Below are 72,089 nucleotides of genomic sequence, written 5' to 3'. Positions count from 1 at the left end.
TTTCTTTTTATTTTATTTCTTTAAGTATATCCATACTAGTATTAATATCCATATCTTCATTCTCATCTTAAGCCTCCTTTTTATAGTAAAGATATAACAGCATTGTTTTTTAATATAACTTTATTCATACAAAAACATCAATAAGCAATAACAACATCATCTTTAATAACTTTTGACATTCATTAATTAAAAATAGACAAGCATATAATTATTCATTTGCTCATCTTCAAGTAAATTCCTACAAACCTTGATAATATGTAATTAGCTACTATTTAAAGTTACAAATAATAATGATGATATTAACTTTACTTTTGATACATTATCATAAAATAGCATTGTTCTCAAAGTTCATACCAATATTAATTAACGAGGCTGGGGTGTGGCAGCCATTTTCAGACTATTTTTATCTCCTTTAAAAGAAGAGTTCCGTATAAAGATATAAAGAATGATCAGTCCGGGCTATAGATCAGACCATTCAATGATTGAACTTAGCATTACATTAAGTAAATTTGAAAGAGGAAAGGGGTTCTGGAAATTTAATAACTCATTGCTTAATGATCCTGTCTATGTTGATAAAGTCAAAGAAACAATAAATACGGTTAAACAGAAATATGCTGCTCTCCCATATAAGCCTTCAGAAATTAAGAATATATCAGATGAACATTTATGCTTGACTATAGATGATCAATTATTTTTTGAACAACTGTTATTAGAAATAAGGGGAGTAACAATTGCCTTATCATCTAGAAAAAAGAAGCTTACAGAAAATAAAAGAAAATCTCTCGAGGAAGAAATAATTAAACTAGAAAGTGATCTTAATGATAGTAGTGATTCTCCAGACACTTTTGAAAAATTAAAACAAGCTCAAACCAAACTCGAAGAAATTAGAAAAGAATATATTAAAGGACTATTTGCTAGAACCAAGCTTAAATGGATAGAATATGGAGAGAAACCTACTAAATATTTTCTTAGTCTAGAGAAAAGAAATTATATAAATAAAACTGTAAATAAGCTTCTCACAGATAATGGTATTGTCACTGGACAGTCGGATATCCTATCCGAAATTGAAAGATTTTATAAGGCATTATACTCATGTGTGGACAATAAGTTACACGATGTGGAATTGGAAAGCATTATTAATACTGAACATATTAATGTATTGGATAAAAACACCGCTACAGAACTTGAAGGTTTGATATCGAAAGAGGAAGCCCTTACAGCACTTAAAAATATGAAAAACAATAAAAGTCCTGGAAGTGACGGGTTTACTGTTGAATTCTTCAAATTTTTTTGGAAAGATTTGGGAACTTTTCTAGTCAGATCTCTTAATTATGGATTTATATCAGGGGAATTATCTTTGACCCAGAAGCAGGGTATTATTTCTATTCTCCCTAAGGGGGATAAGCCAAGAGAGTACCTTAAAAATTGGCGGCCTATTTCGTTACTAAATGTATCATATAAAATTGCCTCCTCATGTATTGCTAATAGAATAAAAAAGGTCTTGGACTTCTTAATTCATGACAATCAAAAGGGCTTTCTTCAGGGTAGATTTATAGGAGAAAATACTCGAGTTATTTATGATACAATCCATAATACTCTTGAAAAACAGATCCCAGGTATCTTATTACTTATTGATTTCGAAAAGGCATTTGATTCAATTTCATGGCGATTTATGTATAGGACCCTAAAGTTGTTTAATTTTGGCCCTGATATAATAAAATGGGTATCAGTTTTATACAACAAAGCTAGACTGTGTGTTTTACAAAATGGTATTTTTTCTAATTTCTTTTTAATTGGACGAGGTTGTCGCCAAGGAGATCCTGTATCCCCTTATTTATTTAATCTCTGTGTTGAAATTATGGGTATAATGATTAGACAAAACAAAAATATTAAAGGAATAAATATAGGAAAGGAAAAAGTTTGTTTACTCCAATATGCGGATGATACAGTACTGTTCTTAGATGGCTCAGAAAAAAGTCTAAAAAGTGCACTTGACCTTCTTTTTCAATTTTCAAAATTTTCCGGTTTAAAGCCTAATATTAGTAAAACTAAAGCTATCTGGATTGGCTCAAAACTTGGTTCAAATGAAACACTGTGTGATAATACAGATCTAAGTTGGACTAATCAACCATTTACAATATTGGGTATCACTTACACTGCAAATCTTAAAGAAATGGAACAACTGAACTTTGATAGCAAATTAGTTGGGATTCAAAAAGAAATAACACAGTGGTCTAAAAGACATATTACCCCATTAGGCAAAATAACAGTTGTTAAAAGTGTTTTACTGTCCAAACTTACTCACTTGTTCAGTGTTTTGCCTACACCAAGCGTACAGTGGATTAAAAAATTAGAAAAATTACTTTTTAAATTTATTTGGGGCAATAAACCTGATAAGATTAGCCGAAAAACATTACAGTCAGAGTTTAAAAAAGGTGGATGCAGAATGACTAATGTTGAAATTTTTATAAAATCTCTTAAACTTACTTGGTTTCGGAGAATACTTTCTACTAACGCAACACAGTGGGCAGTATTGTTTACAGAAATTACTGGTTGTAATGTCACACAGATGTGTCAGTTTGGGTCAGAATACATTAGACAAAAAGTAAAGTTAATCTCCAATCCTTTTTGGAGAGAAACACTCTCATATTTTACAGATTTTATTAATATTTGTACATCTGCAATACAGGATAACACACTATTGGAACCATTATGGTACAATGAAAAAATAAAAATACAAAACCAAAGTGTTTTTTATAAATCTTTATATAGAAAAGGATTCCATATAGTTTCTGACTTGCTCATTAGCCAGGGTACTTTTATTTCTTATGATAAATTAAAAGATTATTTTAATGTAAAAATGCCCTTTACCATATATGAAGGTCTTAAGCATGCTATTTTATGTGCAATGCCAGAAGTAAAAAATCTGGATCCTTCTTTAGTAACAAGACCAGTCCAGCTTGAGTTTATAACAATTTTGTGTAAAGATAAAAAAGGTTCTAGAAGAATATACGATTTGTTTATGTCCCAAGGACAACATAAACCTTCGTGTGAAAAGAAATGGACAAATGATTTATCACTACAAGATGACTTTAATTGGAATCAAGTTTATATTAATCTTAAAAATCTAACAAAAGATACAACATTGTTTTGGTTTCAATATAGAATTTTACATAGAATACTTGGTGTGAAAAGATATTTGTTTTTTTCAAAAATTATTGATAATCAAAAGTGTGCATTGTGCTCACAGGAACCTGAGACATTAAAACACTTATTTTTTTAATGTGATTTTGTCAAGATAATCTGGTCATCCTTAGAAGATTGGATTTTTTTAAAATCTGGTAGAACATTGCAATTTAATATACAAAATGTAATCCTCTGTACTGCAGACATTGATGTGGGTTTGAATGTTATTATTGTATTAGTAAAAAAATATATCTTTCAAACATCAAGAAAAAAGTGTACCATTTTATTTAATGATTTATTATTGTACTTGAGTAATTATTTTGTTATAGAAAAAAAAGTATATGATGTTGAACAATTTGAAAAAAGATGGTCTAATTGGAAATGTCTTTTTCAAAGTAATGACTAAGCATTGGAGTTTTATACTATTGTTATATTGACTGATATTTATTTAATGACTAAGCATTGGAGTTTTATACTGTTGTTATACCGATTGATATTTATTTCACCCCCCTTCCACATGTAATATTGTGTGAGTCTCACTCTGTATGTAAGTGTGTGTACGTCTGTATGTGAGTGTGTCATTAACTACATTTAAATGTTTGCTTCTGAACATATATGTAATGTGTTGTTTCTGTAAATAAAAAAAAAAAAAAAAAAAAAAAAAAATGTTTAAGCTTGAAAAGTATGTAAATATATAAAATATGTATACCACTCAGTTTGTCATCTTTTTAGAAATATAATATTGATAAATAATACGTATTTGATTGTTAATCTTTATTTTTCATTATAATCTTATTAATTATCATGTACATGTATTATTACTTACCATGGTATCTGATTTTTCTTAAAAGAGTATATTTAATTTACACTTCTTTGTGATATCTTCATGAATTATTAAATTTTATAATATCAACATTGTATTTTTCATCTGCAGTTATAAATAATTTTTTGGCACTTCTATATATAGTAATTTGTAAAAACTTAGAAAATGTATACTTATTCAGATTTTATGAATACTAAGTTTTTAGCTCACCTGAGCCGAAGGCTCAAGTGAGCTTTTCTGATCACATTTTGTCCGTCGTCCGTCCGTCTGTCTGTCTGTCTGTCTGTCCGTCTGTAAACTTTTCACATTTTCGACTTCTTCTCAAGAACCACTGGGCCAATTTTGACCAAACTTGGTACAAAGCATCCTTGGGTGAAGGGGAATTTAAATTGTTAAAATGAAGGGACATATCCCCTCGCAAGGGGAGATAATCAAGAAAAGACAAAAATAGGGTTGGGTCATTAAAAAATCTTCTTCTCAAGAACCACTGGGCCAGAAAAGCTGAAACTTATGTGGAAGCATCCTGGTATAATGTAGATTCTAAATTGTTCAAATAATGACCCCCGGGGGAAGGGCGGGGCCACAATGGGGAATCAAAGTTTTATATAGAAATATATAGGAAAAATCTTTGAAAATCTTCTTCTCAAGAACCACTGGGCCAGAAAAGCTGAAACTTATGTGGAAGCATCCTGGTATAATGTAGATTCTAAATTGTTCAAATAATGACCCCAGGGGGAAGGGCGGGGCCACAATGGGGAATCAAAGTTTTATATAGAAATATAAAGGAAAATTCTTTGAAAATCTTCTTCTCAAGAACCACTGGGCCAGAAAAGCTGAAACTTATGTGGAAGCATCCTGGTGTAGTGTAGATTCTAAATTGTTCAAATCATGACCCCCGGGGGAAGGGCGGGGCCACAAGTGGGAATCAAAGTTTTATATAGAAATATATAGGAAAATTCTTTGAAAATCTTCTTCTCAAGAACCACTGGGCCAGAAAAGCTGAAACTTATGTGGAAGCATCCTGGTATAATGTAGATTCTAAGTTGTTCAAATAATGACCCCCGGGGGAAGGGCGGGGCCACAATGGGGAATCAAAGTTTTATATAGAAATATATAGGAAAATTCTTTGAAAATCTTCTTCTCAAGAACCACTGGGCCAGAAAAGCTGAAACTTATGTGGAAGCATCCTGGTATAATGTAGATTCTAAGTTGTTCAAATAATGACCCCCGGGGGAAGGGCGGGGCCACAATGGGGAATCAAAGTTTTATATAGAAATATGTAGGAAAATTCTTTGAAAATCTTCTTCTCAAGAACCACTGGGCCAGAAAAGCTGAAACTTATGTGGAAGCATCCTGGTGTAGTGTAGATTCTAAATTGTTCAAATCATGACCCCCGGGGGAAGGGCGGGGCCACAATGGGGAATCAAAGTTTTATATAGAAATATATAGGAAAAATCTTTGAAAATCTTCTTCTCAAGAACCACTGGGCCAGAAAAGCTGAAACTTATGTGGAAGCATCCTGGTATAATGTAGATTCTAAATTGTTCAAATAATGACCCCCGGGGGAAGGGCGGGGCCACAATGGGGAATCAAAGTTTTATATAGAAATATGTAGGAAAATTCTTTGAAAATCTTCTTCTCAAGAACCACTGGGCCAGAAAAGCTGAAACTTATGTGGAAGCATCCTGGTGTAGTGTAGATTCTAAATTGTTCAAATCATGACCCCCGGGGGAAGGGCGGGGCCACAAGTGGGAATCAAAGTTTTATATAGAAATATATAGGAAAAATCTTTGAAAATCTTCTTCTCAAGAACCACTGGGCCAGAAAAGCTGAAACTTATGTGGAAGCATCCTGGTATAATGTAGATTCTAAATTGTTCAAATAATGACCCCCGGGGGAAGGGCGGGGCCACAATGGGGAATCAAAGTTTTATATAGAAATATATAGGAAAAATCTTTGAAAATCTTCTTCTCAAGAACCACTGGGCCAAAAAAGCTGAAACTTTGTGCCCATGGAAGGATCATGGGGTAATGTAGATTTCAAAATGTCTAAATTATGATCAGTGGGGTAGGATGGGTATGCATTATGTATAACAATGGGAAAATCTGGTAAAGAACAGAATGGTCAAAGCTTCTCAGGTGAGCGATGTGGCCCATGGGCCTCTTGTTCTAAGATTTTTACAAGTGTGTGAAATTCCCTATGCATATTTTAATATTTAATAAAGAATAGTCAAACACACAATAGTATATGTTTGCAAATTGATAATCAGCAGAATGGGGAGGTGTGAAATGGTCTTTTGTTTCTTATTCCTACATGTGTATTCTAAGTAAACATACTCTAACTGGCTTCTAATTAGTCATCTGTAACTGGCACCCCAAAAATATACATGTAAAAGTAACAGCAACATAAATGTATAAAAAAAAAAAAAAAAATTGAATAAACCAGATATGTTGAAAACTTCTACTATATGACACACACACTATTTTGAATATGTTGTACTAAATGAAAAACAAAAATGCTATAAGATTTGTGTCAATACAACTCTAATTTTAAATTATCTTATTTTTTAAAAATCTTGAAAATTAAGAAGTTTAAGATAAGAATATACATGTAAGTACTATACCAAACAAATCTTAACTAACTCATCACTATACTCTTTTGCAATATATAATACTTTAAATGATTTCTTTCACAATCATAAAAATTAAATTATCTAAACTTTATGATTATTAAATACTTCTAATACTAAATTAATAATTCTTGTATATATATACCACCTTAAACTACCCTAAATTTGCCATCATCATGAAAAATATAAGAATTTTATTAAGAACTAGCTTAAATATATTTCTTAACTAACTGATCTACTACATAAACATATAATGATTTCAAACTACATTATTATTTTCATAATGTTAGAAAAATAAACTAAATAATTATTAGGGCCCCGCAAGACTTTGCGGGTGCCCTATAGTAATCACTCTGTCCATCCGTCTGTCTGTCTGTCTGTCTGTCCGTCTGTCACTCTTCCGTCCACAAATTTTCTGTTTTTTCCTAATAACTTTTTTTATGGTTGCCCAATCAAGTTCAAATTTGGTATGGTAGTTCAGTAGGCAGAAATACATATTTTGATGCTAAGTTTGGTTCTCTATGTCTTCTGGTTTGGAGCTGGGGTGGTGGGGTAGATTCCTTAACTATGCATAAGAATGAATGGACAACTTTTTTTATGGTTGCCCAATCAAGTACAAATTTGGTATGGTAGTTCAGTAGGCAGAAATACATATTTTAATGATAAGTTTGGTTCTCTATGTACCCTGGATTGGAGCTGGGGTGGTGGGGTAGATTCCTTAACATTATATACCAAAGCATTGGCAAAGAGAGATAACTGCTGAAGATGTTCCCATTGTAAACTGAATGCTGCTATGAGGCCCTTGGGATTAATTAGCTTTCCTCCTGAAGAAAATCCAGAGCATTATCTTTATCTGTCAAATTGAGATGAATTACCACCTCTGTCTGCAAATGAAGTTTGTTTTGAAGTTAAGTCAATTGGGAATGCTATGAATGCTCTGAAATGTGGATTTAAATATAAATTTTTATAATTTATTTTTGTTTAATAGTTATGATTTCACTGAATTCTAATAACAAGAAATAGATTAAAGAAGATTTTTTGATTTACTTTTTTCACTTTATGTTAATTCAAGAATATTATTAATTTTTAGTGTAGTTGTATAAAAACCCCATTCTATCATTAATACTGAAAAAAGTTCTTATTGTAACTTAAGAAGAAAATGATGAGAGAGGTACAATTAATCCCTTGGGATTAATTATCTAGCCTGCTGCAGCAAATTTAGTAGGCTTTTCTTTATCTGTCACTTTAAGATTAATGAAAACCTTTGTCTGCAGCTGCATGCTGTTTGTTTGAAGTTAAGGTCAAGCCTTCATGATATTTGCATTCATTGAAGACTGGCATTTTATATAACACAAGCTTCATAATTGTTTAAATATACATTCAATGTTAAGTTGTTCTTTACTGCCTAATGTAAATACAAGGATATTATTTTCAGGTTTTTGAATATTCAGGAATTATCTTGAAATTTTTAGAATACAGTTGCTGTTGCTTATTCTTCGTACATTTTTTAATAATTCCATAAGCTGCACCCTATTAATTCTACCCCATGGCGGGGCCCTTGCTGACTGGTCAGTTTTCTAGTTGCCTACTATTTTTGCATATATATACCACCTTAAAGTACCTTAAATTTGCCATTATCTTGAAAAATATAAGAACTAAATATTAAAGAACTTTCCTAAATATTTCTTTACTAATTGAACTACTATACATAATGATTTCCAACTACAATATTATTTTTATAATGTTAAAAAATATAAAACTGTAAGGTATAATAACTAATACTAATACTACATAATTCTTAACTAATAACTTACCCATCTTTCTTCTTCTTTTCTTCAGTTTAGAATGGTAAACAGGGTACACCAACCCCAAATTCCCGGCAGTGTCTCATCATTAGCCCCGTAATTATGCAATCACTAGCTACTTAATAATCCCTTTGATCAATCAAAGAAGAAGACTGTTGAACCAGATATTATTTTAATTGACAGCAGTACCAAATTAAATATCAAAGGATCATAATTAATTAAGATTTTGTCTAGTTTGTAGAAAATAATTGACAGATAATTTACATAACATTAAAAAATCTAACTATTGTATAATAATATAAATATTTTAAAAGGAAATATTTCTTTTTTTTTCCTTTTTTTAAAAATATTTTTTTGTAATATAAAAATATATTATTTTATAAATGTAATTGAAAAAACATCAATTTTCCATACAAACAACACAGGAAATATCAAAATAGAAAAAAAAATGAAATAAGTGCCGTTTTGACTACTCCTAAGTGCCGTTTTGCATATTTCCCAAGTGCCGTTTTCACCAGGTGCCGTTTTGACTTGTACCCGGCCAGGAGAACAATAAACATGTGACTCATAGGTACATGTGTATACCAGGTGGATTATCACCTGATCTTCCTCAGATTCCATAGATCTGATTTACACAGTACACATTCAACAGCATTTCAGTTGACCCCCACCCCTCCACAACATATTTCATTAATTTTCTTTTTTGCACAACTGCCTCTATATGTCATTATTTGATGTAAATTATAAAATTAGCTCATATCCTAAAGTAATCCCCAAAAAGTAGATGAACTTTATTTATAAAAGTAATCTTATTTGTTATCTTTAATTTTTTCTTTTTAAATGTAATATTTATTGTCAAAACTTCTTTGTGTTCATTACCAAAAAATTATGCAGTATTTATTATGATTGCATGATATAATCATGATCTAAGACTACTTGTATAATAATTTACCCAGGTATTAGTCATCTTTTAAATGAAACAAACATTAATTGATATAGTGTTTCAATTTCTTCTGGGGGAGGGGGGGGGTTACTTTTTACTATGAGAGAGATTCTTTCTAATTAGTGTTTTTAAACTTAAATTTGCACACTTATTCACTTTATTTCTGTAAAAATTATTAACAAATCAGAGGCCAGAGGCATATGCTTTTAAATTCAATATACTTGTAATTGTAACCTTAAAAATTGCATTAATTGAAAATTGTTTACACCAATGTCAAAAGTTTTGCACATGCTGCAGCATATATGTACCTGTAACTGTATGCTTTCTAAAATGTATCAAGTTTTCAATATCTTTTATTCCATAATTAATATATTTTATATAATATTTTACCTACTAGATTTTTTAAATGCAGATCATGAATTTTGTAAATACTATATGTATATACATATATATATGCATATATAATCAAAATTTTAAAAATCCCAACCAGGACCATTCTAAATCCTTCAACTACAGTCCATCACATAATTAATTTGTTGCACAAAATTCATTATTAGTTTTAATTTATTAAACATATATGTTTGAAAGAAATTTTTTTTTTTTTTTTTTTGTTTTTGTTTTTGTTTTTTTTTTTGTTTTTTTTTTTTGCAATTTGGGTGAAAATTAATTTCTCTTCTTTCCTTCTATTTTTTACTTAATAATTATATTCTCTTCTTTTTATGATACCTATGTAAATTGGCAGAAGAATAAAATGCATGCTATATATAAAAACTAAGTTCACCTGCTCGTTACCATATAGCTGCAAGACTGCAGCTCTGATCAGAAAAATTGGGATGGAAAACCTAGAGCTACAGTGCCATCCATTGAAAAAAAAAACTTTTAAAAGTCTGTTATTTTCTCTATTTCTTTCTCCGTTTACATGCATTTAAACTAGCAGCCACCTAAAAATTTCACTGGCTCTTCCTAGCATACTTGATTTTGCAACTTAATTCCACTGCAAAACATTTCCCAAACCCAATGTTTACGTACCTTATGAGCCTTAAATTTAGATATCAAAATTTTCACAGATTTATATACATGTAGTACCAGGGTACGTGTATATACTGCCATATTTTAGAGCTACAATGAAAGAACATAAAAATGTCCTATGCCAAACCTGATCAAGAATTTAGTTTAATTTAAAAAAAAAAAAGAAAAGAAAAGAAAAATAATGTCCTCTAATCCAAAGTATTCGATCAATTCAGGAGACTTTAAAAAAATCAGGTCGGCGGATCCGTAAACCAAGAAATAAAAAAAAATGTCACCTTATATAAGATCAATCAGAAATTTTGAACCAAGTCAAAAAGTTTTATCAAAATTTATATTCTAATACAGATTATGAACTGATTGATATTGATTTAGAAGAAGTTATTAACTCAACTGAAATTCCAAAATTAGATAAAATCATCTCTTTGATTAAGAAAAAGATATTGTAGAAAATTAAGCTTTACAAGTTTTAAAAAATATGAAGAATGATAAATCTCCTGGAAGTGACGGTTTCACAACTGAATTTTTTTTTTTTTTTTTCTGGAGTGATCTTAAAGTCTACGTACATTTGCGAGCTATAAATTGTATATTGTCAAAAAAAAAGAAATTCCTATTTCACAAAGACTAGGGATAATTTCATGTATACCCAATGGGAATAAACCAAGACAATTTTTGAAAAATTGGAGACCATAACTCTACTAAATTACAGAATAAAATATACTCTGGATCTTTTGATTTCAGACACTCAAACTGAATTCCTTATATCTTGCATTGTCAGTTGCGAAACAATGCTAGTAATCTTAATGCTCATTTAAAAAATCATTTTTTATCAGATATTCAATCATGTCAAAAGTGTGGATTTCATACTGAACATTATTTTATCAACTGCCCATCGTATAATGTTGAAAGAAACATATTGGTAAAAAAGTTAAATGATATTGATGTTGTTTTTGAACTCGACGCTCTACTAAGAGGAAAATCTCAATACTCTTATCAAACAAATTGTAAAATATTTTCATATGTTCAAGAATTTATTAAATCTTCTAAAAGACTAAATTAGGGACACTGTTATATTAAATATTCTATTAAATGCATAATTTTTTTTTCAAATATTTGTATTATTTTTAAGCTGGAACAGTATGTAAATAATATGCATACAGTTAGGGGGTTGTCATTTTTTTTTAGATATAATATTGATAATAATACTTGATTGTGAATCTTTATTTTTCATTATAATTTTATTGATTATCATGTTCATGTATTATTTACTACTAATTTGTATCTTGACCAATTATAAAAGGAGAGGGTTTACATAGGCATTGCCTGTTGCCCAATCCTGATTGAATTATACTCAATAAAATATGTTTAAAGTATAAACTGAATTCCTAAAAGGAAGATATCTTGGTGAAAACACCAGATTTATTTATGATTTAATGGCATACACAGAAGCTAAAAATATACCAGGATTGTTGGTTTTAATCAATTTTGAAAAAGCTTTTGATTCAATTTCATTGTTCATGGTCTTTTATTTATAAAGTATTGAACTATGTTAGTTTTGGAAATAATATGATTAATTGGATAAAAATTCTTAATACAAATTTTTAAGCATCTGAGATTTGCAATGCAGATTTTTATCAGAACAAGTGACAAATATTATATTCATGGTGATGGGAGGGGCTTAAATAAAAAAAATCTCTGTGCTGGTAAAAATCTCAAATCTACCAGCCCATATGATAGCAGGGACCTATATACTTTTGTTAAAAAAGGTATTAAATGATCTGTTCAAAGTACTAGTACTATTTACAAATATATTAATAAAGTTTAGAATAACTTGTTTAGAAATTACTATATTACTTAAATTTACTAACCAAAATTGAATTGGATAAGATAAATACAGTGTATAGGGTAAATTAGATTAGTCTGGCCTGAAATGGAAGTAAATGATCACCCAATCCGACATGATCACAATAATTTGATCAGTTTGTGTATAATACACACCATCAGGTGCTGTTAGTAGAGTTTGTGTTTGTCAGACAGAGTGGGGGTACAGGTAAATCATTTGCGATAGGTATACAGTATCAGGTGTGGCATATGCAATGCTCAAGTCTGGAATATAATTATCAGTGTAGCTAATTAACTTCAAGGATCAGGACTATTATAATCATAATTAAAGGTAAGAAGCTGACTTTTACCCTCTTAAATACTTACATGAGTGTGGGTGTTTTTTTTATGTAGACCTTTGAAGCCATAGGTCATGATCATGCTAATATGAATTAAACATTTTAAGTTATGAAAATGTCAATATTGTTGTGATTTTGTAGGCATAGTTCCCTCTGTACCCTATTTAAATTCAAAAATCAAATAGTTTTAGGATAAAAGTAGAAAAGGTGTATTACTGTTAATCATGTTAATAAGTAACCACTGTACCCATTGTAACCCTGGTACATTGACAGTCCTTCAGAAATTTTCTACTTTCATTTTCCAATGGTTTTGTACTGTACCCTAATTGTAACCATATTGGTAAAGGATAAATAGAGGTGTACCCTAGGGTACAAAAGTATCACCTAAAAACGCAGTACCAATTTCTTGCCATATATGCTCCGGGGGGACTCTCCAGAGCTATATAAGCAGAGGATAAGGACTGCCGGTGGACTCGGCATTTAGATTTTGAGGTTAGCGGTTGTTTATTTGATTCTTAGCATTTTTCTGTAGGAATTTAGTATTTTTTAATTAATTCATCAATTTTTCTAATAGTGAATACGGGTTAATCTCGTTTCACTATTAATTACTAGTATTTATCGTAGGACGTTTATATTGGGTTAATCTCGATATTAAACGATTAAATAATTTTGTTACGGTTTGACTGAAAGTGACTCTTGAAGTCTTTCCGTGTAAATAATTGTTTATCTTTGATAGATTTTAGGAATTCAATCAATTTAAAGTGATAATCTAGTTGCGTTTATTGGAATATTCAAGCAGGAATTAAGGCTAGGATTCGATATAGAAATTATAGAGATAAATTTCTTGCTTTAAATAGCTTTTATAGATTGTGTAGATTCTTTCAGAAATACTTTGGTTATTCTAAGGTATTTCTATAGTATTTATTACTCACTATTCGGGTCATTCTCGTTTAGTGCGCCCCCCCCCCCCCCTTTTTATCGTATTAACGTAATACGAAGGTTGTGTTAGTGTAGTAATTCATTGTGAATTTGGGTGATTCCCGACTTCCATTGAATTTTATTGTAATTGAATATTAATTAATACATATTGTGACTTTTATTTATTGAATAAATTTGTAAACTTTAAATAAGGCTTATCATTTAACTTCCCCGTAGTTATTTACGAGTCCAAACACAGGTTATTCTTGTGTTATTATAGGAGATCTTTATTTGCGGGTTATTCTCGGAAATAATCACAGTACTACATGGGTTATTCCCGTGTAGGCTTCTAAGGAGTATCTGTGCGTGAGATCCATACAGCTCAGGTCCGTTACATGTACCCAATACAAAACATGGCCTAGATATTCTCATGATAAATCTTTATACCAAATTTCATTTCAGTATGTGCAATCTCTGAAAAGAAAATAAATGGAAACTGTTGGTGATTTGACAGACAGCAGCAAAGCAATATGCCCTTCCTTCTTCGAATGGGGTATAAATATGTACATGCATTGTTTCTCCATTAGAAAATTCTAGACCCGTTATGAATTTTACACTTTAAATACCAGTGACATTGAACTTGCTGGTATGACTTTGTGTCAAGGTCATGATACATCCTTAGGTCATAAACTATCTATATGAAGCATGAGCATCTGATGATTCTCCATAACAAAGTTGTAGCTTAGTAGTTTAACCTTGAAATGTAAAATACTCAGATATATCTCTTTGTTTTTCCACGATAAATTGAGTTCCAGAAAACAAGGTTTTACTGGTATTCTTCAATCCAACTTTAAAATAATGTTTGTTTGATTGCTGACTTGGGCTGAAAAATTTGAGACAGGTCCAGCAAGTTTTTATCAGAGGGCTACATCTATTTGAAAGAAGTCTTGCTCTATAATATTTGTATTGATTAAACAGTTACATTTCTAAATAAAAGATGCAAACGTCATGCAGCATCTGATTACATTCAATTCTTAGTACGTCATCCTTGCAAGTTTGGCTAAGTTGGACTTAAAACAAATCTCCAAAAACATAACCTTATTGAAATGAATGCTGCACTGTAATAGTACTAATGCAGATTTATAGGACAATATCTAGCTGTAGTTTGCTTGTTTAACATCCCTTTCAAGAATTTTTTGCTCATATAAAGATGCCACTACTTGCTGATGGAGGGCTGCAAATTTTAGACCTCTACTCAGCACTCGGGGTCATTGAGCAATGAGGTTTTTTTTTTGTGCCAGCACCTACTGCAACAACGGACATTGGTTTATATGGTTTCATATGAAGGATGCATCCTGCAGTGGGATTCAAATTCCCTGTTGTAAGGATCAATTCCTTACACCCACTACTCTACAGCAAACACTCTAACCACTGTGCCACATGGGCACAATATCTTGAAAAAAAGAGATAAATACAAGGTTTTTCAACAAAATAGCTTTAATTTTTACAAAGTAATTGAATGTTAAAGTTGATTATTATTGATTAAGCTGTGTTAATATTGTTTGTATAACCTGTGGATGCAGCACACTTTTTACCAGTTTTTCAAACACTTTAGAAGAGGTTTCATTTTTACATCTTTCAGAAAATGGCTTACACATGTTTCCAGGAGTTTTAGATTTTAAGTTTGTCTTTGCATTTTGAGATTCTTCAGTTTCCTTGTTGTCATCTCCTTTGTTTTTACTCTCAAGAATGATAATATAAGGAAAATCTTGCCCACCAGTAGTTTGTAAATCTTGTGAACACAATTCTTCATTTAAATCCGCATTTAAGTTATCTCCCTTATCAAGCTTGCAATTTTCTTCTTTTTCATATTTAAGATTTTTAGTTGCTCCTCCTTTATCACAGGTTTCCAAATTTTCACTTAATTTTCTCTTCTTTCTGTAACACCTGTCACTGCCTCTAACAGGAATGTCCCTGAGAGCATCACACAACATGCTCCGAGTATTTTTAACTTTTTCCTCATCAGTACCACATTTCATTGTCAGTGCTAACTGTAAAAGCTGGATATTTGTATCAAGTGACAGCATTTCCTACAAAACAAAGATCATACAAAGGACATATTTCACATTGCACTTGTAAATGATAAAAACTGTATCAAAATTTACATTGATTGACTCACTTCACCAGGGTTTATCCAGTCATCCTCTTTCTGATCATTCTTTGGCTGGTCCTCTTTCTGATCTTCCTTTAACTGGTCCCTAGCCTCTAGAAGTGTAGAGAACAAGCACCTTGTAATGGCCTCTGATATACGGCTTTCTAAGTCTTCTTCCTGCAAAAACAATTTGTATACTATAGTTTATCTTATTCATAGCAAGAGAAAGTGATATATGATTTAGGTAAGGTGAATCAGTTTTGCACACATACCAGTAACTACTATAAAAACATCGTATTTTCTGTGTTGATGATTGATGATTAACTTGGTACATGTAATGCTACAAGATGTTATCATTAGAGACATGAGATAAAATATAGATGTCGGTCAATAGAGATTTTCTATAGGGCTGTCAATTTCATTAACCCTTACCCTAAAAACATGCAGTACAGAATGTTTTAATGATATATGAGGCCCTCAAAAAAATTTGGATATTGTTGTTGAGTTTAAATATTAAACATCCTTTTGTTTTTCTCAATATGAAAGCTTCCAAAAAGATTCTACAACTTCTAAATTGCTATCATCTCAAGTTTCAATATTTCTGCACTGTTTAGAGAAGAGTATCTGTGAAAGTCCACTGTAGAAGAAACATAGCAGTTTTAATCTTTGAAATCATGTATCAGAATGTAAGAAGTGCTAGCCTTACTGTATCAATCCAGGTGTTGACGCTGATTGAATCCTCTAGACTCTCTACGTAGTGCCACCAATGACGAGGAACATACAGGACCTGTCCTGGCTCTAGTGTCACAATGTAGGGACAGGCTTTCTATAAAACGTACAACATAATAACATAATGAAATAAATGTTATGTTCTGTTTACATGAACCATAAATCAACATGTACGTTTATTTACTTCCAAATCACTTGGACATATATATATTTAAATATGCATGGTATTCAAGATATCATTAGTGTTTGTGTTACCAAAGTTCAACTGTATATTTCAGAGTTTTTGAGTTGTTCTGCACTCCCCTCCCCCACTCTACTGCATTAAACTTTAAAACATTTCTGTGTACTGTGTGTTTTCCCTTTTTTTCAAAGTAGAGGGTGAGAGATCAATTGTATCAGGCCAGAGGTTTATGAACAAATTTTTGTGGACTTTTTAACAATTATTTTTTTTTTAAATAATTTTTGAATTTCTAAGTGGAATTTTTATGAATAATGTAGTCAATTGGCAGATACCCTGTTCTTAGAGAAAAACACTGTATGCTGGATTATTTATTTTGATATGGTCAAATTTGGAGGCTTGCTTGTGAAATAAATTGAAAGGTGTAAGTTTTATATTGCTTTAGTGAATATCATATTCATATCAAGGCCCATGAACTCTCTATGTCTATAATAATTGTCAAAAATTTATCAAATCTGAACTTCTTTTAACAGTTTAAGTTGTTGATTTTTTTAACATTGTTAAAGTAATACAAATTTTATGTGCAGTACCTTAAATTCTGGATGGTGTTGATAATCTGGATTTTTTACATTCACTTCACTAAATACACTTGACTCCTCATAAGGAATTCTTGTGGGATAAAGATAGAAACTCTCCCAAGGGGGAAACAAAATCCAGCGCTTCCTTATACAAAATATACCATAGCATATAGAGTTGTGAAAATACCACTGATTGAAATGCATAGCATTTTATCATTATCCTACCTACCTTCCCTGAATTTGAGCTACTAGATTAAATCCATATGTGTCGTAGTGACAGTTAGTATAACATCCTTCTGTTCCAATCCAGATGGTGCTTTCTGTTCCATCCCGCCCTGGAAATCCAAACATCCCCCAGTCCACTGCCTGAAAAATATTCACTGGTAATGTGATTTAACCTTTTTTACCATTTTTACTGGTTTGATTGGGAAGCCATGCACATATAAAACACCACAGTGAAAAAGATATTTTCTAACCTTAAGATGTTCTTTGGGTGAAATGTCTTTCATATATTTATAGTCTATGTAACCAGAGAATGCCTCTGATGGATATTTACAAAGTGGATTTGATTTATCATCATTTGACTGCATCCATGAATAAAATTCTTTCATTGTGACATCCTTGTGAATACACTGCGTCTCCCATAAATCTGAAATGTACTGTATGAAAAGATCATACCTTCCAGTTTCTGTCATGATTATATTGGCTTTATTATTAAGTGAATGGCTAGTGTAGCTAGTTGTGGTGAGCACCTCTATGGTAAATAAGAATTTTAAAGCCGAGGTATTCAATCAGTTGGTTTTTTCCACTGATATATTTGGCAAGGGGTGAAGATTCATTGAAGCAGGTGTAGATCCCTGAGGGAATTAACCTAGCTGCACATCTGTAGGTTGCTGAATGTGTGCATAACTGCATATAAATCAACATTCAAAATTTAATACAATTACTTAACATGGAATAGTTAGTGTAACTAAAAATTAGCTTTACAGATTTTCATGCTATGCATCCCATTCAGTTATGATCTATTTATGATATTCATGAATTAAGGCTTTGTTATCTGTGCCAAAGCCGCTAAAATATGAAGTCTGCTTAAAGTACACTTATACAGTTATTTGACCAGTTCCGAATAAGAAACGGAATCGGCGGTGCTATCAATATACGAGGCATTATTTCAAAATTTAAGTTTTTTGTCAAGGTAGTTCAGTGAGTTGTTGAATTAAATATTTTTTAATAAAAGTTCAGCCTTCCCCTCCAAAAAAATTTTTCGCAAGTTAACATAGGTGTCTTTTTTACCAGTTATGAATAAGCCGACGAGTTCCGAATAACCCAGCGGTATCCATTCAATTTAACCCTAAATTAACAAATATACTTCCCACACATTATCCTTTGGAATGCCTAAGAATGGTTAAATTAATTGCTTATCAATAAGTTATTTGTATTTCCAAAGGATAAAGAAAACTAGGGGTACTGTGAACACTGAACTCGCTTAATGATACATGTACCTCACGCCTCCTATATGATTCTTTGGCTGACTCGAAATAAGTGTCAGATCAAAAAGTCAAAATAAGAGGTCACATGTACAATGGCACAATATGTAATAAAGAATCCATTATAGTATCATTAAATTTTATTAAGTGGAATGGAGGAATTGCGGATAAGAGATAGATATACCCTTCAATATTAATTAGAAAGAATGGCAGTATCCATGGTATGCTAAGGGAACCCAAATTATGTGCCATATCAAAAAATAAAAACAGAAGGTGTCTTTTGGCACTTTTTAACAAAGATTCTGTGCAAATTTCATTAAAATTCTGTGAAGCCTCATTAAATTTCATTCAGTGGTAGAAGAGGAGTTGTGGATAAGAAATGGGTACCCTAAAGCGTATCACGGACGGACGCACAGACAGACGGACGGACATACAGACGGATGGATGGGCAAAAATAGCATCACTACCGTAAATCTGGAAATTTTTACGTCGATTTTATTTTGCGAATTCGGGTCAAAATGGTGTTGATTAATTTTTACGTTTCAAAATTTTGCGAATTACCACTGCTTTGTTTACATTTTCTTATTGGTAATTTATTTTTAAGAAAAATATTTTTGCGAATGCAATGAACTCGCAAATTTGCTAAAAATTTATCTACAGCAAAAATTTCCAGATTTACGGTATAATACCCAATCCCACTGCTTGTCAAGCGGGGGTATAATAAGTCACGATTTCAATGAAGAAAACAACAAAGAATGAATTTATGATAGTGTTTAAAATGGGTATCCGGAACTAGTAAAATGATTACACGAAAATGTTCCAATATCTTCCAGTGTTCTAAATATTTATTTTAAACAAGCTTTTAGTATTTGTTAGAGTACATATCAAACTTACTTTTGATACCTAGAATGTTGTTTTGTGTGAAAAATTGGTGTCTCTACAGAGGTCTTTCTGCAGACTTACGCGTCGCGGTGATTCAAGTATGATAACGAAACCCAACTGGCAGCAAAAAGTCAAAACTTGGCATAATTCAAACACTAATAAATAAGCCTTCTTACTATAGGTATCAATTTATTTTTACACCTTTGAATGTATTAATCATCTGCTCTTAAGTCTATAATTATTCGGAACTGGCCAAAATCCAGAACTGGCCAAACGACTGTATACAGTATTCTTTAACTATTTCCACATCAAAACCAAGTTGCATATACAACATGTACAAGGTACATGTATACAAAGCCACAATCATTATCAGTACCCATTTCGAGGATAACGGTTAATTTCAGACAGTTGGGGTTCACAGGCAGCACCCCCCCCCAATAAAAAAAACTTCTTATCCGAAGATGCTCATCGGTAAAAATAAAAGAATGGAAATCATATAATTAAACTAGATCGTCTTACTTTGGCTATCCCTTGGAGAAAGCTTGCAGGATAACTTTTGTGTGATTTGTTGAGATAAAAGCTCCATACTCCATTTCCTTGATTCCCAGTGATTAATCATGTTGTAAATAATAAATGGTGAACAATCTGGGCTACAAATCATCGCAGATAAATCTGTATCGAATGTCGACATCGTTGTTTACAACGATTGAAAGATTGAAATAAAAGATCAACACCGGAAACAGCTTGACTGATACTAAACATTACAATAACCGTTTTCCGGAATTTTGTAAAACGCAGATTCTTTCATATTTAGAAGATAAAAGATGAATCAATAAATTATCGGTAAACATTTTACACACAGGTTACTACTAGTATTTTAATTAGTGCATTTTCTGCTGTATGTGCTGGAAAAATGGTTGATCCTTATGAATGAAAAAGTTTAAATTATACCCCCCCCCCCCAAAAAAAAAAAAACCCCAGGCCGCTGGAAAGAGGTTGGATCATGTATAAATCAGGCGCGGATCCAGGAATTTTTCCAGTGTTGTGGTGGGGTGGGGTCCACCCTAGTCAAAAAAAAAATCCCCAGCCCAGAAATTTCTTGACAAGCAAAAAGACTCCTTTCCCAAACTTGAAAAACCTCTTTCAGGTGGGGTGGGGGATAGGGGTAATCATTGACTTAAATTAAAGCTTCATTCCTAGAAACTTAGTACTTTTTATAGCCACTTAGCATATATTCGCGTATTGGAGGAAGGGTCAGCTTTTTATAGGGGGTCGAAGGGGCAATTTTACGTGGTTTAGTATATATAGATTTAAAAACTAGATGCAAAATCCCCCACCCCAGTGTCGGATCCAGAAGTTCATATGGGGGGGGGGGTTGAGGCCCAAAGGGCCGAAGGGGGAGGGCATGGGAGGGGGTGTCCCCCTCCCATATGTGGGGGTTCGGGGGACCTCCCCCGAGAAAATTTTGTTTTAAATGGTTCTAAATGGTGCATTTTCCAGCATTTTGGGGGTACTTTTTGTAGCTTTTTTAAAGACTGATCATCACAATTCTTTAATAAAATGTTTTCAATTTGATTAAACTTTAACACAAGACTTTAGATTTTGCTTTAAAAAATTGTTAAATCTGCCAATTTTAGGAATGCAAGCAGTTGACTTCAAGTTGTCTTTACTCCAAATGCACCTACAATTAATTTAGTCCCATGGCAAGCTGACTTCCAAGATACGTACAACTAATGTTTTTTACGTACAACACTAAAAAAATTAAAAATTGAATTATTTTCAGAATCCCTTACTAGTGCTTTTCAACTTACTTGAGTATATACTGTTAATATGATTTGGAATATAAAGACACATGTTCAATTAATGAAATTTCAAACTGAAGAAAAAATTACATAAACTGGAGAATCTGTCAAAACTATAGAGGGGTTTCTTAAGCCAACCTGGTTTTGTTAAAAAATATATTAATTTTAATTTTTAAAACGGTAAAAAAAAAAACAACTAAATAATACAAATGTAGTTTATTAATAGTTTAAAAAACATGCATTTTATCAGCAAATTTTAAAGAATATTACTGAGCAGCACCGTAACTCTGCAGTTTTCTGTTGCTGGTACCTGACTACATATTGTACTGTGACCGTGTGACTTCACCAGTTGCACGGACTACCCGATCTCTGAGGCAATCTCTCTGTTGATCACCTGTGTATTGTGTGCGTTCAAGCGGAAAGTGATTTCCTGTTACGTAGTTGTATATTTCACAGTTGTAAAAACAAAGGGTTCATGTTTATTAGAGTCTTATCAATGCAACAAAATGATGAAATGACACTTGTAAAAAAAAAAAAAATAAAAAATCAATGAGCGGGGGGGTGGGTGGGGTTCCCAAAACCCCAGAATCCGCTGCTGCACCCTCTAGATCCACGCATGAACATATATAATTATGATCATTGAATCACAGTAAAGTCTATTTGTACACATGTTCAAATATTGATGAAGAACTATTAATGACCTTACATTATGTATTCTGTTGATATTCTTGTTTCATCAACGTGTTTGTCAGTAGCTCTAATCTTTCCAGAAGTTGTCCGAGGTTAGCACATACTGTTTCATGGTTGAATTCGACTTTTCCACTCGGCGGGCAGGTTTTGACGCTGTTTATGGAGATAAAAGAAAACAAAGCCTTGCATACCATAATATGGCTGTGTAGATGAATTATTACAGAAGACAAGTGTTATAAACGTTTGCCAATGCATTTCCTCTGATGGTGTAAATGAGTGCGTTTCTGAGGAGTTTTAACATTTGATCAAGACTAAACCCTTTTGTGATTTAGAAAATTACTTAATACTAACCCCGTTAAATCCTTTGTTGGCATATTGGAGTTTTAGTTCGGAAAAATCTTTAAGTTGCAGTATTCGTATAACACAGGACCCGAGACTGTATTCTGGTGTCGAGGAATCCAAATATGGACTTTCCTTGACCTTCTCAAGTAGACTAAGTTTGAAATTTGTTTCGAATGTGATAAGAACTTACTGTTTATTTACATAAAGTAGTAGTTAATCAGATAGAAATCGTGTATTATATTTATATTGTAGACCGAGTCGACATATGAATGGAAGTATTCCATGTTAATTTTTAGTACGTCGTCTATATAACTTAATGTCGAGTTAATTGAAGGCTAAGGCAAGTATTTTCTTCTTCTCATGAATAAGGTTTTGAATAAATTCTGCTTTACTGGATACAAAATTCAGTATCTTCCTAATGACTTGGCGTAATTGATACCCGTGGAATTACGACAGGTTGTTGGAAGACCTGATCTCTAAACACTACATATTGTCAATCATGCAGAAACTCAAGCATCTTTTTGATATCAACTTCAGAGTCTTGTGTGTGTAATAAGAATTAATGTTGACAAAAAAGAATTTTACAGATGTCCAATTACAAGGTCGTAAAATTTAATACTTCTATTTCTAATAAAAATGCAGCTGCTTACGATGTCAAAATTCATGAAATTCAATAATTTCATGTTGGAAATGTTTGTATAAAGTGTATAAAAGTCATACATTTTAATGCTACGGATTTTGGGGGAAAATGTGATTTCAAATTTTCCAAAACTTCTTTGGAGTTTTAAAGTATCCACATGAAAGAGTGAAGATAACGAACAGTGATCTAAAAATATCTATAAACAATACCAAACAGTAAACAGGGCATAAAACGGTCCTCTGGAAATTCTAGAGATGGGATCAGGTACACAGGAGGAGTAAAGCATCCTCTTTTTATGGTCACATCCGCCGTGAGCCCCATGTGTTGATAAGGTATACGCAAATTCAGTATAAAAACATAGATAATGTAGAAGACGAAATTCATTTTTTACTGCATTGTCCTTTATACTCTGAATATCGATCAAAACTTTTTGAAAACACTGGCATTAATCAAATGGGGTGGTCAGATATGGATTTACTATGTGTACTTATTTCAAATTATCCTAGACAGGTTGCAAAGTATTTGTATTTTTTTATTTATGCGAAGACAGTCCTTCATGTTCAGAAAATAATAATGTATTTCAATTTCATCTTCATCTACCAATAATCCTTATAACAGACACTACCAATCTTACCATACAAAATGTATAGATATATACTTATCACAATTATACAATTGTTTATTTTTCATGCACTTTTTTGTTATTCTCTTAACGTTGTGCTCCTTATTTTCATTATATATTGTATTTCAATTTTGTGTTTAAAGTGGCATATAGGCCCGATGGGCCGGGTGTTGATTGTTATTTTATACAGTCTGTAAACAAAAGAATTTAATTGTACACATGTCACTATAAATAAATAAATTACTTACTTACTTACATAGACCTAATAAGCCAGCAAAAATACGTTTTGCTAACAAGGTCATTTAACAACAATAAAATTTTCGATATTTGAAATGAAATAGTTGAATTCCTGACACTTATCTTTCAATTGCCCGCTTTGGTTTCAAAACTGATAAAACTCGAAGTATATGCTTTTGAAAATAGAATAAGTTTGGAGATGTAAACACCATATGCAGGTGATTGGGGGATATTATCACTATATAAATAAGGACGTTTGACGACGGAGAAGTAGAAAATCACCTTCTTTGTCATAGTTGTTAGATAGCTCTTATCGTCTATTATAGTCGTTAGAACATCCAAATATATGAAACAGATGTGGTAGACTCCGTGGTGTCTTTAATTTCAAGTTCACTGGAATATATAGAGTCAACATATGAATGGAAGTAATTAACTTTAATTTGATAATCAGTATATGTAAATGTCAAGTTTAAGGCCACAGCAAGTGTTTTCTTCATCTCATGTAGAAGTTTTTGAAAAAAATCCTGCTTCATAAGAAAATAGAAACAGGTCAGCTGATGAAGGAGCTAGCACAATAATTTTCCATCGGAATTCTAACAAATTGTAGGAAGACCTGGTATCCAAATACTACATACATTGTAAATGTTCTCAACTCCAGCATCCCTTTGCTATGAATTTCAATTGTAACTGGTCGCCCGCGTGGCGCAGTGGTTAGAGCGTCTGCTCTAGAGTCGCGAACTGATCCAAGGTTACGTCGCGGGTTCGAATCCCACTGTGGGACGTGGAGAGCGGTCCTTTGGTAAAGACCGTGTAAACCGAGGTCCCGCGTCGCAGTAGGTACTGGGACGAAAAAGATCCTTCGATCACCAATGGCTCTGAGTGCCGAGTATAGGACAACATTTGTAGCTCTTAACCGGCAAGTGGTGGCGTCTCCATATTTAGGAAGTGAAAAATTCTCAAGAGGGACGTGAAACAACATACAATCAATTAGTTGTAACCGTCACGATAACTCAGTCGGTAGAACGCTCTTTCCATGATTGGAAGGTTGTTGGTTCGAACTTCTGTAGAGTCTGGCCTAAGTCGATAGAAACAAAATACCTGTAGGTAGTAAATGATTAATCGCCAGGTCCGAGGCACTTTGAAGTGAAAGTTGTGAGTCTTTCGGATAAGACATTAACACCCGATTCCCCTTAATATGGTATGGATTGACACGATAAAGAACCCTCAGTGGCCTTGCGTTAGTTTTTGGTTAAAATGAATGGTAACCACTCTATACCTCTGGTAGCCACTCCATACTTCTTGTAGCTATTCCATTCTTCTAGTTTCCACCCTGTACTTCTGATCGCCACTCAGCACTTTTGGTTGCCACTCTGTACTTTTGGTTGCCGATCTGTACTACTGGACTGCACTCTGTAGTACTGGTAGCTACTCTGTACTTTTTAAACCATTTTGTACTACTTGTGGCCACTCTATACTTCTGGCAGCCACTCTGTACTTCTGGTAGCCACTCTATACTTCTGGTAGCCACTCTGTACATCTGTTAACTACCCTATTATAAGTGAAGTAGTTGTACTTCTGGAAAGGCAATGTGTTCATTGGTTTGGGTGGTCACTCTCTACTTTTTAAACAAAATCTCTATAGCTACTTCTTGTGACCACTCTAGACACAAGTACAGAAAGGTCATAAGTGTTGCTATCAGAGGTACAGGTTGGTAGCTATTGAAAATTATTACAATATTTATAAACAGGCCTGAGAGATAATCTGTACTCCTGATAGGGTGCCATTATTGGTGAAAGTGTGATTGGGTGTGGTGAGTGTTTACGAGTGAGTAACTACCATATGATATCTGAGAGTGTCAGAGTGAGTAAATGGGATAGAATATGTGAGAGTTATTGATTGATTTGTTGTTTGTTATTTAACGTCCCTCTCGAGAATTTTTCAGTCATTTGGAGACGCCACCACTTGCCGATGGAGAGCTACAAATATTGTCCTATACTCAGCACTCAGGGACATTGAGCAGTGATCGAGGGATCTTTTTCGTACCAGCACCTACTGCGGTTTATATGGTCTCATCCTAAGGACTCCACATCCCACAGTTGGATTCGAGCCTGTGTGTGAGAGAGTAAATGGGATAGGATATGTGAGAGTATGAGGGAGAGTAAATGGGATAGGGTATGTGAGGGCGTGAGAGGGTGTAAGCGTGAATATACGATATTTACGTCCATAAAAAAGTTTCAGTCAAAAAGCCCCCAGTGAGGATCGAACTCACGACCCCTGGTTTACAAGACCAGTGCTCTAACCACTGAGCTATGGAGGCACATAATATACATTTCAAGTTTGATAAGAAAATGAATACGCTTATATCGATCAGCAAACAGCTGTCACTTATAATTCTTATCCCTCAGTTCTAAAAAAGGTCAACAAATCAATTGAATGAGGGACATGTCATTGGATAAAAAAGGCTACAACTGTCATTCAATTTCAATGAAGGTTAGCAATTAGCCCCTTTAATTTTTAAACGAAGGTTAAAATGCAATATTTGAATCAAAAGATTTGTACAAAGCCAATCTATTAATATGTTAATTACTGAGTACCAATCAATACGAACTTTAAAATCCTTTAAGGGCTTTTTAAAAACTTAGTTGCTAATTTAAAAAAAAATATGTTTCAAATTAATATAGGATTACAAGGTATATTGATACATCGGATGACTTTTACATATAAATTTTTTATTTTTTTACACCATTACAATTACTAGTAACATTTAAATAAAGATTCATTATTATTCGTAAAATAATTTAAATAATTCATGAGATTAGTGGCAGATGAATTTGTGTTGGAAAAATAAAATCGAAAAGTTGTTTTTTTATCTTCCTTGTAAATGTTTCAATGATAACAGTAGACGTGAAAATAAAGAAAAGATCAAGGCATTTAATGCATTTAAAATATTATACATAGGTTTAACACCAGGTTCCACAATTTTGTTTTCATTGTAAATTTTTGAATTCATTCTAAGATTACACGCTTTAAAACTTAGTGATTTAATGATACAATCCAATTGAGACAGACTGGTAACAAGTGGCAATCAAAGTCTAAGAAACAGTCACAGAAAAAAGAATTCAGAACTCTGTGCTCAGTATAAAATTGATTATATCATATTTAGAATTCAGTTCTGTGTTTCTCTTCTGGAGTTTCCTAGATACTCATAGATATAGTTTTAGATTTAACTACTAGTAGATGTTATCATCCCCTGGCAAGGAGTTGACGGGGATGTGTTCGTGGAGGGGGTGGGTTGGGGTTAGTTTGTCCTTTGTGCGAAACGGAAGTGATATTTTTTGAATAGGGAACAATGACGAATGCTGCCTTGCTTTTTGCGAGGGGATGCTCTGCATTGAGATGTTCTTGTTATCATTTATATTTCCTCAGTTTCATGGTATAAATGTTTTTGATATTCTATAAACTTTATTTACTTGAGAAGTTTCCTACATCTGACTGGCTAATTTACAGAATACAAAACTATAGACTGAAGTCATATAGACATTAAAGTACAACATATGAAATATAGCAGTTATGATATAAATGGTTATTCCAGAAGTGAAAAATGAATTAGATAGATTACATGATCAGTGCGTACTGGTGCCTGTTGACAAAGCAAGTAACAACATTGTCCTCATTTGTAAAGTTCATTATATAAATTGTATTTTAGAAGAAATTATATTTGATTCTACAAGTGGTAATCGAACTTATACTCATAGTTCCCTTTCTAAGAAAGAAATTCTTCAAAATCAGTTTTGAATATTTTTAATATCCCAAAGAACCAAAATGAATTTGAACTACCATATATACTAGTATATTGGATTCCGAAACTCCATAAGAATCCTTACAAACAAAGATACATAGCGGGTTTCCGTAAATGTTCAACCAAGCCTCTTTCTTTACTACTCACTTTGATATTTACAGAAGTGGAGGAAAAGCTTCAAGAGTACCGTGCAACAATATATTCAAGAAGTGGTGTAAATAAGATGTGGATACTTAAAAATTCCAACGAACTTTTAGACAATTTGAAATCAAAATTAAGATTTTACCAAAACCAACAACTTATATTTAATTAAAAACTTACGACTTTTCAACTTTATAGTTTATACACAATCATTCCCCACGACAAATTAAAGTCCAGGCTTTTTTATATAATATAGTTGCTTTTCAATAAAAATGGTATTCGTAAATTTACTTTCCTCGTCATTGGTCATTTGTAAAATTATTTTCTTAAAAACATTCTGATTGTACACACAAGTACTCTGAAGTGGACATTAAAAAGATGCTTGAGTATCTGATAGACAATATCTATGTTTGGAAACCAGGTCTTCCAACAATCTGTTGGAATTCTCATGGGTACCAATTGCGTCCCGTTATTTGCAGACATATTTTGTGTTCATTTGAAGCAGAACTTGTCCAAAATCTTATACATGAAAAAGAAAACACCTACTGTAGCCTTCAACTCGATATTTAGATATATGGACGACTTATTGTCAATTAATAATGGTTATTTCCGTTCTGATGTCGATACGACATATCCCGGTGAGCTTGAGATAAAAGATACTACAAAGTCTGACACATCTGTTTCATATTTGGATATTTTTACTCGAAAAAAAAAAAACGTTAATGGTAATCTAAAAACCAAGCTCTAGATAAACATGATGACTTTAACTTTTCTTTTCTCAACTTCCCTTATTTATGCTGCAATATACCTTCATCATCTGCATAGGGGGGATATATATCCCAGTTGATTCGATACGCAAGAGCATGCTCTACGTATGAACAATTTCTGAAACGAGGTAAATTATTGGTAAACAAGTTGATGAAACAAGGATAACAACAGTCTCGTTTAAAGTCATCATTTCGTAAGTTCTATTGTCGATACAATGGCTTTGTCAGCAAATACAATTTATCATTGAGTCAAATGCTGACTGATGTTTTTCATACTTATTGTTAGTCCATTATTTATTAACTTAATTGACCACGGATTTTTCCGTTATTTCCCAATCACGACAAGGAGCATACGGCGGGTGTGACCGGTCTTCAGGGGATACTCACTCCTCCATGGCACCTGATCCCTCTTCTGATGTTTTGGAGGTCCGTGTTTTCTCAGCTCTTGTTTTATATTGTTTTATGGACTTTTGATCTTGAGTACTCTTCGATATCTCCATATGTTTCATATGTACAAAAATTGAAGTCGATAAATGATTAATAAAGGAATGGAAAATATTTTGGTTAATACAGCTAGATACCACTTTAAACACCTTGTACATCCATTCATCAGGATACTTACAAACTAGGCTTTTTTTTAATCATCGACAGTTGGAATCCGGAATTTTTCTTATCTTGTGATTGGTCATCAAAACAATGACTATAAAATCAAGCTGATTATTTACAAGAGTACTATTAAAATGAAGTCTTAGTTCTGAAATTTTCTAATATGTTTTGTAATATTCCATCATCACCTATTTGCAAATGGTGCTAACATCTCCCAAATTATTCGATACTCAAGAGCATGCCCTGAAAAATAAATCGACAAACCCGTGGTACTTTGAATTAAAAGCTGTGAGCCTTTCGGCTGAGACCTTAAATTCGCAGACCCTTTATCATGGTAGGCATTGACACGATAAAGAACCCTCAGTGACCTTGAGTGCTGAGTAGATTTCTAAATTGAAATGAATGGTAGCCACTTTTTCTTTCTGGTAGCCACATATTGGATTTTTGTTTCCATTACATACTTATTGTTTCAACTCAGAAGTTCTAGTAACCACTTTACTCTTGGTAGCCACTATATGCTTCTGGTAGCCTCTTTGTACTTCTGGTAGCCACAAATAATTTTTGCTTCCACTATGAACATATTGTTTCCACCCTGTACTATGGTAGCCACTTCGATTTCTGGTTGCAAATTTGTACTTATTATTTCCACTCTGTACTTCTTGTCGCCACTGTACTTGATTAGGCACTATGTACTTCTGAAAGCCACTCTTTATAAAATTCTCGTTGCCACTCTGTACTTGTGGTAGCCATTGTTCTCTGATAGCTAGTTTATACTTCTGGAAGACACTCTGTGCTATGGGCAGCAACTCTGTACAACTGATAAACTTTCTTCTTATGAGCACTCTAGACTCTATATAAGTACAGAATGTCCATAAGAGTTGCTACCAAAGTACAGAGTGGTAGCTTTTTCAAGTATAGAATCAGAAATTAATTACAGTATTAATGAGCAGTTCTAAGTACTTCTGATAGTCCAATTTTATGTGCCACTGGTATAAGTGTGATTGTGTATGGTGAGTGTGTGAAGGAGGGTGCGTGAGGGTGTGTGTGTGTGAGGGGTGTGTGTGTTTAGAACATACATTTCTATAAAAAGTTTAAATACAAAAAAGCCCCCAGTGAGGATCGAACTCACGACCCCTGGTTTACAAGACCAGTGCTCTAACCACTGAGCTATGGAGGCACATGATACACATTAAAATTCTGGTATAAAAACGAATACACTTTTATCGATCGAAAACAGCTGTCACCTCTTGTTCTTATCCCTCAATTCTAAACCTTTGTAGTAATAGTCAACAAATCAATTAAGAAAATGTCATTGGATAAAGAAGGCAAAAATTGTCATTCAATTTATTGGGGGTTATAGCAATTAGTTCCTTTAATTTTCAAACAAAGTTTGAAAAACAATACGTAAATCAAAATTTTTGTACAAAGCCAACCTGTTAATATGTTAATGTCAATGAATAAGTAGATAATCTTTAAAAGGCTTTTTTCTTTTTTCTTTTAATTAAAAAATCGAATTTAATTGTTTCCTTAAAAAAAGTGTTTAAGATTGTCAAAGGATTACAAGGTACATTAGGCGACTTTGCATAAATGTTTGAGTTTTTACATCATTACAATAACTAGTAACATTCGAATAAAGTGATATTATTATTATTCATAAAATACTTAAACTAATTCATGGGAATTGTTTTTTTTTATCTTCCTTGTAAATGATTCAATGATAACAGTAGACGTGAAAATAGAGAAAGATCAAGGCATTGAATGCATTTAAACCACTTTTTATATATGCATTTGTATACATAGGTTTAACACTACGTACCCTAAAACTCCAATTCATTTTCACTGTAAATATTAAATCCATTTTAAGGTGTGTAGATTGTACGCTTTATGTTCAAATGATATGAAAAGAGAGATTGGTAACAAGTGGCAAGATAAGCCTAAGACACTGTCAAAGAAAATGATTGAAGATGGTAGTCAACTTTACTCTTTGTGGTATAATCAGTTTCTGTAGATATAAGTATTTATTTCTGTGTTCCTCTTCCTGTCGCAATCAGTTATATCAAATTCTGTGGATATTTCTAGAGATTGGAAAAATATATTTTTAGTTTCAGATAGATTTTATTATCCCCTCGCAACGGAGTTACTGGCAAAACCTATTTGAAAGCACCCCTTTTGTTCATTTGTTGAAATACAAGTAGTCTACAGACAATACGTGTGTTACTCATGTTTCAAGTTTGTTTAAATAATTCCTAAACCCTAATGACTCTTTTTGGTTAAGCATCTCACTGAAATAAGCAACTAAAATTTATTTTTTTTAAACTGATTAACTCTTTGGTGCTTTTCTCGTATCTTTCTGTATTAATCAAAATAATGTTTCATTTCCCATTCATATGCTCTCAGTTTATCTTTTATAGACTACAATTTTTGAAACTTTCAAAATGTAATGAAATGTTTGAAAAGATACAAGTCCAATAAGCTTATTTAGTGATAAGTATGGTGCATAAAATATAAGCACAGCATGTTCTAATCATATACTCAGTACCCGAAAGAAATCATGAACTCAAGAAACTCAAAAAATCTTAAAATTACCCACTTTTCCTCCGTACCTGGTCTCTAAAGTCTCTAAAGACTTTAAATGTTGTCAGTTGAAGAACTCGATAATGGTTGCGTTCTTCAATTGACACATTTGTTTTCTTTGCTTCCAATTGTTTCAATATTTTAATATTTTGTAAGTTGGGAGATGTAAATAGAGGATATTCAATGATTTGTCGTTGAATATGGAATTTATTTCACGAGTGGGACAGGATTTTTGATATTTTCACGAGTGCGAAGCACGAGTGAAAATATCAAAAAATCCTGTCTCACGAGTGAAATAAATTCCATATTCAACGACAAAACATTGAATTTCCTGTTTATTACATTTTCTTTTCAAGATTTTTCCCTTTACTCTGTCTTTTTCTAATGCAGTCATAGGCTACATGTACATGACGTCATAGTTGAGCAGTTGAGACGTCATAGCTAAGTGTTGTGAGATTGAAAACGTTGTAAACAAGGATTTCAACAGCATATTTGGCGAATCTTTGGCAATTTTATTCGATGTAAGAATGGTTTATTTATTTTCTAACGGACCAAGGAGTAATTTTTTACAACATTCTTTGTTATCGGAAGGAGAATCGAGAGTTTTCCCGCACTTCTGATATTTGTCACACCGTGACAGGATATCATTTTGATATCCTTTCACACTGTGACAGGATATCACTTTTATTCAATGGATAAATTACAGTATTTCACTGTTGAAAATGTAATAAACTATTAATCATCTGCATACAATGGTGTTAACATCTTATAATTTATTCGATACTCAAGAGCATGCCCTAAGTAATGCCATTATATAAACAGAGGTAGGCCATACTTACAAATAAATAAATGTTGCATAGGTTTTAAAAACTTCATGTAAACACTTGCTGTGGCCTTCAACTGGACATTTAGATATATCTACGACGTATTGTCAATTATTAATGGTAATTTCCATTCTTATGTTGATACGATATACTTAAGTATCCTGGTGATAAAAGATACCGCATAGTCTGACACAACTGTTTCATATTTGGATATTTTACTTGAGAAAGACGTTAATGGTAATCTAACAACGGAGTCTGTGATAATCGTGATGACTTTATTTTTTCTATCGTCGACTTCCCTTACTTGTGCAGCAATATACCTTCATCACCCGCATACGGAGTTCATATATCTCAATTAATTCGATACACAAGAGCATGCTCTACGTATGAACAATTTCTGAAACGAGGTAAATTATTGACAAACAAGTTGACAAGAATATCAGCAGTCTCGTTTAAAGAAATAATTTCTTAAGTTCTATAGTCGATACAATGACCTTGTCAGCAAATACAATGTTAAGTCAAATGCTGACTGACGTTTTTCATACTAAAATTAAGTCCATTATTTATACACTGAGTTGACGACGGATTTTTCCGTTATTTCCCGATCATAACAAGGAGCACACGCCGGATGTGACTGGTCTTCAGGGGACGCTCACTCCACCATGGCACCTGGTCCCTCTTCTGATGTTTTGGAGGTCCGTGTTTGCTTTGCTTCTATTTTGTATTGTTTTATGGACTTCTGATCTTGCATACTGTTCGCTATCTCAATAGGTTGCATGTAAAGAAGGCATCTCGTAAATTCTATGTTCTTTTTAATGACCTTGTAGCAATGGGTCGTATTTTGGCTGATGCGTTTCATACCAATTGTAAGACCTTCGTTTTTATACTTTAAAATTTTTTTTTAAAAAAATTAAAAAAATTATTAAATACGAAGTTCCATCTACAAAATTAATACAGTGGGTTCACGGCGGGTGTATTTGGTCAACAGGGGGTGCTGCGTGATTTTTACTTCTCATAGGCAATTGCGGGGGTGCGTGTTTTATGCCCTTTTCATGGTGTTTTTGGATTCTTTGAAATTTCTTACTGTTTGTTATCTTCAACTTGTAATTGAAGTCTTTTTTAAAAACCAATAAAAATATTTGCATTTTAAACATAAATCTTTTTTTTTCTTTTAATAATGCACAAATCATGATAGTACAGATCGACATAAATTTGTTTAAGTTGATTTGACTGTTGCACAAAAGAAATCTTATATTACATATATGTTAACGTCATTTCCAACATTCACAATAGCTATTGACATTATACTTCAAAATATGACCCAAATATGTTACAAGTGCTTAAAAGATCATTATACAAGTTTTATTATCATTTTTTTAATTTCAAGATTCTTCATATTTAAATTTCGACGAGGGAACATTTGGAGTTATAACGCATTGAAATTCTACAGTAGATCAATTTATTTTCACATGTACTGTAAACATTGGCAAACTTTCAAGGAAGATAAAAACCAGCGTTTTGATTTTATCTACACCTGTACAACAAAGATACCTTATCTGTTACTCTTCTCAGATATTCTCCTATCTTATGAATATAATATATCCACGTTCAATGTAAATTTCAAACATTTTCCGTAAAAGACCCCTTATACCCTGATAACTTAAAGTAGAATAGAAATTATAGCAAGTAAAATATAAATTTTCTCGGCACAAATCTTAAAATGGTTATTCATTCATTTATTTATCGGCATTAAAAAATGGATTTAAACACGGTTTGCAAAAAATATTCCTTCACAGCCTTTGTTTGAAAATTAAAAGACTTAATTAATTCATAATTAAACCTTATTTTTAGCCATACCATACTTAACATTTCAAGTAACATTTGAAGTATTAGAATTAAAAAGTAGCTTTTCTTTCATCTAAATTATTTTCTTTGAATCGATTTGATAAGTAATACTATTAAGCTAAAGAATAGAAGAAACAGCTGTTTCCTGATCGATATAAATGTACTTATGTTCTTGTTAGGATAAATACCTTATATATATGCCTCCATAGCTCAGTGGTTAGAGCACTGGTCTTGTAAACCAGGGGTCGTGAGTTCGATCCTCACTGGGGGCTTTTTGATTGGATTTTTTTTAATGCAAGGGTAAAAACATGAAAATAATTTCACACATATACACATACACACCCTCACCTACATAAACAGGCAGAGGAGATTACTTTTTTTGACCACGCCTGATGTCCAAACCAATAATGTAAATCGACTTTACAGGTTAAATACTGACTACACATTCAGAGATTACATACTGTAATCAGATACAAATATTTTTTTTCATTCCAGGGGGAACAGTTTGGTGTATATGAATGAACAATTAGCACCAAGAAGAGGTAAATCTCCGTGTAAATTAAGAAAAATAAAGACATTCCTCAGATTTCCGAATGAAACATATGGAGATAACGAACAGTATTCAAGATCAAAAGTCCATAAAACAATGCAAAATAGAAGCATAGCAAACACGGACCTCCTAAACATTAGAAGTGGCATTAGATACCATGGAGAAGTGAGCATCCCCTGCCGACCGGTCACACCCGCCGTGTGCTCCTTGTCTTGATCGGGAAATAATGGAAAAATCCGTCGTCATTCAGTGTATAAATAATGCCTAACAATAAGTATCATTTTGACTCAATGATAAATTGTATTTTCTGGCAAGGTCATTGTATCGACAATAGAACTTACGAAATGATGACTTTAAACGAGACTGCTGATATTCTTGTTTCATCAACTTGTTTGTCAATAATTTACCTCGTTTGAAATTGTTCATATGCTCTTGTGTATCGAATCAAATGAGATATTTAAACTCCGTACGCAGGCGATGAAGGTATATTGCTGCACAAGTAAGGGAAGGTGACAGTCGAAAAGTTGAAGTCATCACGTTTATGAACGGTCTCATCCGTCATGAAGTTTTTGTCATGATCGGGCAAAAGGTAAAATCCGTAGAAAAAAACAGTGTGTAAATAAGGCTTAACAATTAGTATGAAAAAGGCAGTCTGCATTCATCTTTGACTTGGATGACACGGTCATTTTGTCGACCATGGGACATTCGAAATATTGACTTTAATCTAGACTGATATTCTTATTTCAAGAACTTGCTTGTCAATAGCATGCATCGAATTAGTAATTGTTGATACATAAAGTAGCCTCTATAGACCAAATTTACAACTTTTTAAGTCTACATACAACCATTCCCTGCGATAAATTAAAGTCCAACTTTTTGATATAATTAACAGCTGTTTTTTTTCAATAAAAATATAACTCGAAAATTTACTTTCCTTGTCATTAGGTCAGTTGCAATTTTTTTTCTGTTAAAGCATTCTGATTGTACACACAAGCACTTTAAAGTTGTTATTTAAAAGCTATTTAAGTTTCTGATTGACAATATTTATGTGGTTTTTGGACTATGTCTTCTAACAATCTGTCGGAATTTCCATCGGTACCAATTGCGTCAGAAGACTATTTTGTATTCATATAAAGCAGAAATTATTTAAAATCTTATCCATGACAAGAAGAAAACACTTGCTGTGTTCTTTATCTCGTTTCAACTAAAATAGTTATTTCCATTCACATGTCGATACGATACATCCCAGTGAGCTTGAAATGAAAGATAACACACTGTCTGTTTTATATTTGGATATTTTACTAGAAAAAGACGCTAAAGGTGATCTATTAACAACAAAGCTGTATGTTAAACGTAATATAGCAATATACATGTACCCAGGTCACCTGCAAATGAGATTTACATATCTCTCAATTAATTCGATATGCAGCATGCTTTAACAGCTGTTTAAGTATGATTGATTTCTAAAAAAATTATGACAAACAGGTTGATGAAACAAGAATGTCAACGTATAGGCGTCGAAGCAAATTGAAAGTTGGACCCAATTTTCATGGCAAATTATCATATATTTGCAAAAAAAAGTGATGAAACAAGAATATCAACGGTCCCGTTTAAATTTATCAGTTCGTATGTTCTATGTCGATTCAATGACCTTATCAGCAAATACAGTCTATCTTCATGTCAATTAATGCTGATTGACAATTTCAATACTAATTGTTTGGCCATTATTTACGCCCTATTAGTCGGCGGATTTCTCCTTAGTTCCCGATTATGACAAAGAGCACAGGGCATGTGTGACCTGTCAGCAGGTGATGCTCATTCCTCCATGGCACCTGATCCTACCTCTGTTGTATTAGATGTCCTTGTTTGCATTGTTTGATGGACTTGAATTATCTCCATGTATTTCATTCTTAACTTCAGAAAAAATGTTTTTAAAGCTGCACTGTTTACATATGAAACAGCATAATAAATTCTTCACTTTGTGTTAAAAAAAAATTTGTTATTTTAAACTTCTTGCAGGAAAAATGAAGTAAAATTTGATATTTATATGAACGGCTGTTTACTTGTCATGATTGAGTGATTATATAGGTCACTTTTATTATCGAATTATAGGTGTAAATAAGTTTAGGGAGATTAAAATATATCACCCGTCGTGACGACGACCGGAGGATAAACTTAAAATAAAATGGCGAATTTATTAATGAGGAACAATATTGCTCAACCATCTTTGTCAGAGCATTATCCTCTCTGATCAAGTCGCATTAAAGGTCGTGTCAGAATAAACCTCCATGTCTAAGCCATTTGAAGTTCTTTGTGATCTTTTAAAAGAATTACAGCTTTCATGTTCAATGTTTAACTCTTGATATATGATAACTCATACTATACTGGATTTCAAACTACATAAAATTCTTACAAACAAAAATACATTGCTGATTCTAGTATCTCTTCCTTTACACCTCACTAAAATGTTAGCATACTTCAAATAACATTAACATTAATGATTCGATATACCGAATATAAATCAATTTAGGAGCACAAGGCGGGTGTGACCGATCGACAGGTGATGCTTACTCCTTCATGGTATCTGATCCCGCAAATATGATGTTTTTGAAGGTCCCTGTTTGCTTTGTTCCCATTTGTATTGTTTAGATAGATTCAAAGCTTGAATCCTGTTCCTTGTCTCCATATTTAATCCTAGAGAAAATGAAAAGCGATGCTACTGAAATGACCAACATATAACATTTTTCCGGTACACAAATTCCTTCTGGCATTCAACAATTTTTCTCCTTATCAAGAACCCTTCGCATCCCCCTCTCCTAATTTGTCAACAATCTCACCTATAAGGACAAACTAAGCGCAGTGAATCATACGCAGCTTTATACGCAGTGCATTTCATTCATTAAATCTTTTAAGTAAACGTAAAAAAAAACAAAACATTTTTCTACTCTTGTTGCATAAAAGTTAATGATACTAAATTGAATTAGATTTACATTGCATCCATGTTCACGTTCTTTCTTTTAGAAATTGCGAAAAGTACATGACATTGTTCATAAGATATTTTAAAAATATAAATCTTCAATTTATTTCAAACCTTTCACTCCTTTATACCTTTAACGGTAAAATATCTTGACAAAATTATACATTTTGAGGTTAAAAAACATTTAGGGAAGGTAAATAAAAAAAAAAAACATTGAAAACTATATGCATGTATATACAATTATGCTATATTCGCAAGGATACGAATCGTAATGTATTCGAAAAATGCCATTATAAGATATAGATGATATGAATTTTTCTATTTCAAATAGCGCCTATTCAATTTAATGCCCATTAGCCATAAATAACTTGTATATTTTCTAATTCTGTAGTATAAAACTACATTATATTTCTGTTTTATGATGAAAAATAAAGAAATAAAAAATATGCAAATAAAAATTTTATATATAAAAAATGTGTAACCTGTTCTTTTTAAATCACTGTATATAATTTTTAAATCTATTTGAAAGTAATTGTTTTTAAAAATAAAAACAAACACGACCCCCCCTCCCCTTGCAATCCAAATCTTATCTTAAATGAAAAGAAAGGGCCATTTTACGTATTTTGTATTCTAACCCTTTTCCCATTTTTGAGGAAAAATTATACCAAGCTTCTATTTTCATTCTCTTGAAATAAGATTTTTTTCATGGAAAAATGTTTCATATCAAAGTCAGTGACATGCGTGAATGAACACATGTATCAAGAAAAATCAAGTATGAAACATTAGAACTTTCTTCACATTCAACACGATATAAGAATTACAAATTGCAGATGAATATATACACTTAGACAGTTTTTCCTGAGTTTATATTGCGATAGAGAGGAATAAATGTGCCGTAAGACTAAGGTACAATATCAAAAAGAACCAGAAAGCCAAGGAGTCTATGGCGGATGCTACGTCCTTCCATTCACAATCGTTGGTTTCCTGTAAAATTTCCCCAGGCATTTCCAGAGAATTGTCAGTGTGCTTCTCCTTGTCTGATTTTAAAGGAGATGTAGAAGCCTTCGATGATAGACAAGACTTATAGCACTTTAAGCATCGTTCGAAATTAACAATTATTCTAAACAATCTTGATATTGGAACAGCTGCATCTCTGTGGTGAAGACGAATTTGCAAGGCCGTGATTACCAAAATCAATACGCCCATTGACATTTGAAGTAAAAGGTAAAAACTTAAAACTGACGTGCTGTCTGAACTAACGGGTAACTGGGTATTGATGATTGTAAGGAAAACTGCAAAAGACAGAAATACGGTCATCGCATACGACATCTTTTCCCCGCTGTCAACGGGTAAAACAAAAACAAGAATTGTGAGCAATCCGAGAAACAGGATAGGAACTATGATATTGAGTACAAAGTATAAAGGCTTTCTCTTCAGATGGATTGAAAACGTGACCTTAGATTCTACCGAGTCTTTGCTTACTCTGGCTTCTGTGTGTGTTATTTCCCAAACGCCACTTTCTTTGTAGCCAATAAGATCGACTCCTTCAGCAGATTTACGAATTTCCACATCAAAAACGGTGTAACTCCAAACAAGGAACACTATCTCACAGACTTCTTTATCGTACGGAAAGTAAGTTGTATCGATGGCGCAGTGACTTTCAAATACCTGGAAAGGCTGCCATAATACATTGCCTGTATTGAGAATATCAACAAAATAAAAGCTTCCTCCAAACTCTTCAAACTTTTTAAAACCATTACCGAGTACTAGATCTGGTTTCCAAATTTCGTTCTGAAAGACAAAAATCTAGAGTCAATATAAGGTTAGAATAACAAGTTACTATGGCAGTTATCATTTGAGAGCTCATGGGTTTAATGGTCGAGCAATACTGTCTAACTTTTGAAATACCAAAACTTTAATAAACTGTTTTTTTTTAAGTGAAACATGTATTGTTTTTATCCCCTACAAATCTTGATACAAAGTAAAATGTTTGCAAGTAAGTTATGAATCCAGAGAGCAGAAATGTATGAATTTCACTCTTATTTTTAACGTTTCGTTGTTTGAAATACATGTGTATACCAACCTGAGGCAAAAATATTCTTTCAATGCCATTGTTAACTGCAGGATCCCATGTAAGCATGGAATCCTGCCACTGTACTGTTAAATATCCCGAGGTTTCCAGTTTTTCGTTCACTTCATCTACTCCGATGATGCTGATGAGGTTTAAGCTGACATCCAGAATCACAGGTAATGACTGGTCAGACACCGGCCGGATCCTCTTGTCATAGCTAGAGAACAGATCAGTGATAAGACTTTTAACCTGTTGAGGAGTCTGTCCAGATGCATGTCCAAGAACTGCAATAGTGAGATAAAGCACCGCCACAGTCATTCTTTATTTAATAATGAATTGTCTTAAACTGTTGAACTATAAAAGGCAAAATATTTTTACGTACAGCATGGTAAGTCATGTGAATACTTTTTAAGTGGAAAAAGAGATGTTTAATTTGTCAGTTGATGGGAAAGAAGAATTTAAAATACCCTATGATTAAACGCTGTTATCAAGATTGAACTCTTTCATAAGGTTATCGACATTTAGTAAAGTGGGGAGCTAACAGGAAAAGCAGCTTAATGTGGAATTGGGGAATTAAATCTGAAATTTACCAACGATTTTGCATGCTTTAGTCATCACAAACATTCAGCGGTAGGACAAAGTACTCGTATTCATTGTTAAAATCACATCATCTGACAATATTTACAAAAAATCAAATTATAATTCAACTCAGATTTAGTCAATGAAATCAATGAGACTACATAATTATCATATAAAGATATGTATTCAGCTTTTGGATTTTATCTAAAAGATAAATAAATCACTCATTTTTTCAATGCATCAATGTATTAATCAGTCAATCAAATCAATTTTTCAAATATTATTAATTTATTCAAATCAATAATATCATTGATCAGTCAATTAATAAACCAAAGAAGCTTAGGTATCTCTCGCTCACCATGAAATACACATTGAAATATACTGGTACTTTGGATGTCATCGCATACTCAAATATATAGACAATTTTTCTTTCATTCAAATATGAAATTAAAATTTGAAAATTTGTTTTTTTTTCTTCAGATTTCATTAAAATGGATAACTATGGCTGATTTTTTTTTTTTAATATTGAAAGATTGTTGGAATTATATCTATTTTATTTTTTTATCAGACATATCAGTTTCTATCAAAACTTTCTTTTTCATAGACCCTCGAATTTTATTGCTTTGAATTTGGTATATCAGCTGAAAAAATGAAATCTCTCAGACTATTATTACAGAAAAATAGTACTAAATATCTGAACATTTAACGACTTATATACAAATGAAACATTTCTTTAATTGTTAATTTACTTATCAAATTAAATTTCAATGAATACCGAATAAACGGTTGTCTATAATACCCCGGTAATATTAAGAGCTCAATCTCATAATCTATGTACGATACTTTACCAAACTAACTTGGGTTGTTCATTTTATGTTCCTGTGCTTTTACTTCTTTCGAAACTTTAAATTAATTTCCAAAAAAGCCCGATTTATGAAAGTGTTTGTTCACATTAAAAAACAAGATTAAATGATAAACAATTTATTTATTTCATTATCTTTATAACATTTTTTATAAAATATATTTCAATATCTCATAAGTGCATCATTTGAAAATACATGTTTATGCCGTCATGTATACATGGTCGAGCGTGCTTGTGCTTTAGTCCCACACATTTTTTGTTTGTTTATTTGTTTCATATCTCGTCAACAATTTTTTTTAAAAATATTAATCATTTTTCGTTATTTTCCCCTTTTTCATTATTATCAAAATGTTCATGTGGGGAATCTACTACAGTATGAATCTGATCTTCTTCAGTTTTCTGATTTTTGTATATGTCTGTTAATAAGAATATTAACAATTAATGGACAACTTGAAATAAAAACTAGCGTTCGTTTTCATCATTCACACGACATTAATTTTATTTGTGATTAAGATATTTTTAAAAATCATAATTAAATAAAATCACTAAAAGTAGTCTTGTTTTTGTATTTTTCTTTCTGTTGCGTTTCTCCAGTGTAGCATTACGTATATATTTATATCTATATATATCTATATCTATATATAATACCTTCGGAAATACCTGACCCAAAAAAGGTATGTTTATAAAATTTAAAACAATATCTTAATTTATATAATATTAAGTATCTTTACACTTCAAATAAGATAAATATTAAGATGAATAAAATATGTTGGTAAAATCAATTTAAATCTTAAAGCTACCTGTATGTATATTATTTTTATTTTTAATTTATTTTCAAATATTTTAAAACGAAAGTAGAATTCAGTTCAGGTATAAATATAAATACATGCCATTCTTATCACGCAATATTTATTTCACTAAATATTTTTCAGCAACATAAAAGAAGATGAACGACAATCTCTGCATTGGAGAGAATTTATCGTGGTTAAAAACTACAGTAGCACCTTTGTTGTGCATATTGTTTACTTTTAAAGGCATTTTGGCGACACACAACAATGGATTTAAATTGTTGTAAGTGATAAATATCTAAATACGCAGTTTGAGCATGTCTGAAACAAAAGAAAGGAAAAAAAAATTAAATTTGAATGTTATAACACTCCAATTCATCCATGGGTACTTTCAGTGAACAATTAATTTTAATTTACTAAACAGCTGGAACAAACATTGCTTTAAATATGCACTTTTTTCTGTAGGTCTCTACTTTCTTCTGGAAGTCTAACCAAGATAGTATGTTCCGCCATAGTCCTCAAGGTATTTGATTTGAAATGAATCACGTTCGATATTTTATTGGGAATTGTTACTTTGTAACATTAAGTTTTTTGCTTGTTACAGGTTTTGTTTGATATGGTTTGTTTGATCCTTAATGTCAGTTTCGTCCGACGGAAGGTCTTCAAACCTTACAAAACTAAGAAACTTACTCTCATCGTCACAGTTTTCATGGTAGGTTATCATTTGTGTTGTCCAACTATTATTGTACAATATTCAGCTTCAGCACCAACCAGTAGATCATCTTCCTAGAATAGGGACTATTCTTAGAATATGGAGTAACAATTAAGGCGTCACAGCATACCGGTAATATAAAACAAAAATTAAAGCTGTCGATCATGAATGCTTGCTATCCTCACATCTTCAGTTAACTTAGCATTTCTTACGAACATCATTTCTTAAGAACAAAATATCAAACATGTTGAGTTTACTCGAGCTGTAGTTAAGATTAAAGATTTCATGAATTACTTTTTTCCAGACTTTCTCCACTGCTGATTGTCCAGAGGGTTTATTTCGTCATGATGGACAGAATGGGACCATTGTTTGCTGTAAAGGTGTAACATGTTCTCCAGGTACCTGTACACAAAAATTAAATAAATTAAGAAAAAAACCCAGACAATCAATTTCAAGATAAATCCAACATGGTTGAAATTTAGTTTTTGTCGTACATTTGTAGAGCCTTAATTGGTAGACAAATAACAAATATGAAAAAAATGAATGAGAAATGAATGCAAATTAGAATAGTATTCTTATGTTTTTCTTTTTTTTTTTACCGTAGGATCATACGTTCGAACTTGTTCAGTGAACAAAACAGAGGATACTTGTCTGCCATGTCCATCTAAAAGTTACCTATTGGATTCTACAAATTCTGGCTTCCCAGTCCCTTGTTTTGAAGTTAATTGTCCTCCAGGTATTATTTTTAAAGATGTCCATCACTTATTTTTTTTCTTCACTTTTTGAATTTACTATAAAGAAAAATCTTCATATTAAAAAATCAGTAGTTATTACATTTAATGATTAATATCTTTTTTGATTATCCTTATAATATTAAACATTTTATACAAAGCTTTGAAAATTAATATAGAAGCAGCGTTTTCCACAACATTCCCGAAGACCGGTTGCAGACTAAGATGTAGATGTGATTCTTCCAGAGGATTTATCGGACATGACCCGTGCAATTGCAAACGGTACAATAACTTTTCATGATGATTATTCATTAACCTTTTCTTAGCAGAAAAGATAATAACAACCAAACATTCAGTTTTACTAGGATAGATTTTTAACGGGAAAAAATAATTTCGTACTATTTCTTAAATTTGCAGCGTGGTTCAAGTGAATGAAGCCAAACAGAGAGAACAATCAGGTATGACTTTCTATTTTAATAATGGGGTTTATCCAATATGGATAAACCTGGTTATTTCGTGTAGCTTAATGTTTTACATGCAAAGATAGATAACTCTTAGTTTCTTAACATTGAACGTCATAAATCATCGGGCTCGGTGCTTAAAAAATTCTTGATATTTCTTGTATGCGCATGTCTTCTAGAATATTCCTTTTGAATCTGTAAATTGAACGAAGCAGACGCAAAGATTTTTTAATCAAAACTTTTAATGACTGTAAAATCAACATTTTAAATTAAAATTGTCTATGCTTTAGTAATAATTCTAAAAACTGTGTTATTGCCTTAAAAAATTGAATGATTATTTAACAGATTTAATTAGTGAAATATGATCTTTGGGTTGTCTTTTTAACAGAATTAGAAGAAAAAATGCATGATGGAAGTAAATTTTCGATACGATATGTTTGTATATTGATACGTGTAAAGGTGATAAAACCCTACATCAGCAGCCTGCAAATCTTACATAAGACCATTGTTGTAAATTTACCTTCATATATATTTTTATATTATGACACAACTTTGCAATTCAAATAACATTTACTTAATTCCCACAAACTTTTATTACATATATGGTCACATATTTTGCCTCAAAATAATTGATAAATTGCCTTGCAAATTTAGTTGAAATAGGATTAATAGTGCATGTGCTTTTGTGGTACATTTGGGTCAAATCCCATTTATCCACATATTAGACAAAGGACAACTATTAAAAACAATTTTAAAATTTGAATAATGATATCAATTGTGTAATTTTGTTTTGTGAACATTTCTGCATGCTTGTCATGAGTAGTGTGCGAGTCATATCATTTTCAATGCAATTTGCATTAATTTTCAAATTTCAATCTGAAGGCGCAATTTGTGCCTTTCACTTACCAATTTGGTTATTTGGTGCGATTTGTACTTTTGTGCACGATTTGTGCTTTTAACAAAACAGAGGATGGGTCATGCGACTATGTCCCTTGTCCCATTTCAAACTTATATTTTTTGTACCTAATTTGTGCAAATTTGTGCTGTTGTTACTTTCCAGCCTCTTGTTTTGGCGGAGCTAATTTGTCCTCCCATTTGGTAATTTTTTAGCTCTCCGGGGGGTACTGTTTTTTCACTTGTATTTAAGATATTTCTATCATTATTTTTTACCTTGCTGCCATATAATCTTTCAATTAAAATTATTAAATGGCCATGACAAGCAGAAAACAAATAAAGTCTTCTTTTTATGAAAGAATTCGTAAACCTTTTACTGGGGTTAATCAACTGTCTTTATTGCATTTTATCCATAAATATCTCTTTTTCGATTATTTTTACATACAAAGATGACAGTTGCTTCATTGAAGTCATAAATATGTCCTTAAAAAATTCTTGATATTTCTTGTATGCGGTTGCTAGAATATTCCTTTTGAATCTGTAAATTGAACGATGTGATTTTTTAAAACCCACCCTTCCCCTTAGATATTTTATCCCCCATGCACCTCTGCCATTCTTCTAATGCATTTTCATTAAACTGTTTTTTTTTCCGTACGATACTTTTCATAGTCAACTTAGGAAAAAAATGTATATAACAACCAAATATTCAGTTTTACTACGAAATATTTTAAAAATAAAAAGCTTCTTCAAAAGTTCTACAAATCATGTAGTGGTAAAAAACTCATTTCGTACAATTTCTTAAATTTGCAGCGTGGTTCAAGTAAATGAAACCAAACAGAGAAAGCAACCAGGTATGACTTTCCGTTTTAATAACTGAAGTTGATTAAAATATCTTAAATTGAAATATAAAATTAACTAAAACCATGTCATCATTCAATAGCTTATATTTATAGAGGAAGACCATCAAAGATTTTCTTGTGCTTTTAACACCATCCAAAAACCCATGTAAGTTGTTTCAGATATACTTTAATATGAAACTGGTTTTGTGAGTTTGTATGTTTTTGTTGATGCATTGTACTTTTTCTTCCTAAAATAGAGTACTTGTTACAATTACCACCGGATTGATTATACTGGTTTGGTGTCTATACTTGCTGCATGACAGATTATATCACGGTACTGAACATTATATTAATAATACATACATGTGAATTTTTTTCAGAATATACTGCATATGTAATTTTCATCGTGCAATGTTTTCTTGCTTTGACAATCTTAATATCATAAAGTTTAAATAAAAAATATTCACTAATGAGTACTACAGTAATTACTTGTAAACTGATTCGGCTGGGTGTGCTCACTAAATTAAAAATCAACAATTCGAACAGAGAAGTAGATACTATTTATTATGTTTCTTTTAGGTCACAGAATGCATGAGCAGAATGTATAATGACGAATGTAAGGACGCGGATCTGATATTTACACGAAGATCTCTTTGCGATTTTTTAAATGAAATAAATTATTTTCAGTGTCCACATCTGATTCTGGCATATGTTAGCATTTTTATTTTTATAGGAGAATCTCTTTGTAAAGGAAATGAAATTGTATGTTTTTTGATTAATATAAATTATTAACGCATGATTATATGGTTTCGTTTTTTATCATATAAAATCAATTCAATTTAATTAAAATGACCTATGGGAGAGAACAATTTTCCGGAAGCAGTTTAAAAATAGGTAAGATTTTGACAAATAAGTTGATATCACAAAAAACAAAAAAATCAATCTCGTTCAAAGGCAGCATATCGCAAATTATGTATTTTATGCTGCAAATGCAGCGATTGCTATTTATCATTGAGTCGATTGTTGACTGATGCTGTATACGCAGAGCTAACACGGACCTTTAAAATCATTGGAGGTGGGATTAGTTGCCATGGAGGCATAATCGTTTACTGTTGACAGGTAACAGATTCCGTTTGGTCCGCGTTATGATCGGGCCCTTAATGGAAAGATCTGTAGACAATTCAATGTGAAAAAAAAATTCGTAAAAGTATTTATTTATTGTAAACAAGGTTAATTTTAGTAAATCGATGTCAAATTCTTTGTGACCTAAAGGTCTTCCTTCGTACAAATATTAATATCTCGTAAAGTGTCATTTGTCATTTGGTCTTGTTTTGGCTGACTTGATTTGAAACTGAATTCGACTGTGGAATGCTCCATCTACATAATCAATCCATAGGGTTCATAGCGGATCTTTTGGTCTACAGATGATGCTTACCCATCCTAGTCACCTGTTCCCACATATGAAACATCCGTGTTAATGCCCTGTTCACAGATTTGTATTATTTAAAGATTTTTTTAGATCGATCATTAATATGCAAATCTTCTAATGTTGTCTACGGAATAGAATGTAATCTATGTGGGATCATCTATGCTGGTGAAACCATGGATTCAGTTGAGATAAAATTATTATGGTTTTCAAATAAGCAATGAGGCTCACAACTTCTTTTTACTCACTTTAATTTAACTTGTCATTCTATCTTATCAATGAAAACAAATTCCACATCACTGAATATACCTTTTCGTAGAGAACAAGAAGAATATGGAATTAGAAAATTATATAGGTACGGCTTTTCTATATGAATACAATGGCAATGTTGATAGTGTTGGGAATTTTTTCAGTCTACAGTATCGGTCCTGAATAAACATAATGTTTCCTTTGACTCACTACAATCTTATAATTATAAGATTTTTTATTTGCACCAAACTTTACGCTATCAATTTGACAGATTCAAAAATTCTATTTGAAAAAGTCAAATAAAGTCCATATATGGATTCTTCTACACCAGAATACTGGCTCGAATCTGTGATTATTGATATTGCAAATCATAGACTCAGTCTTGTATTCCACCATGTTTCAACTTAAATTAAGTCCAAACCTTATATTTCTTTTGAATATATACCTCAACATTTGCTTCTAAATTCTACAGGGCCTAGAAATCGTTCATCTAAAACATAATTCTCCAACGTTTTCATGTTCTTCACCCTAAATCTATATAGTCATGTTGGACACGTCGTGACTGGTAATATAAATGTAGATGATAATAAAGACTTTCAATCACTTATTTTTAAAAGGGCTAAAATAAAGAGGAACCCTTATCATTCAACTGCTGTCATAATATCAAAAATATGAATTCTGTGAAAAATTAAGTCAAGGGATTATTTTAAAAATGTAAGATTAAGTTAACATCAAACAGCATTTTATCATGTTAACGTAAGCAAAGTATTGTGAGATGTGTACATTTAATTAATGACTAAATAAATATTCTCCTGGAAATAAAAAAAATTCAAACAACACGGACAGCAAATATTCACACTTCAATATATGAAAAAAAATTATTATTTCTAACAGCAAGAGAAATTAGATACTAAGTAAAGTATCGAAAGAATGAAAGGCAAACATAAACCTGAAGTGAACTTTATATATATTTCTTTATCATTTCTAAAAGCAAACAGAAAAATATCTAAAAGCAAATATAAAACAAAATATATATTATTTTTCATCAAAATACATCAAAATACATTGTAGTTTAATGAAAAGGAGATAACGAAACTTAAATAATATTTAGAATGTAACATATACTAATATGTATTATTGTTTTCACTGAAAATTAAATTCCATTTGAGATCCAATGGTTTTTCTTCAAACAGAATAATATCAGCATTAATATGCTATTAAAAGAAATAAAATGAACGTTAAAATAACATACACAATCAGGAAGAAGTGGAAAGCAAAGAAATCTAAAGCAGCTGTAACATCCTTCCATTCAACTTTTTTCTCTGGCCATTTTTTGCAACTTGTTTCTAGGTTATTACTTGCTTGGTCATCTAAAGTCGTCAGAGATCCAACGGCGTTTTTGGATAATGGAAAAGATTTTGAGCACGTCATGCATTTTTTGAACTTCACCAATATTACAAATGCTGTGGATATTGGAACAGCTGCATCCCTGTGGTGCAGACGAATTTGCAAGGCCGTGATTACCAAAATCAATACGCCCATCGACATCTGAAGTAAAATATAAAAACTTAAAACAGAGGTACTGTCTGAACTAACGGGTAGTTGGGTATTGATGATGGTGAGGAAAACGGCAAACGAGAGAAAGACAGTCATCGCATAGGACATCTTTTCCCCGCTGTCAACGGGTAAAACGAAAACAAGAATTGTGAGAAATCCGAGAAACAAGATAGGAACTATAATATTGAGTACATAGTATAGAGGCTTCCTCTCCATATGGAGATAAAATGTGACCTTAGATCCCTCCGTGTCTTCACCTACTTTAGCTTCTGTATGTGTTATTTTCCAAACGCCACTTTCCTTGTAACCGTAAAGATCGACTCCTTCAGAAGATATGCGAATATCTACAGTATGAACGGTCGAACTCCAAATACGGAATTCAATCCCGCAGACTTCCTTATCGTACGGAAAGTAAGTTGTATCGATGGCGCAGTGACTTTCAAATACTTCGAAAGGCTGCCATAATACATATCCTGAGCTCAAAATGTCTACAAAATAAAAGCTTCCTCCAAACTCTTCAAACTTTTTAAATCCATTACCGAGTACCAGATCTGGTATCCAAATGGTACTCTATAAAATGAAGATACAGATGATGACATTTATTACTATTGGTTTAAACAATTGTTATTCAGAATATTGAATAGCTTGGATAACAGGTATATTTATAATGCCCATAAATATCCTCTCAACACAAAAAATTACATGTATTATTGATACTTATGATAAGCTATATGTCCTAGCAAAAAAGATAAAATTGTTTCATTCCTAATAACTGAGGTCAAGATCAAGTAAATGAAAGATGCCTACATGAAACAACCTTGAGACAACGAACAGTATTCAAGATCAAAATTCCATGAAACAATACGAAACAGGAGAAGAGCAAACACGGACCTCCGAAACATTGGAGGTGGGATCAGGTGCAATGGAGGTGTAAGCATCCCCTGCCGACTGGTCACACCCGCTGTGTGCTACTTGTCATGATCGGGAAATAACGAAAATATCCGTCGTCAATTCAGTGTATAGATAATGGACTAACAATTAGTATAAAAAATGTCAGTTAGCATTTGACTCAGTGTTAAATAGTATTTACTGACAAGGTCATTGTATCGACCATAGAACTTACGAAATGATGACTTTAAACGAGACTGCTTATATTTTTGTTTCATCAACTTGTTTGTCAATAATTTACCTCGTTTTAGATATGGCCTCAGTCACCGTCCGAATACTGCAGGTGTCCGGCCGGTGTAACGACGAAAAGTGACCCCCGTAGAATATTGACCAGGGGGTCACACTTCGTCGTGTGACCCTGGGTCAATTTTCTACGGCAAGTAGGGTCATTTTTCGACTGTAGAAAAACATTCCAGACCAGTAATTCTACGACTCCACACACGTTGAAAAATGACCCCCATAGAAATTTGACCCCCTACTTTTTTATACAATGAAACCTTGTATATGTGTCTCCTGATATTTTTCATACTTTCAAATGCAAGTAAGGGAAATTTTTTTATGTACTTTAATCCTTTCCAACATATATTCAATTGCATATCTTTAAAGTAGCATCACAATCAATTTATCTGGTATGGATATATTTTTGGCTTGCAGAATCCCAATGAATATTTATTCATTCAGGAGCATAAATTTATGATTATATTTTAAGGTGTTTTTTATCACTCAAAGGTTTTATTCCGAAATGGCATGATATGTTTCTGATAACTATAAACTTTGAAAATTTTTACAAATCCAAAAACATAGCACAGAAGCAAGAAAAGCAACGTTATTTAACTATATAAATCCAATTACCTTAGCTCTTACCTTAAAACATATACATCTGTATGCATTATTTTGCTTTAAAATATACACTTTTTAACTACCTTCCATATAGTACTATACTTTTTCCTTTATATACAGGAAATACCATACACATAGAGAACGTTCTTATAATGATATTAAAAATTTCCTCCAAAACTGGCACAAAAAATACATCTGAGTGAATAATAGTTCGACCTTCAGTGATATCTAAAAATTAAAAAAAGAACTTAAAAATCCCTTTTGAACACTTTTTTTTAGCCCACAGACACCTGACCAATAGTTGCTGTTACAACCCCTTTCTTCTGAAATTTTATAGACACTACCTTTGCAAATTATTAAGGAAGTCTTAGTCATGCCATTACTTCCACAGTCCTAGCACATACCGTCCAAACGTTAATGCAAAAGTAAAAGTGTGGATTGTAGATTTTTTTCCAGAATATATTAAATATATCAGATCCATGTTAAAGCCGCGTATTAAAAGATTGAGGGGCAATATGAAAACTACCTATCCTTCTGTGTTAAATAATCAAGAAGTGAAATAAAGATTAGATAGATTACATGATCAGTACGTACTGGTCCCTGCCGCCAAACCAGGTGACAACATTGTCTTCGTTTGTGAGGCTCATTAAATTGTATTTTAGAAGAATTTGTACTTAATTTACAAGTAGTAATTCTACTTATACTCATACTTCCCTTCCTAAGGAAGAAATTCTTCAAAATTATATGTCAGTTTTAAATATTTTTAATATTCTACAGAGCCAAAATGAATTTGAATTATCCTATATATATATATATATTGGATTCCAAACAAAGACACATTGCGGGTTCCAGTAAATGTTCAACCAAACCTCTTTCGTTACTCCTCAGTAAAATATTGACAGTAGTGAAGGAAAAACTTCAAGAGTACTGCGCAACAATATATTCAAAAAGTGGTGTGAACCAGGAATTTTGATATCATTGACAGCTGCTTTTTTTTTTTTTAATAAAAATGGAACTCTTAAATTTTCTTACCTGGTCATTGGTCATTTCCAAATTATTTAGTTAAACTCCATTCTTGTTACACACACAAGTACTCCGCAGTTGACATGAAAGAGATGCTTGAGTTACTGATTGACAATATCTATGTGGTTTTTGAAGACAAGGTAGTCCAACAATCTATTGGAATTCCCATGGGTAGCAATTGTGTTCTGTTATTAGCAGATCTCTTTTTATATTCATATGAAGCTGAATTTGTGCAATTCTAATGCGTGAAAAGAAGAAAACACTTGCTGTGGCCTTCAACGCAACATTTAGATATATCTACGAGGTATTGTCAATTAGCAATGGTAATTTCATTCCTACGTCGATACGATATATCCTGGTGAGCTTGAGATGAAAGATACCACAGAGTCTGACACATCTGTTTCATTTTTGGATATTTTACTTGAAAAAGACATTAATGGTAATTAACAACCAAGCTATATGATAAATGTGATAACTTTAACTTTTCTATCGTCAAATTCCCTTGCTTATGCAGCGATATACCTTCATCACATGCATACGGAGTGTATATATATCTCAGTTGATTCGATATGCCATAGCATCCTCTACGTATGAACAATTTCTAAAACGAGGTAAATTATTGACAAACAAGTTGATGAAACAAGAATACCAGCAGTCTCGTATAAAGTAATCATTTCGTAAGTTCTATGGTCAATACAATGACCTTGTCAGCAAATACAATTTATCATTGGGTCAAACGCTGACTGACGTTTTTCATAATAATTGTTAGTTCATTATTCATACACTGAATTGACGGCGGATTTTTCCGTTATTCCCTGATCATGACAAAGAGTACACGGCGGGTGTGACCGGTCAGCAGGGGATGATCACTCCTCCATCGCACCTGATCCCACCTCTGATGTTTCGGAGGTCCGTGTTTGCTCTGCTCCTATTTTGTATTGTTTTATGGACTTTGATATTGAATACTGTTCGTATCTCCATAATCTTCTTGTGTAAAAGTGTGTCAAACGCCAAGGTCAATGTCAAAAGGTCAAACATGATTGTACATAGAAAAGGTCTTGTCACAAAAATACACCTGTGAAATATGAAAGCCATAGTCCTACCCAGTCTAAAGTTATGGGCAAGGTTCAAGTTTTTGCAGACAAATATACAAAGAGACAGACGTACAGGTAAAAAACCTATATACCCCCGAAACTTCGTTTACGGGGGCATAAGTATAACATGTAAAGCAACAACTTTTTCATCATTCAAAATTTGTTTTTTTTTCTATTGGTAGAAAACATGATAGAACGGACAAAACGATAATGTATGCGCCCATTTTGGAAAGACGAGCACGTCTTTTTTTTAAGTTAATCATCCAAAACCACAGTTTTTACCACAACTCCCATTTTGTTAAGGTTTAGTTGACACTAGCAAACGACAAAAACATTTTATAGGCTTTGAGCTAATAACTTTTTGTTTCCCTTGTATTATACATGTAGGTCAGAGGCAATTTAATTTCGTACTTATTTTTACAAATTAAATCATCCCTATTTTTTCCAAGAGAATTTTGAAACTTCATTCAAAGAAAATCAAATATTCGAATTTTCTAAAGCTGGAACCCTTTTTCGTGCCAGTTTTAAAAGAAGGGATAAAAAACGTTAAGCTTTTGAAAAATTATGTATCCAAGATAAAATCAAAGAGATTTATAATTGATTGATAACGGAAACTTTTTTCTGACACCAGCTAGAAATGACCTATACTACCCATAGTCCTCTGCGTCTTCGCACACAGAGATTTGAGATTTGGTTTGGTACAAACGAACTGGAAATTTAGAAAGAACCTTTTTAAGATTAAAATGGCAGCTGTGGAAACTTACTGTATAATAAACGTATTCTATGAAATCTCGTATCTTTGCTCTTATAGCCTTTTGTTAGAACATTTTGATAACGTTTTCCTTTAGTGGGGATAAAACAGTATGTATCATTAAAGTAAGGTATTTTATAGCTTTGATTTCCTTATTTTAGCTTAAAAGCTTTCAGAAATTAACACTTTGCAAAAGGCAGCTTGATATTACCCGTATGCATTCGCCAAACAAGAATATTCCTTCTAAAACGAATTGTTTTTGCATCAAAAAATGACAAGGGGTCATTATTCTACGGGGTCAATTTTCTACATTGCACACGGAGAAAAATGACCCCAAGGCCATGATTTCTACAGAAAAGTGGGTCATTTTTATACGTAGAATATTTACCAGAGAGTCAAATTTCTACGTAGAAAAATGACCCCCGGTCAATATTCTACGGGGGTCACTTTTCGTCGTTACACCGGCAACCAGGCCATTTTATCAAAAAAAAAACACATCGGTTTCTCATCGTATACCCCATCGCTGGATAATGTGACTGATACTTTACAGTGGTCTTCAAATCGACATTTAGATATATCGACGGCGTATTGTCAATTAACAATGGTTATTTCTATTCTTACGTCGATAAAATACTGGAGTTTATCCCAGTGAACTTGAAATAATAGATACTACAGAGTCTAACACATCTGTTTCATGTTTAGATACTTTACTTTAAAAAGACGTTAATAGTAAATTAACAAAAAAGCTTTATGACAAACGAGCTGATTTTAACTTTTCAATCGTCAACTTTTTTTAGTTATGCAGCAATATACCTTAAGTTCGTTAAAGAAAATATATCATCATGCAACATTCAATGTCACATTCATTCAAATCCTAACTATATAATAAAACAATTGTGGACTCGCAGCTTTCCCATGGTCAATATTTATATTTTCCCTGTGAATAAGAAACCATATTCACAATCAAAAGAGTCCATGAATGTATAATATTCATTTTCATTCATACAATTGTACATTAAATTCGATATTTATGTCACAAGGTATGGGGCATTAAACAACATACAATCAATCAATCAATAGAGTTTGACACATGTGTTTCAGAGTTGGATTTGGATCTTATGTTGGATGACATTATTCATACAATTTATAACTGTTTTTAAATGCTAAATTACTATAAGATTTCTCCTTTGTACCCGATTATGACAAGGTCCTCGCGGATGGTGAACAATCGATGATTACTCCCTTATTGTACCTGATGCCGTCTTCGGCGTCTTAACATGTTTGTTATGCTCAGATAAGAAATGATATTGTTTAGTTGGACTTTTTTAACGATAGATTTATAAAGTGATACAAACCTGGGGTAAAAAAATTCTTTCAATTCCGCCGTTAGTTTCAGGGTCCCATGTAAGCATCGCGTCCTCCCACAGTACTGATAAATATCCCGAGGTTTCAAGCTTCTCGTTCACTTCATCAACTCTGATGATACTTCTAAGATTAAAGCTGACATCCAAAACCACCGGGAACGATTGGTCTGCAATTGGTCGAACTTTTCTGTCATAACCTGATAAAAGATTGCGGAAAAGACTTTGGACTTGTTCAGGAGTTTGACCAAAGGCCAGTCCAAGAACCGCGATGCTGAGGCAAATAACAGTTACAATCATTCTCTTCTAAATTGGTAAAAAAATTCTTTTAAATATGTAGAATGATAAAAGACGAAGCAATGTTCAGCAACTGGACAAATTCGTGGGAGTACTTTTCAAATGGATACATGGAATTTTAGCCTTTTGTTAATGAAGAATAAGAATATATAAATCCGAAGACGTATTTACTTTTGATTGATCTCTCTGAAAGATAAAAGGCATGGAATGAAGTAGACAGTTTAATTACAAGTAGCCTGGCCAAGACATCCTGTCCGGTGTTTCAGGTGAACCCAATAAAAGGACAATTAACACTTGTCACCGATTTCTCCAATAGGGTGGTATTTTGCAACTGTTGGCAGCATCTTTGAGGAACGGATCCTACAGTTAGCAGGTTTGAATGAGAATTAAAACTTGTTTATAATTCTACACCAATACATGTAACTTTCAACTTTATAAAGAAACTTTTCTTCCTTTTGTTACGTTTACTTGATGAACTGACATTACATATTTGGGTACTAATATTTTTGGTGGTGGTGATTGGTACTCAAACATGAAAATGTAGTTTCTAGGAAACGGAAATAATACTACCAACCTAGACGGCTAAAACCTTCTAAACTTGGCAGTGCCATATGGATTTACACAAAATTTGAAATTTTAGAGGTTTTTTCCATCGTTTTTGTGCAGCAATTTGCCCTGCGAAAAACGAGTAAGTCTAATGTGATTGTTTACTTCTGAAACTTACTCTAGAGAAATTTTGGAAATTTTAAGCACTAGATAAGTACTTAATATTTTCAGGACAACAGAAAATCAGATTATCATGTTTAAAGAGATTTCATTGTTGTTATCCAGGGTTCCATAATACATTTTCCAGAGATAGTTTTGGAACTGGCTGTTTTTATAACACTTATCGTTTACATGGAACCAAAACAACAAAAGTCTTAAGAAATAGTCCTTAGTGATCGTGTTAAAAAAAACTAGGCTAGTTTTAGTGCCCTTTTAATAATCCAGTCAGAATTAGATACATAGCCACAAAAAGGCAAATATAGTACACTGTACCAAACTTCTAAGTGTTCACTTAACATTTTTCAAGTTTTAAAGAACAAATGCATAAAATAAATAATTTCTTTAATTCATGATTAATGATGCATCTTTCAGTTCGATGTTGCGTAAATTTCATGAGAGTATCTTGTCAGAATTTTAAGCAAAGTGTGAAGGAAATGATGTACCCTCATAATGAAAATTCACACAAAATAATCTCTATGGAGTAAGACAACCACTCGCTCTAATTACTGCAAGACATCCTTTACTGTAGGATACCATGTACCCCTGACTAGGAGATTGACCCATCTGCTGCCACATCTACTATATAGATTTTTCCAAACCGTTTATATTGTGTGGAGGGGGTTTGACATTCCTTATAAAAATCCCAAATGTGTTCAATGGGATTCAGATCAGTGCATCACCAAACAGAGGCCTTTTTTGTCAATCTCCTTGGGCGTTTAGCACGTAAGTGCACCGCTTTAGGGATGATTCAGCCTGCTTGAGCCGATATTAGATAGTCACGAGCACCGATTTCTTATCATTTCATACGATTGAAATTGTTTGTTTTTATGATTCTAAGACTTTTTCAGGACAGTTTAACACCCTTTTAATCTGGTGTGACGCGAAATTTTGGCCTCGGACGAAGATCAAGGTCACTTCCGGTTTGGTTAAATTTTGTCCAAAGCTTTCAAATTGTGATAAATTGGCGAAGAAAAATGACGCACCGCCTATAGAAAAATCTATTTTAAAGGTGTTAATTTTGAAAGGTAATATCTAGGACAATTAAACACTAAAATAAAAGTGAGTAAAACGTGGTGCAAGGATGGTCCAGATATCAACATTCCAACGGCTCTCCCTTCTATCTAAATGGTCATTTTTCCAATGTTTTGTGCTTTTATAGTGAAACCAGTTTTTTGATAATGGTCACAAAAGGATTCTATTTACACAAAACACGTGCCGAAAAGTACACATTTCTTGTTTTTAAGCTTCGTCACGAAACATTGATTTTCATCGGTGATATTTGATTTTCTTTCTACACTTGTTGAGAAGACTTATTTGTTGTAATAATTTGAAAATCTCATACCATTCTATAAAGTAGTTTTTAAATAAATACATTTATTAAAGTGAACACTTAAAAGTTTTTTTAAATGTATACTAAATCAGAAAACTACATGTATACACATTTTATTCTGATTACAAATTAGAGCTTGATCATCTTTTGTTATCTCCATATTTGATTGAACTGGAAATTTCGACAAAGAAGGGTTATAGCTGGATTTTTTACTATAGAAGGATAGTAATGGCAAACTAAGAGTTTTTTTTTTGTAAATGACATATTATTTTTTTCTCTCTCGTGAATTTTCCTTATTTGTGAGGCAAAAACACCATTTACACCTTCATATATTGTCTATGTCTTCCAGCTTAGTTAGTCGATAGGAAAGAACAGATTCTATATTGGATGACTTTATAATCAAGTAAGGCAATTGTCAAAAAGTAAATAATAAAGATTTTCATAAATATATCAGCATTTTTGCAAAGTTTATGGTCAATATGATCTTCATTTTCATGATAAATCAATTATATTCAGAAAAATTAATTAGGTTTAATAAATGTTTAAGAGATATTCTTATTAGAAATAGGCTAATAATCAAAGATTTTTAAAGAATATTTACATTCTTGGACAGGATAAAGTACCATTATTTGCAAGTGTTTTATTTCAATGAAATGTTTTGACAGAAAATATGAGGTCTGTCGTTTAGTTTACATAGTTTGTCAAAATTAAAAATCTTAAGCTTTCTTTATCTTATAAAAATGACTATGTATTTGGTTGTTTTTGAAAGATAAAAAAACTCTTTAATTTTTTCACATTGAGTTTCGGAATGTTACGCTTTAATCAATTGCTATAAGTCCTTCAAATATTGTAAACTGCTTTAATTATTTGAAGCCTTGACCTTTTTACTTTGATCTTCCTACATAATTCTCAAATAAAACCAATGTTAAATAATCTTTTATCTTCTTTTCTGATTGAAGATCTATGAAAGATGAAATCGGGTATAAATCATTTACGTTCATCTTACATTTTACTTTTTTAGGTGACCTGAAGTTGTGTAACAGGATGAATACTTAGGTATTCTTGGAATTGAGAATCTTAAGAAATATTTCAAAATACATGTCATTTCCGACAACAAAATTATTTATGTGACATTGTGTGTAAACAAAGATAATCTTCTATTTTTTTATTAAATTATAGAAATTAAGGAAATGGTTGTTTTACCAGCAGATTTCAAAAGACGAATTATATTTTATTAAATATTTAATTTTATAACATCACATTATATTTCAATTTGTTGCAAATAAAATTACAAATTATACGAGGCACGAGAAGCGTAAGAAACATGTCATATTCTTTAAAGCACTGCACCGTGTGTTTAACAGTCCTCGAATGGCGACTTACATGTACATTGTAGGAAGCCTCTAGAATTTTGGCAAGCCCTTTTGCTATTCATACGGAAAATAAGATTTATCTATGAAATGCGATAAGTGCCAGAAAGAAAAATATTTAATTTGGCGGCCGCCAGAAAATTATATGGCGGCCACCAGATAAGTTTCAAGCGGCCGCCATTCATTTATGTGGAGGTTAAAACATTATTTGAAACACAAATGCAATTACAAACTAATTCTCCACTAACATTCTATGGTGGAATGTCTCATCTTTGTTGTTTTACTTCTCTGAAGTGGACATTTGTTGCTTTTTTATTATATACATGATATTCCTATTGATTTATGTGATAATACATTGTAGTCTGCGTGTGTGTGTGTTGTGAAAACGTATGTTATTTAGAAAATGTAAAGGAATGAATTGCTTGTTTTTGTCACCGTAGACTTTTAAAATTTATTGCAAATTGGTGCTTTGAAGTGGACAAACCATATTCAGAACAATTTTGTAACATCTCATTGCACCGCAAACGCATTTTACGACGTTTTTGCAGAAAACAGTTGGAAAATAACGACACCAATCTTCTGCCTCTGATGTTAACTATGTAAAATTCTGATATATCAATATTTTTCTTTTTTTATTCAACATTGTATACTTCAAAATATTAGAGAAACATGTGCAACTGGAATAGTTACATACATAAATTATTACGTGCTTTGTTTATGTGCCGACAGACCATACCGGCCATCCTATATTAAGCAATGTAAAGATATGCCAAATTGGTTTAGTATTGGCTGAATGTTAACATTATCAAAAGTGTTCACTACTTTTTAGGACAACCCTAGCTAGGCCTCGTATTTCCAATCTAGCCAGCTAATGTTCCGCAATCTTATTTTTTTAATATATAGCAAATATTTGTTAAATAATGGGGGAGACACATGCCAACCACTTCCTATGGGTTTTAAAATTTATATTATGTCCTCAAAGAGTATTGAATAGTTCCCGCGAATTGTCCAGGGCACGTGATGCTTTTACGATAAGGCAAGAAAGTGAACTAGGTCAACTTCTACATCCGGTGTAAACAAACGTCTTGTTTCGTTTTCAAAAGTGGTAAATATACACTGCATACTGTATTCATAAGGTAAGAACAAAGTGCATAGCTTTGTCTGATGCTTACAGTAATGAAAAATATAAAAGAAAGCATGTTAAATCTGTGCTTTAAATTTAGTACGTGTGATGAATTCTTTTTAAATAGATAGTTTACTTAAAACTGTGCAACGTTTGATCTTATTAATCTCTTGGAGATAAGCGACCCTCTACTCCTTTATTATCTTAAACCGTGTCAAATTGTTATATCTCTGACTCTCCTAATATTGTAGTAGAGAGAAATAAAATGAACCAATTATTATACATGTATTTGTATATTAAGAAATTAACTAGCCTAATAGCTATTGGAACGGCTCGTGTTAATGCATTAATTAAGTTACTTTATAAATTAGAAATATATAAACAGATGTATGTACTATAGCATGTAATGATGTATAGCTAATGGCACAATTTAAACTGACCAATATGCGAGATACTTCAGTTTTTGAATGTATTTAGTTAGAAAAGAAGTACATGTAACAGATTATTTATTTTTTCGGATATTGCTTGTAAAAAGTCTCTTCAAACTTTTCTTCTGGATAAAGTTATGTTTGTGTCTGGTAAAGCAGCCTTGATAACTGGGTCAACCAGTGGGATCGGACAAGCTACAGCCAAACTTCTAGCAGCAAATGGATGCTCAGTCATAGTAACAGGGTCAAGGTCAGAAGAGAAGGCCAGAGAAGCTCTGCAGGATATTAAAAGCACGTGCGTCGCTACTGAGAAATTGTATCTTTAAAAAGTACAGATATCCCGTGCATATTTCTTTATCAATGTAGCCAGGGAATAATATACAAATTTCATAATATTTTATTAGCATTATTTCCTCTTATAGCAATAAAACTAAATAACATATCATAATAGCCGAAACCAAAACCATTTCAACAACCATCAGAAAAAAAAATTACAAAAAAAGACAAACAGCAGAGAGGTATGGCAGTGCATTCATATTGTAGACATTATAATCTAACTTTGATTTACGATAATGAAAGATTCTTTTCTTCGTTCAAAAGGGCTGTTGGCAAGGTGCATTTTATTCAGTGTGATCTTCGGGAGGCTAAAAATGTTGAAGATTTATGTAACAGAGCAGACCAATTATTTCCAGAGGGCATCGATATTCTAGTGAATAATGCCGGTAAGTGTAAACGTATTTATCTTAAGTTACAACTAAAGTCACTTGTCTCATTTATCAATGCTTCCATTGGTATATAACATTATTCCAAGATAAGGAAAAATGGGAGTGACGACGCTGACAAGATAGCTTAAAATGATTTTCTTTATTTTTTAAGTAAGAAAATCGAACAATCGATAGTAAATCATTTGCACTAAGACACAAAAAAACACATGTGCTTCATTTAATCCCTTTATTGCTTTAATTTGTACTTTCTGGAGGCCCAACTCGTCTTTGAATTATTTTGATCAAGTCGTAGTGAAGTGTAATTTTCAATTATTTTTATTAACATGCATTTTTATAATTCCCTTCCATCTCTACCATCTGTTTCAGGACTTCAGCATGTAGCTCCTGTCGATGAGATGCCTCTTGATAAGTGGAACGATTTGATACAAGTAAATCTGACGACGCCGTTTATGCTTAGTAAACATGCGGTAGCATCAATGAAGAAGAAAGGTAAACACTTAAAATTATCAATTGTATATAATTAAATAATAATATACATTATTGTATATTAAATTGTATATAATTAAATAATAATATACATTATATATGACATTTTATATTTAATGTAATTGTATTCTTAAAAACCCCCAAGTGATAAGGATGGTAGGGGAGGCTGGAAGAAATGAAACAAATCACCCAAGGATTCACAGAAACATAATTTTTAAAGCAATTTAAACTTCGTGAGTGATTACTTTAATCTTTGTTTTAGTGTACTATATCGTAATAATATCAGTTACTCTGTTTTTCCCCAGATCCTACTCAAAGTCTCAAAGAAAACACATTTTTAAAACAAATGACATTAAAGTCACATGCAGATACAAAGACGAAAAGACAGGTAGCTAAGTGGTCAAACTGACACACAATCACAAAACAAATAACCTATTAATTTTTCTACTGGATTCAAAACAAATTTTTCTTTAAAGATACACGACAGAATTATTTGTTAAATACGTATTGTTAATATTGTTTATATTTACAGGCTGGGGAAGAATTATCAACATCTCGTCCGTCCAAGCAATGATGGCTCACTCCAACAAAACTCCTTACATATCATCGAAGACTGGACTGGTGGGACTAACGCGGGTAAGGAGATATATCAATCTTTTAACGTGGTTGGTTTTCTTTTTCTTCCCTATTCAAAACAGTTTTATTAATCTTAATTGATATACTTAGTATTTAAGGATATCCACTCCCCAACCAAGAAGGTCAACTTTCAAAATCATTATTTAAATTGAAAATATTTGAAATTAAAATCTTGACATGCATCAATTTTCTTTTCATGCATGCAAATGGTTTAAGATTCTCAATTTAGTCTAAGAAAGAGTCTTGTAAAGCATTGAATTAATTTATTCACTGAAAAAATACAGTTTAGAAAATTCGAGCTGTCTCAAATATAGCTTTAGATACCAATGTTTATTAGTGTTGCGATCAGTAATAATTGTAATGATATAACAAGCTTGATCAATAGCAGACCTATTTTGTATTCATATGAGGCAGAATTTATTATTCAAAATTCATACATTAAAAAAGAAAACGCTGTAGCCATCAACTCGACATTTAGATATTATCAGTTGACTATATTTACTTCCAATCACATGTCGACAAGGTGTTACAATAAGCTTGAAAAAATACCAAAGAGTCTGACACATCTGTTTCATATTTGGATATTTGACTAGAAAAAAAAAACATTAATGGTAATCAACAACAAATCTTTATGGTTAAAGTGATAACTTCAACAACATGTAGAGTTTATATCTCTCAGCTGATACGATACGCTAGAGCTTGATTAACAGGTGCGTATGCAGTTGAACAATTTCTAAAACGAGGTAATTTATAAAACAAGTCGTTGAAACATTGGATATCTATGGGATCGTTTAAAGTCATAATTTCGTAAGTTCTATGATCAATACAATTACCTTTTCAGCAAATAAAATCAGTCATTAAGTCAAAAGCCGATTGACGTTTTTCAAAATAATTGTTGACCATTATAAAAGCACATAATTTCTCTGGATACATGTACTTTTTTTCCTCAACGAAATTTGTCATCAATTTTTAATCAAAAATTATGTAAAGGATTTTAGTCACGGTTCCTGAACATCTGAGATTTGATAAATTGTCCCTATATGATATGATAAAAATCTATTTTTTTTAAAATAAAATATCACGTGTATATACACATTAATATGTGAATTCAGAGACTGTTTTGTAAAAAATTTCAATTACTTATCTGCTGATTTAAAAAAAACCTGGGGATGGGATTACTTAAATTATACTGTACCATTTACAGTTTAGATAAAGCGGTCCTTACTAATACCTTCTAAAGGCAATGCGATTATCTAAATAAACGATTCTCAACACTTTATTGTAAGCCGTTAAAAGTGAATTCTTATAATTCCTTATAGAAAAATACATAGCGGGTTTCAGTAAATGTTCAACCAAGCCTCTTTCTTTATTCCTCAGTAAGATATTAACAGAAGTGAAGGAGAAACTTCAAGAGTACTGTGCAACAATATATTCAAGAAGTGGTATAAATCAGAATTGGATACTTAAAAATTCCCAGGAACTATTGGAAAATTTGAAATCGCAAGATTTTACCAAAATAAACAGTTTAAAAAAACACTTGAAAACTTGAAAGCACTTGCTGTGGCCTTCAACTCAACATATCGATATATCGACGACGTATTGTCAATTTAACAATGGTTATTTGCATTCTTATGTCGATACGATATATCCCGACAAGCTTGAAATTAAAGATACCACATAGTCTGACACATCTGTTTCATATTTAGATATGTTACTTGAAAAAGACGTTCATGGTAATCTAACAACCAAGCTCTGTGATAAATGTAATGGCTTTAACCTTTCATTCGTCAACTTCCCTTACTTATGCAGCAGTATGTTTTCATCACCTGCATACGGGGTTTATATCTCACAATTGATTCGATACACAAGAGCATGCTCTACGTATGATCAATTTTTAAAACGAAGTAAATTATTGACAAACAAGTTGATGATATAAGAATATCAGCAGTCTTGTTTAAAGTCATCATTTCGTAAGTTCTATGGTCAAAACAATAACCTTGTCAGCAAATACAATTTATCATTGAGTCAAATGCTGACGGACGTTTTTCATACTAATTTTTAGCCCATTATTTACACACTGAATGGACGGGACAGCGGGTGTAACCGGTCGGCAGGGGATGCTTACTCCTTCACGTGACACCTGATCCTACCTCTGATGTTCTGGAGGTCCGTGTTTGCTTTGCTCTAATGTTGTATTGTTTTATGGACTTTGGGGCTTGGGTATTTTTCTTTATCTCCATATATTTCATGCATACGAGATCAATCTTATTACGAGATGTATAACGTGTACATTGATTCTTCTACAAGGCACTTATTTTCATACAATTCAGTTGAAATAACCGTCACCCAACACCTCCACTGACAAAAAAGGTAAACATGTATATGTGGTGACATAAACCTGCCCAGTAATCAGTATATTAATTGTATTTTCAACCCTTTTCAGGGCGTAGCTATGGACACTGCTACTTTTGGAATAACCTGCAATGCTTTATGTCCGGCATGGACTGATACACCCCGTATGTTAAAAACATATACACACAATATAAAAATGAAAAAAAATCTTTTTAAAAAGTTTTCCTTTTGCAATAAAATTATTTTGAATAAAGGCAAATAATTATGCACTGCTACCAAAAATAGTAATTATATATACGTACACAGTGCGTGATGGATTACCATTCTTTATACATTTACATTTCATTGGTTTTTCTTAGATTTAAATTATCAATATTAACGTGTACATATTTAGAGAGTTTCGGTACATTAAAGCTAACCTGAATTAAAACTTTCTACAGTTGTAGCTCCTCAGGTGAAATTGTTGGCAGAGAAATCGGGCAAGTCACTGGAGGAGGCTAAGGTAGGATATCACAAACATGTTAACAGTTTTTCTCTGGAAATCAGATATTCCTAATCATCCCTAATAAATAAAAAAAAGTTACCTAGATTTTGTATTTTTTTTAGCATGATTTGTTCACAAATGCCACACCGACCGGTAAAGTAAATAAACCCTCCCAGGTGCGTATACGATACCTTCTCCAATTTATTGAATGTTTTATTCGTATATTAAAAATAAGCTGCATGAAAACTATGAAAATTGTCAATGAAAATCAAACGTCCAGGTAAGCAAGGATGTGGACCAGTTAATTGCTTTTGGTCTGTCCGTCTGTCTGGGTAACCGTTTGTTTCAGTCTGCAAAACATGAACGTTGTCCATAACTTTTGAACGGTGGGTACTAGGGCTTTCATATTTCACACGTGTATTTCTTATGACATTTCTTTGGGGCCTCTTGACCATCTGACCTTGACCTTAAAGTTCTATCTTCTTTTGAAAATTTTAATGATCACTTTTGAACGATGGCTACTGTGACTTTCATAAATCACCAATGTATTCCTTGTATTAAGACTTTTTTTGGATACCAACACTTTCTATATTTCTTATCTTGACCATTGAATTTAATCTATCTGTAAAATTCTTAATCTTGGTCATAATTTTCGAAAGGTTGGTGTTAAGACTTTCATATTACACTTACGGTAAATACTTTTTGTTACAAGTCCTCATCATTTTTTTTTCTCATGACCTTAATCTTGGAGTATGACATACTTGTGAAAAACTAACCTGGTCATGTTTTTGAATAGCCGATGATAAGGCTTTCTTAGATCACAATTGCAATCCTTGTGACAAGACCATTCTTTGACCATCAACTTTTTTCTTCTTTAAACTTTTTATCTAGATCTTGGAGTTGAACCTACATTTGAAAAACTTTTAACCTTTGCCTTTAGCAACCATACAGGGGAATCCGTGTTTCACACACATGGTGTTTTTAATACAAATTTTTCAAATAAAAAAACATTCAAACTGTTTTGAAATGTATTAAATAGCTCTTTTATAGGTCAATACAATCTTATTCATCACTTTGTTTCTTTTAGATAGCTAATATGATTCTGTTTCTGTGTTCTCCGGACGCCGATAATATGACGGGGACATCTATTCCCATGGATGGAGGAATGACAGTGCAATAATTCAATAATTTAAATTACACTCAATAAAATTTTTTATAAACTATAGTATCAAATTCTAGTATATTGTGTTGCAATTTTAAAAATCAAGCATCGTTGAGTTCTATTTTAATTTCAATTACAGAATCTGCATCAATGCGCATATAGTTGACAAAGTTTTTTTTGTAGTTCATGTCAAATTTAAAGCAAAACAAATCAAAAATGTTATATTTGTAGCCAGCATTTCATTTCTCCTCAATCTTCAAATCAGCGAAGTCTACTTTTTTCCGAATCCTTTGAATATACGGCGAAATGTGATGCTATCAGGGATAGTAAAATTAGTAAAGCCTTATACGGTCTGCCTTAACTCTGATGATCAGTATTAACCAGCCAATAAAACACGGGGACGTTTAATTACATTGATAACATGGATATATCGGGTAAAATATGCCAATAATCTGAAGATGAACCTACTGAAATTCACTCAATTGATAAACTTTTCGTCGATGAATAAAACCCTGTGCTATGAATTATAAGTTAAGTTTTGCTTCGGGTTTAAAATGATAAAAGTGTAAAAAATACCGGAAAGTGACTTATGTGAAGAGGAAATTGCAGTTACTGAGGCTATTTGTACTTTAAAACAGTTAATGTAGAATTCGATAGACTACTAGTATTCGTGTTGTTTGAATTTCTCTCTTCACTTTTCATTAAGAATATTTAAAAAAAGAAGTCTGCACCATATCCTTAAGAATGTAAACTGATTTTAAAAAAAATGAAGACAAAACATAAATGGATGTTATTAATTTTAAATACGTGTTTTGAATCGCCTGCGTGGTGCGTGGTGCAGTGGTAATAGTACTTAGAGTCGCAGTTGATCCTTGCATCGCTGGTTTTAATCTCACTGCGGGAGGTGGCGGTAATGTGGATGAGAAGGTAAAAACCAAAGCACTGTGTCGAAGTAGGTGCTGGTACGAAAAAGACACCCCACATGGCACTGCTCAATGGTTCTAAGTATCTGTTACGCTCTGAGTTACCCATCACTTATACACAAGTCCTCTTATACAGCTGAATGAAATTTAACACACGTATTCTTTCTTCCATAGTGCCATTGTGCATCTTCTACTGTACTCTTTGATCAGACGCATAATAATGAGTAAAATATCACTTAGTGAGCTCATTTCTCACAGTACTCCTTTAGTTTAAATCTTGTGTTTTATTCCACCCTTTTACTCTGTTCTGTGTATATTTTTTGTAGAGTGTTTGATATGAAAATCAGAACATTTAATTTCATTTTGTAACGTTTTCTTCATACTGAAGCAAAATTTGAAAAATTAATTAAAGACCATTCTTTTTTCTTATACGTGTATATACTTTGCACATGTACCCGTAAAGTATCTAAACAAACCATAAAGACAGTCAAAACTAGAGGTGCAGTGAGCTATGAGCTCACTAGATGATAACCCCCAAACGCCTCTCATATGATTATAAAGGCAAACATTTGCCCAGTTATACACATAATAAGTGTTAGATCACCAAGTGTTGGTTGTACACTGTATTATAGTGTGCACATGGGGAATTGGGCCGTTATTTTTTCATTGCCTTGTTATTGATAACAAACATAAAATCATGAATAGAACTTTTAAAAATTCGGTTTATACTTTGTCTTAATGATCGTGATCAGGTTTAATTTTTTTTTAATTTCTCCTCAGATTTTCATTAATTTATATGATCTTATAAAAAGTTGTTTGCTTCAACTGCTCCCCCATACGACATGAAATCAAAACGTATCGAGTTTCCGGATACGAATAACAATGCCTAAAATAACCAATAACTTGTACAAGTTTTAAAGAAAAATGGCCTTAGTTAATATTGTTTTGAAAACATTAATTTTTACAGCTGCAAATGACATAACGAATTTTTAAACATCTTATTTTGATAGAACATCAGCATTATCACAAAACATGATAAAGATCCACGATATCAGCAGGCTGCACATCCTTTTTTGTCAACATTCTAAATTAGACATTTTTGATACTTGTGGCACTAGTATTTGATTCAATAATTCTATGATGACATTATCCTTTTTTCATCCTTGCAAGCCTGAGTCAACACGTTGCTATTGGACCAACGACAATGCGTTGACCTAGGACCTTTGGCCTCAAGACCATAAAATGAGAAGCGACTTACGTCAAAAATTAAATTTTTAATATCTTTTAAAGAATCACTTAACACATTTGCTTAAAAATTTGTAGTTTTGTATGTCATTTTTATTCAAACATAGGGTGACAATTTTAATTTCATTATCGAAATTATTGCAAAAATTATATTGTTTTGAAATTTTGACTTAAGTCAGTTCTCAGTTTATGGAGGCCTGACTTGCGAGGATGCCCTATCTTATATAGATTTATTTACTCGTTTGGTCACTCTAAAAAATTAAACAAATATACGTACCATGCATAGTGCGTGTACATTTTTTCCTTAATTTTTTTTTATGGATTGGTTGTGAAAATTATTTTAAAAAAATACTAAAATTAAATATTTTTGTTGCCGATTTGATGCTTTGCATCAATTTAAACTTTTAAATTTTTGATCTCTCTTAAAGGGGTCATTTTTCAACGGGGGTCAATTTTTTATAGGACTCACATATAAAATAATGACCCCTATGGCTTTTTTCTACAAAAAACGATTTTTTTCTACGGGTGGGGGTCATTTTCTGCCGTTGAAAAAATGATCCCTGGTCATTATTCGATGGGGGTCATTATTCGTCTTTACACTGGCAGATGCATGTTTACATCTCCATAAGAGTGGATATTTCTTGCGAGTGACGTTCATCAAGAAAAACAATACAAACGTATTTTGAAAAAAAACCTTGTAGGTTTGGATTTAATGAAAACTTTCATTATCTTACAAAACCATGATGCTGTAGGCTCGGGATTTTTAAACTTAGATTTGAAAAAAGGACAAGATGTTGTTGGGATCTGAGATGGACCTTGCAGTTTACCTGATAGAATAGCATAACAGGGGTTGATGAACTACGTTTCTCTCCGTTTGTGTGTTTTGTGTATTTTACAAAAAATACATTATTCACAGTTGCATAGCATATGTTTTTAGGTAAATAAGCTAAGCACTTTCTGTTCCTTGCATGGACGCAATAATGAATACTTTACAAAGCATGAGATAATAATACCATAAAGAGTGCTCTGCTCCAAAGATGACTTGAGAGACCTTTAACAATTGTGTTGAGAACTTTTAATTACTACAAATTTAATTTACTTTTCATTTCATTCAGAAAATGAGCATAAAAATTACGTTAAACTCGATCGATTTTAAGCCTAGAACTTATTTTAATTAGTTGGTTGTCATGGTACCTTCAAGATTTCATGTACACGTGCCAGAAGTAGAATCTTGACATAAAAAAGCAAATTACATATAAATATTTATCATAAACAAAGTACAAAAAAGCAAAGTTTTTTAAAAAAGTATTTTTGCCTTTTCATGTTGGCTTGTTTAATTGGTAAAGATGTTGACAGAACAAACATTTATATATGTCATATTTGACATTATGCCGGGTATTAATGAACCCGTATCCAGTGCCTTTTAGAACAAAACATGATTTATTCGTTACGTTTGATATAAATCAATTAAATCAGCAACAAATGACGCAACACTGCAGTGGAACTGGATTATGATTTATTAAATGTTCAGGTTTATAGTCTTTTTTTTAAACAATTGACCTCCGTCCAAGGTTAACTCAATTAAATTGTCATTGCATTTACCAAATATGGATGTTTATATAAGTAAATTTCCGGTTATTAACGTAGTTTGCATGTTCAGCATGCAAGCGTTGTTTTAATTATACATATGCTAGACCCTGAAGAATACATTAATTTTACTTTTATGCTGTTAATGTTAAATAAATGTTGAATTAAATTTATGAGTCATGGTCTTTTTCGCACCCACAATGTCCCTAGCAAAAAAAAAAAACTTAAATAGAAAAGGACGGAAAAAAAAAGATTTTTTACACAATGTAGGTCAAGTCATGAGCCATAGAAAATTCTGAAAACATAATATTATATTAGTAGTTGGTTTCCCAAAGATGTTTTTAGGCATTAAAGACACCAAACCTTTATTTTATGGGTACAGTAACATGTACTTTTCTAAAATGCTGCCAGTTTTAACAAAAATTCTCTATACTTGCTCAAAATGTCAACTTTTTGAACTTCAGCATGTTTCCATGAGAATTTTGACTCCAGCAACCAATATTTGCTGAAATAACTTAAGATAGGATTCTTCTCAAAGAAAACTATTTCTTGCATTTAAAAATTAATGAAATTTTCACAGAATCAAGAAAACAATATTACTAAGTGATTGTATCAGTTAGATTACTTTTGACCGTTTTATATTAGAGTCAAGGTCAGGTCAAGGTCATTACCTTTTCCTTGGACATTAAAATAACTGCATCCAATCATGCGATAGGGTCTTCTATTTCAAAAGATTAAATGTTTTTCTTTTTGCATAAAAAGATATTACCATATAGGTCTATAAGATGATGTTATCAAGTTAACACAAATAGTTTAACAAAAATGGGTTTTGGCTAATCCGAATTTTCTCTTTTTTCTTAAATTTTTAGGATTAGTTATTTTAATATGCGCCCTATATTTAAATTTTTCTTATTTTCACATATGGTAAATAAGTCATATAGAGATACAAAATGATACAAAAACAAGAGGTTTTAACCGTTTACTTAGAGAGTAAAACACTTTCCACGGATTTTTGGCTGATATCTGTACTTAGATTGGAAGATTTAAATAGCTAAAATAATTGTACTTTGTTTGGAAAATCATATTTATATGATATATTTTAAAACTTTAGTTCCTTATTATTAATTTTAGCTAACATTTGAAAAATTCTTTAAGTCTTTGATTGTGTAAAAATTATAACTCAATTCGTTATTCTATAAAACATTTGAGAGGCAGAAAAGAAGATATTTTCATACGCCACCATTCCTCCAAAAATATAGTCCCAGCTAGTTTTCGAACACAATTTATCTTTTCTATTTGTATTTCTAGTTGTACAATTGTGATGAGGAAAGAAAAATATGGTCTATTAAATCTCTTTCACCTAAATATATCAGACATAAAAGCGAATATATATTTAATATTTCATCTACTCAGAAACCAGAGAAGAATCCTACCTTAAAGGTATCCAAGATTTCTACCATAGAGTGTTTGGAGAAATTCTGCGTTTACAGCTCCTAGAAATATTCGCCAGTAAAGAAATTAACTTACATTCTCAATATTTATAGCAACTGCTCTATTTCTTCTGAAAACATTAATTGAAAAAAGTAGCATCTACTGATTAGGTCAATAAAAATAGTTTAAAGTGGGGTGTGTACCAGGTATACTCTAAACACCAAAATCGACAAAAAGATTCTTTTAACTAGAAATATAGCGAGTAGCTTTAAAAGGATTAAAAATCTACATTTCAAACTACACAAGTACAAGTGAAGTACAAGTCTTATGCCAGTATTTAAAATGCCGATATAAAATTATGCCATCCAAGTTATACCAAACGTTCGATGCCTTGCAGTTACAATTTAGCTAGAAGAATCTGCACTATTGTTAGCGACAAGAAAAGAAGAGACGAACGTTTGAATGAATTAAAAAGAAATATATCTGCTTGACCAATGCTAACCTCTTGATATAATTGAGGACAGAATCAAAAAGGTTGTAAAAATCGATAAAAACTTAGTAATTCTTCAAAAAAGTGACCAATCTGATTCCACAATACCGCTTACTACTATTCAACCCAAAGAACAG

General features: G+C 32.2%; 5 protein-coding genes and 3 non-coding genes across 10 annotated transcripts; 3 read left to right on the top strand and 5 right to left on the bottom strand.

The window, feature by feature from the left end:
- Positions 1-14,996: 14,996 nt before the first annotated feature.
- LOC134253804 (HSPB1-associated protein 1 homolog) lies at positions 14,997-20,205 on the bottom strand. Of its 3 annotated transcripts, none has more exons than XM_062736395.1 (7): positions 20,036-20,205; positions 17,624-17,796; positions 17,377-17,513; positions 17,160-17,292; positions 16,369-16,488; positions 15,690-15,839; positions 14,997-15,600 (listed from the first exon to the last, which is right to left on the bottom strand). In XM_062736395.1, exons 1-7 carry the CDS (start codon positions 20,175-20,177, stop codon positions 15,046-15,048), a joined length of 1,410 nt encoding a protein of 469 aa, XP_062592379.1. In that variant the 5' UTR covers positions 20,178-20,205; the 3' UTR covers positions 14,997-15,045. The 3 variants fall into 3 exon arrangements, with proteins under 3 accessions (XP_062592379.1, XP_062592381.1, XP_062592380.1); XM_062736397.1 differs by having other exon boundaries at positions 15,000-15,600; positions 17,624-17,806; positions 20,105-20,172; XM_062736396.1 differs by having other exon boundaries at positions 15,000-15,600; positions 17,624-17,806; positions 20,036-20,165.
- Positions 20,206-26,093: 5,888 nt separating this feature from the next.
- Positions 26,094-26,166, bottom strand: Trnat-ugu (transfer RNA threonine (anticodon UGU)). Its single transcript has one exon. It is a non-coding gene; the product is annotated as a tRNA-Thr (tRNA).
- Positions 26,167-30,266: 4,100 nt separating this feature from the next.
- Trnat-ugu (transfer RNA threonine (anticodon UGU)) lies at positions 30,267-30,339 on the bottom strand. Its single transcript has one exon. It is a non-coding gene; the product is annotated as a tRNA-Thr (tRNA).
- Positions 30,340-34,604: 4,265 nt separating this feature from the next.
- On the top strand, positions 34,605-34,677 carry Trnat-ugu (transfer RNA threonine (anticodon UGU)). The gene has a single exon. It is a non-coding gene; the product is annotated as a tRNA-Thr (tRNA).
- A 4,118-nt stretch (positions 34,678-38,795) lies between these two features.
- Positions 38,796-40,547, bottom strand: LOC134253770 (acetylcholine receptor subunit alpha-like). Its single transcript, XM_062736356.1, has 2 exons — positions 40,016-40,547; positions 38,796-39,723 (listed from the first exon to the last, which is right to left on the bottom strand). Exons 1-2 carry the CDS (start codon positions 40,319-40,321, stop codon positions 38,797-38,799), a joined length of 1,233 nt encoding a protein of 410 aa, XP_062592340.1. The 5' UTR covers positions 40,322-40,547; the 3' UTR covers position 38,796.
- A 1,806-nt stretch (positions 40,548-42,353) lies between these two features.
- On the top strand, positions 42,354-46,669 carry LOC134253755 (uncharacterized). Its single transcript, XM_062736335.1, has 10 exons — positions 42,354-42,515; positions 42,698-42,755; positions 42,837-42,944; positions 43,249-43,342; positions 43,549-43,680; positions 43,855-43,957; positions 45,841-45,881; positions 45,984-46,035; positions 46,127-46,203; positions 46,449-46,669. Exons 1-10 carry the CDS (start codon positions 42,391-42,393, stop codon positions 46,475-46,477), a joined length of 819 nt encoding a protein of 272 aa, XP_062592319.1. The 5' UTR covers positions 42,354-42,390; the 3' UTR covers positions 46,478-46,669.
- A 1,971-nt stretch (positions 46,670-48,640) lies between these two features.
- Positions 48,641-55,418, bottom strand: LOC134253810 (acetylcholine receptor subunit alpha-like). Its single transcript, XM_062736404.1, has 2 exons — positions 55,113-55,418; positions 48,641-49,671 (listed from the first exon to the last, which is right to left on the bottom strand). The coding sequence occupies exons 1-2, from the start codon at positions 55,416-55,418 to the stop codon at positions 48,751-48,753; spliced, it is 1,227 nt and encodes a 408-aa protein (XP_062592388.1). The 3' UTR covers positions 48,641-48,750.
- Positions 55,419-59,875: 4,457 nt separating this feature from the next.
- LOC134253809 (D-beta-hydroxybutyrate dehydrogenase-like) lies at positions 59,876-66,347 on the top strand. Its single transcript, XM_062736402.1, has 9 exons — positions 59,876-60,016; positions 60,567-60,726; positions 61,032-61,153; positions 61,523-61,645; positions 62,175-62,278; positions 64,722-64,794; positions 65,071-65,132; positions 65,237-65,290; positions 66,202-66,347. Exons 2-9 carry the CDS (start codon positions 60,569-60,571, stop codon positions 66,292-66,294), a joined length of 789 nt encoding a protein of 262 aa, XP_062592386.1. The 5' UTR covers positions 59,876-60,016; positions 60,567-60,568; the 3' UTR covers positions 66,295-66,347.
- The last annotated feature ends 5,742 nt before the right edge of the window (positions 66,348-72,089 follow it).

This window comes from Saccostrea cucullata, unplaced genomic scaffold (assembly GCF_032062105.1).
Source record: "Saccostrea cucullata isolate Sc308-1 unplaced genomic scaffold, CSIRO_AGI_Scuc_v1 ctg112, whole genome shotgun sequence".
NCBI lineage: Eukaryota > Metazoa > Mollusca > Bivalvia > Ostreida > Ostreidae > Saccostrea > Saccostrea cuccullata.
This window is presented reverse-complemented; position numbering and strand designations above follow the sequence as displayed.

What these genes read in the sequence shown, in the direction of transcription:
- LOC134253804 (XM_062736395.1), bottom strand. Translation starts at nt 20,177, where the DNA reads ATGATTTGTAGCCCAGATTGTTCACCATTTATTATTTACAACATGATT. An exon ending in CACCCAAAGAACATCTTAAG is followed by an intron (nt 17,514 to 17,623) that starts GTTAGAAAATAT and finishes AATATTTTTCAG; the next exon opens with GCAGTGGACTGGGGGATGTT. An exon ending in AACACCATCCAGAATTTAAG is followed by an intron (nt 16,489 to 17,159) that starts GTACTGCACATA and finishes TACGTTTTATAG; the next exon opens with AAAGCCTGTCCCTACATTGT.
- LOC134253770 (XM_062736356.1), bottom strand. Translation starts at nt 40,321, where the DNA reads ATGACTGTGGCGGTGCTTTATCTCACTATTGCAGTTCTTGGACATGCA. An exon ending in AAAGAATATTTTTGCCTCAG is followed by an intron (nt 39,724 to 40,015) that starts GTTGGTATACAC and finishes TTTGTCTTTCAG; the next exon opens with AACGAAATTTGGAAACCAGA.
- LOC134253755 (XM_062736335.1), top strand. Translation starts at nt 42,391, where the DNA reads ATGAACGACAATCTCTGCATTGGAGAGAATTTATCGTGGTTAAAAACT. An exon ending in TCATCGTCACAGTTTTCATG is followed by an intron (nt 42,945 to 43,248) that starts GTAGGTTATCAT and finishes ACTTTTTTCCAG; the next exon opens with ACTTTCTCCACTGCTGATTG. An exon ending in GACCCGTGCAATTGCAAACG is followed by an intron (nt 43,958 to 45,840) that starts GTACAATAACTT and finishes TTAAATTTGCAG; the next exon opens with CGTGGTTCAAGTAAATGAAA.
- LOC134253810 (XM_062736404.1), bottom strand. Translation starts at nt 55,418, where the DNA reads ATGATTGTAACTGTTATTTGCCTCAGCATCGCGGTTCTTGGACTGGCC. An exon ending in AAAGAATTTTTTTACCCCAG is followed by an intron (nt 49,672 to 55,112) that starts GTTTGTATCACT and finishes TTCATTTTATAG; the next exon opens with AGTACCATTTGGATACCAGA.
- LOC134253809 (XM_062736402.1), top strand. Translation starts at nt 60,569, where the DNA reads ATGTTTGTGTCTGGTAAAGCAGCCTTGATAACTGGGTCAACCAGTGGG. An exon ending in GGCATGGACTGATACACCCC is followed by an intron (nt 64,795 to 65,070) that starts GTATGTTAAAAA and finishes AACTTTCTACAG; the next exon opens with TTGTAGCTCCTCAGGTGAAA. An exon ending in AAGTAAATAAACCCTCCCAG is followed by an intron (nt 65,291 to 66,201) that starts GTGCGTATACGA and finishes TGTTTCTTTTAG; the next exon opens with ATAGCTAATATGATTCTGTT.